Source organism: Medicago truncatula, chromosome 7, assembly GCF_003473485.1.
Source record: "Medicago truncatula cultivar Jemalong A17 chromosome 7, MtrunA17r5.0-ANR, whole genome shotgun sequence".
Classification (NCBI taxonomy): domain Eukaryota; kingdom Viridiplantae; phylum Streptophyta; class Magnoliopsida; order Fabales; family Fabaceae; genus Medicago; species Medicago truncatula.
Window position 1 is genome coordinate 9,212,274 of NC_053048.1, and position 72,089 is coordinate 9,284,362.

Below are 72,089 nucleotides of genomic sequence, written 5' to 3' on the forward strand. Positions count from 1 at the left end.
GCTACTAGTGTTCTTTCCAAGAGGTGGATTTCGCTCTATCATTCGCTCACTTTTATAAAATTCGATGACAAATCCATTGAAGATCATGACCAATTCCTTCACTTTTGTCGCTCCGTGGAAGCAGTCACACTCTCACCGCACGTTCAACAAAAACCCATCAAAAAGTTTTACCTTAGATGTGGTCGTTATGGAAATTGGCACATTCCACCTATTGATGTATGGATCGAAGCAATAAATCAGCGTGGAGTCGACTATATTCATCTCTCTATGAACCTCCATCGCTTGATGCCCGTGGGAGATGAATTGATCAGATTGTCCAATGTCCTTTTCAACTCTCAAAACCTTGTGGTTCTGAAATTGAACAATTTGGTATTGTCGACTAAGATTTTGTCGGTTAATCTTCCCTCGCTCAAAGCCCTACATTTAAAATCGGTTTATTTGGAGATCAAGGATTTCAAAAAGCTTTTTTCTGGTTGTCCTATTCTTAAGGAATTGCACACAGATCATTTTTATGGAAAATGGTTAAAACTAGGGTATGAACCCAACTTATCCAAGTTGGTTAGAGCTTCAATCTGCCCGTTCGATGTTCCGTTCAAAGCAGTTTATAATGTTAAATCTCTATGCATATTACAGGTACAAATTCGACATCATCGACTTCTTTAATCCTTAATACTTCATTCAAATTATTTTAATATCTTGTTTTTGTCTCGAAAACTCTTGCAGCTAGATAGTGATCATTCCGTTGATATAATCAATTCCTATTACAAAGACTTTCCGGTTTTTAAGAAATTAATTCATCTTGAAATATGTTTTCGGCACTGTGACCATGACTGGGATAATTTAGCAAAACTGCTCAAGCATTCTCCCAAACTTCAGACTCTTTTAATCAGAAAGGTTTGGAACTTAATTAAGATGATTTTGCTTTGTTATTTTATTCATTTATTTTAATAAATCTTATTTTGGCTTCCCTTGACAGAGGAGCAGTAGTTATCTCACATTCAGAAAGGATTGGGAAAACCCAAATTCGATTCCCAAATGTGTGTCTTCTCGTCTGAAAAGATGTGAAATTAGACACTACGAAGGCCGGAATGGTGATCTTCAATTTGCAAGATATATTTTGCAGAATGCAAGATTTCTACAGGTCATGAAACTCGGAGTTAGCAGTCCCTCTTATCGAAAGAGCAAGATTATAGAAGATTTATCCTCGTGTCCAAGAAGTTCTGAAGGATGTAAACTTTTATTTGCATCTTATGGTCAGGCTTAAAGAGAATTGAAAAATGAGGTTTATTTGAAGTTAGCAGAACTATTATGCTTTTTTTAAACATTCATTTTGAGTTTTTATTTGAAGTTAGCAAAACTATTATACTTTTTTCATTTAATTGAAAATTGTCTTCATGAGGCAAAAAGAGTTCCTGTGTTGTATGTTTTTTAGTTGATGCATAAGAAACTTTGCAATTATAAATCAGCATTTTTTTTTTTTTTCAATTCAAATAAAGTAAGGTAACAACAAGCACAACAAATGAACAAAACCCTAAAACACACAATGGGAGCTTGAATGAGAAAAATAACAATGATTACATACTTGAACAATATTCTTCATCCTCTTTCCACCATAAAGATGTATATGGGTCTCTGGTTTCGCAATCCTTTCTCGATCACTTCCCCCGTTGATGAGTCACAAATCAAAGATCGGAAGCTTTGTGGTTAGGGTTCAAAGATGCTTCGAAGATGATTTGTAGAACCGGCGTGCTGAGAGATGGTTCGAAGAGGGTTAGAGTTCATGAGTTTCCTTTTGGTGAAATCTCAATCGATTTCATTAGGTTGTATCAATTTTTTTAATTAAGATTTTAGCAAAAGTTTATATGTTAGTTAAAGTTTTAAAAATTCAAATGTAAAATATATTTTAAAATTTAACCTGACCTGCTATGCACCAAGCTAAGCTAACTGCACATTATTTTAAATGTTTTGTTCAATTTCAGAAATTGAAAATTAGAGGACCAGAATCACATTTAGAAATGCGAGGATCAAAATCCAAAAATTGATTAAAACTAATGGAGATCAAAACTGTAATTAAACCGGTTAATATTTAACACCCAAAAGTTCATTTTTCCACTTATATACACTTTTAGCTTAGTCAAATTGATTTAAAAAATAAATAAATAAATAAAACTGACTAGGAAAACGTGAATGGGAAAAGAATGAAGCAAAAAATTATTATTGTTATCTAAAAAATAAATTACAATGAAATTTAACTTCCAAACACTACAAATTATATGTGACAGTTTTGACAACAGTTTTCCTAGAATTACAATAATTTTGAAGTGAATCAGTATCTACATTACCAAAACCAGATAGTTGAACGCCATAGAACGAAAGACGTTTAATATCCCTCGGAATTGGTGATTGCCAAAGACCATCCCACCAACCTGGTGGGAGAAGTGGAGTGAAGGCACATTGACTGTTTTGGTTACGACAACTCAATGGTCCTGCATATCTGTTCCAAACATGTCCCCAACCTATTTGATTCTTTAATCCATCCGATAATAGATTGCCTTGGAAACTGCTTAAAAATGAAAAGCTTGGACCTGAAGTGGTGTTGGTGTCGTCTCCTGGAGAAAAATTTCAGATATGCAGAAAAAAAACCTCAGGGACAACAATTTTTATTCTTAGCACCTGATAATTCATAATGTTGAAAATTCTTACTAGTTTCGTGAAAATTCATAATGTTTTATTTCATAATAAACAACAATTTCCATGTAACTGATAAATAACAGAAAAAAAAACCTCAGGGACAAAGGTAATGCAAGTACCTAGATTGTTTGCTGCAGCCAGTGCAGCAATTAACTGAGCATAGGTAGTTCCGACACGCCTATGGGCTCCAGAAACAACAGCATATCTAGCGCGAGATGCAAGAAAAAAATCAACAAAAGCAACCCATCTGGGTGCAGGACCCCAGTCCCTCACTCTGAAATCGAACTTGGGCAAACCATCATACATTTTTCCTTTGAACTTTTCATAATCAAAATGAACAACCTGCTCAAAGCATGTACAAACAAGAATCAAACGCAAGTGATTGTTACTGCATTATTCGCGGTCAGCGTCACCTCACACATCATGGTCAAAAAGCAAGCAATAAAAAACTAGATAATCAAGAATATTACTCTATATGTAGGGGAGGAGGAGGTAGTATATATTACAGCAGATTGTTAATTCTAATGTCAAATTAGTTCAAATTGTTGCTAGTAACTTTTTTATTTCTTTTTTCTTTTTTTGCATTAAGACTGGCATATATATTACTCGAGAAAGATTCATACACCAACATTTGCATGTGATTTATCGCCTAAGATGGATTGAAAAAATACCTCTGCAAATTCACTTATGTTGGGTGAAATATTTTTGGCAAGGGAAGGTGTATCGGACACTACAACAACCTTCGGTCTAGACATTAGATGTTGACTCTCTATGGCTTTTCTGATGCAACGCAATGCAGCCTGCAAAGCTCTTATGGACCTAAAAAAAGATAAGCAGCAGCATCAATGAGTTAAACACATATGAAAAGGTACAAATACCCCAAGACTATCTAGAAAAAGTTGGGATATTACATGTGTGTTGATTATGTTGTAAATATATTCTAGCTCACTCTAGAATCTACTTAGCATAGCATATTATGTAAAATATTCTTGTTGTAAATACCCCTTCATTGATCATCACTACTTTGACACATCTTTAATCCCCATAGAAGTGTTCGAGAAGTGTCTAAGGAGTGTAAAAGTGTGTCGAAGAAAAGAAAAAAACAAGTTTTTTTTGCGACACTTGTCGGACATGTGTGGTATGAGTGTCGTACAGGTGACATGTGTCATATGAGTGTCGTATCGTATGGGTGTCGGATGTGTTGAACACCGGGACACACTTAATGCCAGAGGTGTCCGTGCCTTAGAGGCCTATTATAAAAGAATAACTAACTCCAAGGAAAAACAGACAATAAAAATTGACTAATCTTAACAGAATTAGTTACAAGAAACTAATCTAAGAGAAATAGAAAAGGAGGAAAAACTAAAATAATAGAAGTAATGAGATATTTCATCAGGCCCCATCTAGCTTATAATCCATTGATATAAAAACAGCAGGTTGAAGTACCATTATATGAAGATTGGATAGTTGGGCTGAAAAGAGAACAGACAGAACATGAATGATCCCAGTTTGAAGTTTATAACTCACAAGATGGCAATCTAATTCAATATGCTTTGTACGTTAATGAAAAATGGGATTTTGAGCAATCTGAATAGTAGATTGGTTATCACAGGATATTTGAACCAGTTTTGTCATAGGATGATGAACGTCTTTTAGTAAGTACAATGAGCCATTAAATCTCAAAAATGGTGTCAGCAAGGACACGATACTCAGCTTTACAAAAGGAATGATAAATTAGAATTTGATGAAATTAAAAACAAACAAGGAATCTCCATAGCTGAGGGTTAAAATCTACTCCATTAAAATAAATGACAAGGGAACAGAACCACAATAGGACAGGATGAGTTACAATTCCCATAGAAACTGGAGGCATAGGGGGAAAAATAGGAATCAAGATACTCATACAACATCAATACATGCTTGTTGCAACTCCTAGAAAATAATATGGTCCATGTCATGATACATACCGTTGACGTTAATTTCTAATATGTCGAAGGAATAATGACATGTATTTTTTTTTTCACAACTAGTCTGAACTGTTCACTGCATGAGTCTCCGATCTCCTTGTTGGCAATTTAAATGAGCATAAATTTTAGCAAAATTAACCCTTGTTTTTAATGCTACCACCTATTATTGAAACTATAAATAAGAAGCATGTGAATTCATCAATCAAGCATGTGAATTCCCATTAAATGAAAGTAATTACTTTTGAATACTAATTTACCTGTTCGTTTGCATCCGCATATGCAACGAGATATCAGGGTTCTTGTCACCACCAATAACCCAATTGACTGCTGCCTCAACATCTTTTGAAGGCGATATGAGAACTCTCATTAGCTCACCAAATACATTCGGTTGAGATCCAAGAACTTGTGGGTCGCCAAATAAATCAAAAGCAGCAACCTTCATTTGAGGGTGTATATTCTTCAAGAAAAATTGAGACGCCACAGCATCATTAGTTCCTTGAAACCTAAAACATAAGATTCATAGGCATCAATATATGATGCTTGATAGACTGATTTATACTCCCTCTGTGACGGGGATAATTGATACATAGAAAAACCGTGTCACATTACCAAATGATAGGTTGTTCCCACTCCTTCCAATTGCTGCAGAGAACATTTGATTGAGCTGGTTTTTCAAAGTCATCAGTCCTCATAACCAGTTTCCTCCCATATATGCTTTCACAACCATTTAGTCTCCACAAGTGCTTTATTTCTTTCAGGGTAAAGGTAAAGTTGGCATACGAAATATAATCCTGAAAAGGATATTTGCTTCTGAAATGTAGAACCAAGACCATAATGAGAGAATGAAAAGATAAACAGATCTATGTCCTAATAGTAAAATTTGCAGATAATTCTAAGACATTTAGTTCAAACAGGTTGGTAATCTATCAACGGCATACTTCTGTAGGTTTCCAATGACACGAACACCTGACACGACACTTACACACATAGACATTGGTAACAATTTAAGAAAATGGGAAATATTGAATGTATCTACATGTATCAGTGTCATGTCGGTGTCCAGACATGCCATCAATTTGAAGTGTCAATGCTACATAGTTTCCTTAACTTCAATCTCATGAAAATCATTATCTATTTGAATGTTGCAAAATGATTTTGGAATATCTAATGGTCAAATAATTATAAGTTTTGTATTAGTGATCCAATCAATTATAAGCCAAGGAATACAACAACAAAAAAAAGTTTAAACAAATATATGTGAGATCCATATGAAGCAGAAACTCATGCTCTAAAGGCAAGTTATTTATAAAGGGATACCACCAAACTAAATATACAAAGAACTATAAGTTATAATTTCAACCAACATAAAAGAAAGGTGAAAAATTAGTTCATAAAAATGAAAAAAGAAAGGCTTGGGAAAGAACCAATATGCCTGGTTTGGCCAATGATCAAGGACCGGTTTAACATTATACTCAGCGCCGCAGCTGATAAAAGCTTGTACATTTCATTCCCAAAACCTGCCTCGGCAGTCTTTCCAAGAACAAATCCATGCCTACAAAACTTATCAGGGGGCAAATCCCTGACTCTTGAAGCACCTGAAGCAAAAAAATTCAATGTCATGCTCTTATTCAGTATCGGTTTTTTGCATAAGCACACTATATTATGAGAAGTGCCCAATAATGACTTGAATTTTTCAGAAAAACAAAAATCAGAGTTAAATATCGTTTTAGTCCATGTAGTAATCTCGATTTTTTTTAGTCCTTCTACTCAATGTTTAGTTCTACAATTTATAAAACTACATGCTTTTAGACCCTGAGAATACAGTTTTGTAATTTGTAGACACTAAAAATAAGCACAAAAACTAAAAGCATGGCGAACAACTGTAAATTTTAGTCTCTTCAATACTATGACGCATGGACTCCGACACGGACACCTGACACGACACTTACACGGACACCGGTCTTAGGAGTGTCGGAGTAAAGAGAAAAAAAAAAAACAATTTTATTTAGGACACCGGTCTTATTTGTCCGACACGTGATGTACAAGTGTCATAGGCGTGTCAGATACCGACACATGTCAGACACCGCGACACGGCTAGACCGAAATGTGTCCGTGCTTCATAGCTTCAATATTATATTTACATTTTCATAAGTTATCCTGCAGAGTTTATGAATATAAGCTGAAAACCACTTATGGAAATGTCATAACTCATAAGCTGTTTTCATAATCTCTCTAATTAGTTATGCTAGTAAATATGCTAAACTTAGAGAAGAAAAAACAAAACCAAAATATTTGGAACACAACACGAAACATTAACAAGCTCATGTTTTGTTCATTTAGATCCTCAAAATCTAAAAAAACCAAAAACAGAAACCACATAAAAATACAAAACATCTAAAACAAGAAACAAGTGTTTTACCATTCAAAACAAAATGCTGCTCAATAACTCTCCTAACTCTAAGCATCTCCTTAACAACAAACCCATTTTCAAAATCCTTTCCCATCTCTTCCACCGTGGCACACGATCTGGACGTCCTTGGCGGACGCGGTTCCTCGCCACCGACATTCAAACCGGTGCTATTAAAATCAAGAAACTCGTCAGAATCTCTAGCGTAATCAACTTCAATTACTGCTCCTGGTCGTGGATCTAACGGTCTTAATGCCATTATCAATAATCCTACACCTGTTATCGTTGCACACATAACGAGAAATGGTTGTAGTAAATTTCTTCTCCTTCTTCCACCTCCATATCTCATTCTCTCTCTCTCTCTCTTACAAAGAAACAGAACACTCTTTTTTCGTTAAGGTGGATCTAAATGTTCTGTATTTTCTCTCTTTGTGTGTTTGTGTTTAACACACGTGTTGAACTGAGATTACTCGGGTTGTGTTTGTTTGTATGATTGGTGCGTATTACGCGCTTCTCCGACAAATTGTATAACCCAAAATGGTCATTAACAAAAAAATATTAGCTATATTTGTTTTAGCGGTACAATTGCTTTAAGTTAATAAAAATAAATGGACAATGACATTTGGTAAAAGATAGATAAAATAAAAAATTAAAAAAGTATGTAGTGGATTCTACTGATGTTAATTATTTTTGTGTCTTTATCTTTTCAAATGGAGCGACTAATAAATGGAGAGGTATGTTTAGACAAACTCTACAATGCTTCTCAAAAACCATGACAAATGTATATAGGGACGCTGTATTTCCCTTGTTGCCTCTAAACAAACACTCTCTTAAACACATTCTAATTGGTCTCGGTGGTAGTTGGTATGGGACTTTGGAGTGTGTTTAGATGTGGTAGTTTGGCTTCTTAAAAAAATTAACATGCAAATCTTAATAGATTTGTAAACAATAAGAGAGTTTTAAAATGAGAACGTCAAATAAACACAACAACAATCGTTAGAAACGATGCAATTCATAAACTCATAAGGAAGATAGATCTCGAAGACCCAATCTTGAATCCGAGCTAACAAACCATGAACTCAACGTCGCAAATACAACCTCAAATCCATTCCGGTTTGAAAGACTTGTTTCATCTATACTATATATAAAGAAAATAACTTCTTTCAACTTTTTTGGGCTGACTTTTTTTTTTGTACGATTTTGGGCTGTCCTTTTCTCTTTCTAAAAATGTCATTAATTTTCAATACAAATAACATATGTAATAAATAGATGAAAATAAATTTAAATATTAAAAAAATGTAACATCCATGATAAGAATATGTGTGTGTGTGTATATATATATTCTCTTTTCCTTTATCATTTAAAAAGGGTATAGATGAGTGTATTTATACTTACTTTTTTATTATCCCAATTACACCTTTAAACGACTTTTACTATATAAAAGTTGTTGTTGGTGTCATTAAAAAAAATAGATTATATTTTTTTGTTATATTGTTGGTGTCATTGAAATAGATAATCATGGTTAGTTTGGTTTGTTATAACTTAAAAACAGCAAACGTTTATATTTTTAGTTTTAATCTAAATCAAAATTTCATAAAAAAAAAAACACCGTTCATGATTTTCAAACATTGGCGCAATAAAAAAGAGCAGAAAGACGGACACGTGAGTGCTCCTCTTTTCGCTAGTTCTTTATAAAAATAAATAAGAGCATTTTAGTCTTTTAAGAAAACTATCATCTAAAATATTATGTTTTTTCTTCTAATTATTTTATCTACATTTTTTGTCCCTGAAGCCCTCTGTGGTTTACATACAATGCACAAGGGAGTGAAATATAATTTTGAGAGTATATATTATTAGGGATTAAAAATGTGTTTTGTTATCAACAAGTTTTGTTTTTAAAAAAATAAAATAAGATAGAGAAACTAAAATGTCTCTTTAAAATATTGTCGGGGACTAAATTAACCATTAATTCCTTCGCATGACATCTAGACAACCTCATCATCACTTTTAAAATAGGTTTTTTTTTAAGAACACTTTTAAAATAGGTTGTTATGTCATCTGTTATTTGTTCTGGTTTGGTAATCAAGTGTGAGTGATTATATTCCACATTAACGAGGAATGGAGGAAACAAAGGATATATAAGAGAGGGAACCCATAAACTCATTGTCTTTATGTTTTGAGTAAGAGCGTGGTGTTTAAGTCTCTTATGGTCTTGGACGTTTGGCCCATTGCCGCTCTTGGGACTCTCCGGACTCCCCAACAGTGGTATCAGAGCCATGGTTAGGCTCAGTGGGGAGCGGGAGCGGGATCCTAGTATGGATCAGGCTAGTGATGTGGCTGATTCACACTTGAGGGAAAGATTGTTGGGTAATCTAGTGTGAGTGATTATGTCCCACATCGATTAGGATATATAAGAGAGGGAAACAAAGGATATATAAGAGGGGGAACCCATAAACTCACTGTTTTAAGATTTTGGGTAAGAGTGTGGTGTTTAAGTCTCTTATGGTCATGGACATTTGACCCATTGCCGCTCGCGGGGCACCGCGGACTCCCCAACAGTTCTTTGTTTCTAAAAGCCTCATCACCACTTTTAATATAGTTGATAGCTTGGTAGTGCCTTTGATCTTTGCCATTATGTAGCTAGTATTTTTGTCCCCCATCCAAGTGCTATGTAGAGGTGTGCAAAACTATGGTTGGTTAACTGAAACATATTTCTAAACTGAACCAAATTGAATTAAAAAAATCTGAACCATATTAATTGGTTCATAAACTAAACCACAATTTTAAATCAATTAAGTTAACCAAACTTAATTTAAAAACTGGTTTTAATTTATTTTGAACTCTTTATTATTTTCTTTTACAAATGTTTAACCAAAATTTAATTTTGAGAAAAATTTCAAATTTATAAACAAAACATATATATATATATACAAAATGCTCACATAAATGATACCATTGTAGTGGTAAGTTGATAGTGTGTAAAACTAAAGGTGACGTGTTCAATACTTGTAAGAAATTTTTTTATTTAAATGATGATGTTCAACACTTATTAGATTATTTTTTATTTAAATTAATTGATAAGTACCGGCCACCACCTCACTCTACCACCACCAGCCACTGCGACCTCACAGGAGCTCCGCTGCCAATTCACCGGGGCGCCGCCCGAGGTCATCGGAGCTCCGCTGTGGACCACCTCCGGCAGCCACTATCAACCACCACCTACCACCCTCTCTTTTATTAATATTACATTATTTATTTAATTCATTTATAATATTAAATTATATAATTAAAATATAATTTAAAAGTCTGAAGAAGAAAAAAGTCTTCAAAAGTGCACCGAAAAAATAATATGTAAAAATTTCTCAATAAAAAACTCACAAAAGCTTGCTTTAATAAAAATACAGTTCACAAATATTAAACCGGTTTCGAACTGGTTTTTAAACTGAACTGAGTTGTTTTTAAAAATAAACCAGTTTTTGTTTAAAGTTGATTTTAAAAGCTGAACTGCAGTTTCAGTTTCAGTTATGCACCATGAACACCCTTATGCACTATGTTGAAGACAAATTTGTCAAGTGCACCAAAGTAGTTAAGTAGTTATCGTCTCAACATAATAAAAATAGTAAAATGAGGGTGGGGGTGTCGAAATAGTATTTGTCAAGATCACATAACAACCTACAAATAGAAATTGAGGAGATGTGAGACTCCTCCTTGATGCTCTAGATGCTACCATTTCTCTTGAACCGTCAGTTCTGAATGTCCATTATTGTGTGGAAGAAGCTCTATTTATAGGTATATTTTCTGTTGGTTTTTGGTTGAAATTCTTGGCTTTTTTCCCAACCCGCGGAGAAAATACAACAAAAACTTGTATTTTTTTTTTTCAAAACAACACCCGCTGGGCGCATGACAGCTAACAGAGAGCAAAAGCTTTCTGCCCATGAACGAGGCCTGAGTTTTAGGTGCGGAAACTTCCTTTTTTATGTTCTTTGAATAACTTCTGTATCCGACTTACTCATGGGATTTGTGACAGAATTTTCCAAACTTATAATTTCTTCATAGCCTTATTGAACCTTGATAACCTTCATTCCATATCTTCCAAAACCTCCATGAGGTGTCTTGGTTGTCATCTGATTTTACAATAAAAGGACTCAAAAGACCCTATGAAAATTTACATGACTGAATTAAAAACATTACAAAATGTCCACTAAACATGAGAAATTTCTCTAAAACTCCTATATAATGACTCAATTGTCTACTAAACTGATTAAAAAAAAAACTATAAATAATATTAGATGACATGTCATCACATGCAACTTTTGTTTTTTCTAAAAATATTCGTGTATCACCAAAGCCACATCTAAGTTCAATTGAGCTATCTTCTCTTGATTCATCCGACATTCAAAATGACCACCAATTTCTATTTGATTTGGAATACTCTTTAGCTCCTCCTCAACTTTAGTAATTTGCACATGCACATTACCAATGACATTCTTTTTCCAAGGCTTCAACTTTTCTTTTAACAACTTTAACTTTATGGTAGGGATATACTCATTGGAAAACAAACAAAACTGATACTCCAGCAATGAAGAATTCTAGACTTGCAATCACTATGTTTAGTTTAGACCACATCTTCGTGAATCTAAATTGAGAAACAAATCTTAGCATAACTATTTCAAAGTTCTAATAAGATTGGATAGTGGTATGATATGTGTTTGACTAAAGTAGAACAACAAATAACATTACGTTGATCAATCTAGGGTTTAGGTTGGGTTTGACCAAACTCAATACCTAAATCATATAGGGTATTTTTGTTTGAGTGAGATAAAATAACCATTTATTACACTATAGAACTGGGTTGGAAAATCTACTAATTTCGGGTTTAGGTAGTGGTTTACTCAAATTATTTTTCTTTTCTTTTTGTTAATATTAAATGACTATAAATGATGAGTCCTCATATTTTTTTCATAAAAATTATTCAACTTTTTTATTTTCTTAAAAAAATTGTGACTTATTTTCATTATATTTTAACATCACAAAATAATAAATGATAATATCAAATGATAATTTTTATTATGAAATACTTACAATAAACTAAAGTTGCATGACATGAAATTGCATTAACATCAAAATAATCATATAACATCCTAACTTGTAACTTTAGAATGTTTTTATTTTCAATATAAAATATGTCTTATGTCAATTTTGAAAATTGGTCTTGATTTATTACCAAAATCTTCAGTCTTGTCCTTCTTCTATATGAAAATAAAAATAAAAATGTTGCCATTATTGAGCAACTTAGCTAATTGGGTCTAGTTTCACCTGAAATTCTTTTCTTTTTTCGTTTTTTTTAAAATCATACCAATCCAATTATCCAACCCATCCAAATTTTAGGTTGGTTTGATCATGTTGACCGAACCCATTTTGGTGACTAGTTTCAATTTTTCACTTTCTAATTTCCATTTGTTAATTATCTCATGTTTTCTATTGTATCTTGCAAGTTCTATTGATTTCAGACATGGGTGTCCACCTATCAGTTTATCTACACCCTCTTGATTCTAGAGTTCTATGCAAATCTTGTTTCTTACTTTCATTTGAGATTGTATACTTTTTTCATACGTTTTTTTAGGTAAAATTACATTTTTAGTCCCTTAACTTAATTTCAGGTAACAGTTTGGTCCTTTATCTTTTTTTCATTTCAATTTGGTCTTTTTTGTCCATTTTTATATACATTTTCAAGCTTCAAATCTAATATTCTTATGCAAACATAGACGAGGATCATAGATTTGAAGATTGAAAGACCATAAGAAAATAAAATCATGAATTTTAAACTTAAAAATTCATATGAAAATGGACAAAAAGGACCAAATTGAAATGAAAAAAAGATAAAGGACCAAACTGTTACCTGAAATTAAGTTAAGGGACTAAAAGTGTAATTTTACCTTTTTTTAATGCAGAACTTCTCGGAAGTTCAATTTAATACAATTGACAACATATATCCTTTAGTGGAAACACTCATTATTTCCATTTTAAATATTGTTTTGACAGAACTAGAGTGCATTTATTTCAGCTTTAAAAATAAAAATTGATTTTGGGTTAAAGAATCTAGAGATTTTTTTTAAAGATTTTTAGAAAAAATCCAAAGCTATTTCTATTTGTTTACTAACATAAAAATTATTTTTTTAAAATTTTAAACTCTTACACTTGAGTTCCTTATATTTAGAAAAAAAAAAAAATAGATTTTTTAAAAGCTACTTGAAATAGCTTTTCATTTTGAGGCTAAAAATGATTGTTTTAACAAAATGGATTTTTTAAAAATCTGAAACAAACACTACAAAAATAAAAAAAATAGAATTTTTTTATGGAAAATCCCAAACAAACGGGGCCTTAATCACATTAGAAAGTGTTATCTTAGGTTTTCTTCATTCCTTGAGAATTATTGTATTTTAAGACTTCTTCCCTTCGAAAAAGGTTTGATAACAACAAAAAGGATCCACACATGTAGTAGAAAGATTATCTTCCTCAAAATGGCCTCATAACTTTCCTAGTTCCTCTTTCAGAGAGAAGGAAAAATTATTAATTATAAGTTATATATCATGCATCATGTAGGTTTTGTTTTTGCTCATAATGTCAAGTTTTTACCATATGAATCAATAACATTAGTATAAAATTATATGATAATATAAGTTTCATTTATGTATTCTGCTCAGTTTAAAATTTTGAAGGATTCATTTCCTTCACCATTAGTCTACAGTCATTCAAACAAGTTCAAAAGAAGAGAGAACAGTGTCCAAAAATAAGAATGACTTGACTATGTATTTCTGTACCAGTTCAAACGTAAAAAGATTATGAATCTAATATATGTGTTAAACCAATTCTATAAAAAAAATAAATCAAATGAACAAAAATATTAGGACACAGTCAAGAATTCCATTCAAGAATTCCACGTACCAAACAATACATTACCAGCAGATATTGTAACATAAACAGCAAATCAAGCATAGCTACAATCATAACTTATCTATTAAAATAACTTACTGATTGCGGCTCCCTTCTTGGTTTTGCGGCTAGTGCCTAACAGATTGTGGATTTTGCATAACCAAATATGATCCTTCTAGAAGGCCTTGCTGTCCAACTCCCTCTACAAAGTCTTGTTGTCCTTCTGTATGACACGACATATTCCTTACAAAATCCTTTTCATTCTTCATAATTGAAATTCTCGTTCACGTAGGACAGATGTTCAACACAATGTCTGGGACAACGTGTACGACATATTGAAATTCTCGTTCAAGTGCATGCAATGTCCTAGACACTTCTACATACATGTGGTACCAATTTTGGATTCGGATACATTTTTGGAAAGTTCTTTGAATTTCCTTTGCTAAAATAAGAATGATGTGTCTCTCTCTTTGTTCTCTATCAGATATTATGATAGAGACAGCTCACAGAATAAGACAAAAGACATGGATTCTGGGTCCCTCTGATCCAAGTAGCCAGTCAGATTTTGTGTCTGATTTCCATCACATAATCTGTTGAGATCACTCTATAGCTTCTCTGAGGCATCCTTCTTCTAAGGACATTCACTTCTGGTTGACCTTCCTGTAGATCTTCCACCATAGTCTTCTTAGCTTCCCAATCATTTTCTGATGCTCTTCATATGTCCTTTCTTCATGATAGATAAATCATGCACACTTGAACATATGTAGTATTCTAATCGTTCTTCAATACTTTTTTTACATCAAAACCCTAGAGGACTTGTATGAACCATTCTTGTTCTAACAAGAAGTATCTTTGAACCACTGCGAGAATCTTCAAACTTATCAATCACTTTTCCTCTTTCAAACAAATCTAGATTACCAGTTAGTAGAAGAACCTCTTTTCCATTTTTTCATTGAAAGTACTTCTCAAATAACTCTATTAAAAATTTCTAAGGTGCAAGGTAGTTATAAAAGATAAGAACCTCTTCATTTTTCACTACAGGTGAGATTAGGCTCAGACCAAATTTAATTTTGGAAATTTTTCTCAAATTAAATTTGATTCGTTCTAGCCTCTTCAATTCTTCTTTGGCAAAAAACTTATATGCACATGTTGTTGCTGTTTTGATCAGCCATGGATGTATGGATCCAAGTGTTATCAAAATCTCGACTGAAGAGGGTAATCAATACACTCAATCATTTTCTTTTGCAGTTTCTGTAAAATCTCATGCTATTAATCAGACATATTCCTAAGCAATGTATAGATTCGTAAACCAGGAGGTGTATCAGAAGAATTTCCACTTTCATAAACGTCGAGGAAACTTCTCGTGATCTTTCACAGGACAGGTAGACCCTGCATTTTTTCCTCATTGTGTGAGTTAATTTTCCTAGCAATGTTTTCCATGAAGAATTTCCTTGGCCGCGCCTCTAGCAAATGATGTGCTTTCTTCTCTCCATTACCTCTCCTCAAGTATTTAGAATCTAACTCTCGTCGCACTTTGTGAACAAATTTTGGTCATACTAAACAAAGTGTATTGAAATATTCACATAATTTGTTCTGAAAAAGAGTGCCAGAAATTAATATTCTTAATTATGTTAGAAGTTCTATTAAACATTACTTCAACCTTGATTAGTGCTTCTAGGATTATGAGCTTCGTCAAGTATAAAGATTCCAGGGCTTTCTCTCAATGTTTTAGCCATGTAATTTTTGTGTGCAAATTTTGTCTCTTGTGATCTCTTTAATGCTAAAGAGGAATTATAGCCCATGACAAGAACACCTGGGTGTGAATGCCACTTTATTTTTTGCCAAGACAATCCAAAACATGTTTTACATCACCAGAAGGTCTTGGAACTCCAGGAAGAACTGTAAGTTTTGGAGCCGTTGAACCTCTTCGGAATTGACTGTTGTGGATAAGATACACGGGCACAATAACCTTCCATTTTTTGAACTATTTGCGCCATGTGTAGAGTGTAAATTTCGGCGCAAGTATTAATGGTCTTTTCCATAGAAATAACTTCAAGTAATTTACAAGAAAAGAAATGTTGAGAAAGGTTTTCCAGCTCTAAGAGCATGTGATATGACACATCCAACACTTGTTTCAGATCTTTCTTACGTGGGGGATGGTTCCACGGAACCAACAATTTTTTGCTATAGAAATTCAAAAGCTTTTTTCTGGTGCGCATGCATCTTTTCTTTGAATTCAAGAATCAATTCCCAAACATTGTCTTATACTTTTGATAATGGTTCATCATGAGGATCATTGGAATGAGTTAAGAACATATCATTATTATCATCTTTATAAACTTTTTGCTTTGATTTTTGTTCATTAGTATCTTTTCCACTGCATTGTTTCTCCTCTTTGTGCCATTTTATTCTTTCCACCTATTATATATATATATAAATAATTTATCAGGTAGGTTTTTATTGAGTAACATCTTGTCCGAAATAACATATCACTAAACAATAGCGATTTGTTAAATCGCATGGTGTTGTATCCATTATGTACAAATTGCAGTAGACAATAGATATAACCAAATAACGAGCTAACTTTAAATGTATATTCTTGTTAAGTTTTTTCACTTGACTTACAATGTGTTCATAAATGTATCATATCTCGTTATTCACAGAGCCGCAGCTACGACAAAATATTAAAATTTCTTCATTGTACTTATAGTCATGTTTACAAATTGCATCGGTATATGTTAAAACCTCTGCATTTGAACCCTGTAACGGTGTATAATACTTGAACTGGATCATCCTTTACCCATAGAAAAGAAGAAAAAACCAAAATCACATAAATTAATTCATATATATTGTCAGATCATCAATAATACGATAGGTTGTAATATGTTGGTAGTATAAACTTTTTACACCAATAGCATATCAAAATTAAACTCCAAAAAAAAATAATATTTAAATATAGGTAAAAGTGATTGCCAAACACCTCAGGTCCATCAAGAAGACCTTTTGCTATTGTCATACCCCAAATTTTGACCCAAGATCCCACTGACATGTGTCACTTGACCCTGATCGGACTTAAACATTTCAGTGAAAAATTCGGCAGGAAGGTATTTTAAAATACCTCATAAAGTTCCGAATCGGGCCCTCTTCTCTCAGTCTTTAATTATTTATTTCCATCTTTTAAATTTTTAGTTTAGAATTCTAAATTTTAATTTTAGTCCAAAATTAGATTAAATTCCTTTTATTTTTATTTAAAACCAAAAATGTAGACATTATCCTTTTATTATTAATTTTTCTTTTTTCTTTAAGTCCCAAAAAGTCCAAAAAATCCAAAAGTGTCCAGGTTCAAGATAACAGCATCACGCATTCACGCCTCATCTGAAACAAATCCAGTAAAAACAGACGCGTTTCCCTTTTTCTCCTCCACAAGCCACTGTTTTTTTGCTCATCAGTAACAAACCCTAGCCTCAAACTCACTCTATAAATAGAGACCTGCACAACAAAGAAAAACACGAAAAAAAACAGAGGACGGCATCGCAACACAACACACAACAGAAGCCAGAGAGACGCGCATAAGAAGCAAAATCGCACAACAGAACCGCAACACCAACAACACGGCAACACAACAAACACACACGCACAGAACCGCAACACCAACAATACGGCATCGCACAACGACACACACGCACAACATCACAGAACCAGCCAAAAAGAAACCAAATCGAATCAAAACCAAAAGGTATAAACTTCTTTCTTTTTTTTAGATCTAGGCGTTTGGGTAAAGGTTTTGGGAACTTGAAGGCTAGAAGTGAACAGAGGGAGGGAAGTAGAAGAGAAAGAGCGAAAAAAAAATCAAAAAAAATAAGCTGTTAGGGTTCCGGCGCGGTGGCGCCGCCGCACTGGCCGGCCAACCACCGCCGGAACCCCCATCCCCTCCGCCGGAGAAGAAGAGAGAAGGGAGAGGACAAGAGAGAGAAGGAGACGGAAGAGAGAGAAGGAGGGAGAAGAAATGAGGGAATTAGGGTTTACAACCCTTATATACTCCTCAAACCGGGTCAACCCATAACCCATGACCCGCGACCCGGTTCGTTTTCCTTAAGCCCAGTTCCTTTTTCTGCTTTCTGCACACCCCTGCTTACTACTGCACCCCACCTTGTGTTTGGACCATTTTTTTTTTTATTTTTCTTTATTCCTTTTCGTATTTATTTATTTATTTTTTTTAGCATTTTAATTTTTATTGCAGACCTTAGAATGTAAATAGGCTTTTTATGTAATAGTCATAGATTTTATATTTCTAACTTAGGGTAGCCGCGCTTTTTATTCTTTATGCTCCGTTAGTTTATATATTTATTCAAAAATCACAAAAACATGCAAATAACCAAAAATCACAAAAAACATTTTTTATAATAAACCTTGATCCTAAATCAAGTGATCATCTTTTTCATTTTATTTTCTTAATCAAATATCAATCAATTTAATCATACTTCGAGTTATCTTTTTTTTTTAATAAAAAACACAAACAAATTCTTATTTGCCACTTGGCTTTTATTTTTAAAACCCTTTTTCAAAAAATTAATAAAAAACACAAAAACCAATCAAACGTCGTTTTCTACCCCGAACTACGAGGTTTTGATCCCTCACGGGTACGTAGGCAGAGGACCATGTCCTTTCAAACAATAAAAAATGTAGATAAATTAGGTCTCACTTTCTTTTAATCATCACATTAACTTCTTTTTCAAAAGCAAGCAAGTTATAGCACATTAAATTAAATAAAACCAAGAGGTTCCCGTAGAGTACTACGGACATAGAGGGTGCTAATACCTTCCCTTTATGTAACTAACCCCCGAACCCTAAATCTTTTCAAATAGGGGTAGTTTGAACTTTTTTCCCCTTTTCTTAATAAAATTAAATGTTCAGTCGTGAAATAATTAGTGAGTCAAAAGCTAATCAAATAGCCTTGATCTCCAAAAAAATGACGCGACAGAAATGGCGACTTCACTGGGGACACCCCCTAAAAGAGGGTTGAGCCTAACTTGGCCTTATTTAATTCTCTATGCTATAACTTGCTTAAAACAAAAAAAAAAAAACAAAAAGATGGAAATAGTTGTACATATCTTCTCTTTTCTTTCTCCTCTTTTCTCTTAACATGAGTGGTGAGATAAGTCCTACACCCGGGCTTGAGAGAAACATAAGATAGGACGGTGGTATAACCAAAGTGCCTTTCCGAGAGTCAAGTCTCGTGTTTGGGTTCATGTGGTACAACCCCACTCAATGGAGGGATCTTGGAAGTAATTTTATGTTGACATGAGTAGTCGTGTTGGCATTGTATTTTCAAGTGACTGTCGAAGTTGAGGACCTTTAGTTACCTTAAATCCATCTTGGCCTTTTAGGACGTAGTGCGGTGGCTAATCAAGAGTAGTCTTGAATTAGTTGATACGCGATACTACACTCAAACGAAACTTTCCTACGAATCTTATTGGATCAAGAGTAGTCTTGTAACCTGATAATATTCGGAAGTGGTTAATGACTTTGGGAACTTGGTAGAACCCGTGATACAGGTACAAATGAAACCATAGTCCTTACCAAATGGCATTGTTACCCTCGACTCCAACATTGTGGACTTAACCTCACCATGCATTCCATGTTCTTCAGCATAAACATGCATACATGCATTCATTCATAAAAACTTTTTTTTCTCTCACTAATATCGAAGGACTTAGATAAGTTCTTGTAAACATCAAAGATATGGACCTTGTAAGAAGGAACACCAAGAAATACAACTTCAAAAATCTTAACTAAGCTTTAGCTTTTGTTAAGAACTTTTTTTTTGGTTTCGTTCTTACTTTTGAAAAGGGAACCAATTGGAACATCTTCACAATTTTCAAATAAAACAATGTTCCTTATCAAGTTTACAATTACTTTGACAAGTCCTTCAAAAAAATGTGTCTATTTTTTTTGCATAAGCATGGCATGCATCATTAGTCAGAGTCTTACACTGTGTCTTTTCTACTAAAGGTCAGTCCATCTCAAAGAGTCATGGCATCCTCGTCTGAAACTCACTCGCATTTACAACACTCGAACAATCATGAAGAAAGGATGAAGTTTCTCAAACAAGAAAATCAATTGCTCCGTGAGGAGGTGGCAGTCATGCGAACTAAGATGGATGAAATGACTGAATTGATAAAAGCATTGACGGCTGCACATAATCAACCACCACCTCCTCCTCCTCCTATCAGCACTCAAGCCGAAGCAACTGTCTCTATTTTTCCTGAATGGACGATACCTGTCAGTACTTCCCCAAATTCTAGGCCAGAAGATCGTCCTTGGAGTGTCCCTATTTGTCTCAGTGAAGTATTCCGCCCTATTGCTTCTGAAACTCAGATGCCTACTCATCAATATGCAGCTCATGTTCCTCCGCTTCCTGTAAGAGCTCCTCCAGTTGTCATGACTTATTCAACACCTATGATGCATACCATTCCACAAAATGAAGAACCCATCTTCCATTCAGGGAACATGGAGCCCGATGATAGAATGAATGACTTACGGGAAAAATATGATGAAATGCATCGAGAAATGAGGGCTCTCCGTGGGAAAGAAAAATTTGGAAAGACCGCTTATGATCTCTGTTTGGTGCCGAATGTCCAGATGCCTCACAAGTTCAAGATCCCAGATTTTGAGAAGTATAAAGGGAACTCCTGCCCCGAGGAACATTTGAAAATGTATGTAAGAAGGATGTATGCATATGCTCGAGACGATCAGGTCCTCATTTGCTACTTTCAAGAAAGTCTGGCTGGTCCCGCCTCAAAATGGTACACGAATCTAGAGAAAACGAGAATCCAAACTTTTCGTGATCTATGTGAAGCTTTTGTGGAGCAATATAGTTATAACATGGATATGGCGCCGGACCGAAGTGATCTTCAGGCTATGACTCAAGAGAGCAAGGAAACGTTCAAGGAGTATGCCCAGCGACGGAGGGATACCGCTGCCCAAGTCAGCCCGCGTGTAGAAGAGAAAGAAATGACCAAGCTCTTCTTAAAAACTCTCAATCAGTTCTGCTACAAGAAGATGGTCGGAAGCACGCCCAAGAACTTTGCTGAGATGGTTGGTATGGGTGTACAATTGGAAGAAGGAGTCCGAGAAGGACGATTGGTCAACAATACCCAAGAAATTGCCGACTAGGTGGAGACAAGATCTCTCTTGCACCTTCCATCAAGGGGCACAAGGTCATGACGTTGAGCACTGTTTCTCCTAGGAAATTGAAGTCCAGAAGCTGATCGACGACAATGTGTTGCATTTCGAGAAATTGAATCCGAGTGTGTAACTGCAATTGGGTTGATGTTTATGTCTTCTCCTGCTACTCGATTTGTTTCTAGTGATATGTTTGTTTGTTTACTACCTTTTCAAAAAACATCGTTTCGTCCCGCCCGAGATGAAAGTGAACTGGTGTAGGGCTTTTTACTTTAAGAAATTGTCATCATTAATAAAAATGTCGTTTTTGATCCCGACTTTGCTTTTATTTTGTGCTTTTTCTTGGAAAATGGTAATACAAAAAACCAAAAAATCTTTCTTTAATCATTCTCAAATATCTGCATAATCATAACTTATACTTACTTGTCAAAATCAACAATAAATCATGCATTAATAAACCCGTTGAACACATTTACCATGTACTCTCTTCCAACTTTGAGTTCCTTGTATCCGAAGCTGAAAGAGACATGGATGAAGAGACTCATGACAAGATCTCTCGCCTACTGGGGCATCTAGCCATCAAAGCTACCAAACAAAAATCATGAAGATAATCCAGAAGATGGCACTCACTTACAAAGACTAGTTCGAGGTGCTACCATTCGCTTTGCTCGGATATCGTGCTTCAGTACACATTTCAACAGGGGCATCCCCCCTCTTTCCCTCAAGTATACAACAGGGAGGTGATGCTTCCCGCACGATCAAAGTCCCAACAATAGGAGTTATGTCAAAGTCCAAGCTTGAACAAACTTAAAATGCATGACGACCTTGTACAATCATGTCAAAAAAGTTTGAAAACAAACTTCCAACAAGAAGGTTCGTCCCCGTGAAATTCAAGAATGAGACTTTGTGCTCAAAAGGATACTATATTCCCAATCAAACTCCAGGGGCAAGTGGACGCCTAACTATTAAGGATCGCGTGCAATAACTTCTCCAACTATGGATGACAAACTCGCACTTCCTATGAATGCCGGTGCGGTCAAGAAATACTGTGTCAAAAAAATAATAAAGCTCAAAGTACGGCTTAGGCAAAAATGAGCGTCTCGGTGGACTGAAAACCCAAAAGGGCGGTCCGGGCAAAAGTTAGAGACATGAACAAAAATGATTATCCTGATAGATTGAAAACCCGAAAGGGCGATCTATGCAAAAGTTAAGGATCAAAAAGACAAAGTAACTGCATCCGGTCAAGCACAATCCACTTGGGGCATCCAGCTATAAAAAGACCTCCGACTCGAAGCATCTGCAGATCAAAGACTCGGAACAGGGGCATTCAAAGTTGTTAGGGAGAATAATGGTTACTGTGTTCGATGTACCCTCCCCATTACATTTACCATTTTTCAAAAATGTTCAAAGATCCTTGGAACCATGCCATTGGCAGATCACCACTCAATTCATCACATTCGAGCCTGTGCCCATTCATTTGGAACTCTCATTTATTCTATTTGCATAATTTCTTCTTAAAGCAAAAAATTTCAAAATACAAAACTTTTTTTACATCTCTTGAAAAGTGTGAACAACAAACACATTCTCTTTGAACTCGTGAGTAGGTAAAGTATACATCAGCATCCGCCTCGAGAACGGTTACACTCCGGAAGAGAAACATGGCTAAGCACTATGGAGAGGTCCTATACTTTGAACAAAATGCTGTCACAGTCAAAAAATACAAAAAAATAATACAAAGAAGCTCGCTAAGTTGAAAACCTGAAAAGGCGACTTAGGCAACAGAGAGCGTCCCGGTGGACTGAAAACCCGAAAGGGCGGTCCAGGCAAAAATTAGGGGCAAAACAAAAATATTCCCGGTGGACTGAAAACCCGAAAGGGCGGTCCAGGCAAAAATTAGGGATTTTTCAATAAAACAAAAGGCATGACTGCTGAAGCATACCAATGGAAGGACACTCTGTGCCGGTTTACGAATGGCGACTTCTTCCAGACTTCTTTCATCAACAATGGGCTCACCCCCCAGGAGGCATCGGTGGCTACCTAGTGCCAGGTTCTTACACCATCAACGACTCGATTTGCTCGCAATAATATCATCTCCAAGGAAGGTTGCCGAGTGTTTGTAATGCAATGTCGATCCGACTCCCATCTTACCTGTCTTGTCTCGGTTCATCGATTCACGTGTCATGTACATTCATATATCCATAAATTCATACAATCATGCATTCACCAATATTTTCACATAATCATACGTTTATGCGTACACGACATATGCATAACATCAATTCACACATAATTGCATCAGTCAAAGCTTACCATTGTGTCAAGCCGCAAGTTTCTACAAATGAGCGTCTTCCATTTCAACTTCAAACTCAAAAGTGTCATCCCCGGCGAAAAAGCCGTGCTAGTTATGTCACTAATCAATGTCAATTTCCATTTCAAATTCAAAAGTGTCATCCCCGGCGAAAAAGCCGTGCTAGTTATGTCACTAATCAATGTCAATTTCAATTTCAAACTCAAAAGTGTCATCCCCGGCGAAAAAGTCGTGCTAGTTATGTCACTAATCAATGTCAATTTCAATTTCAAATTCAAAAGTGTCATCCCCGGCGAAAAAGCCGTGCTAGTTATGTCACTAATCAATGTCTATTTCAAATTCAATTTCAAAGTGTCATACCCGGAAATAGCCGTGCTAGTTATGCCACTAATCAATTTCAAATTCCGAAACGTCATCCCCAGCATAGCTGTTCCAGAGATGTCACCAATCAAATATTTCAAGCGACCAAGTTCCAACCAACGAACAGCTTGTGTCTTTATTTTAAGTAACCAGTTCCAACCAACGAACAACTTATATTTCAAGCGACCAAGTCCAACCAACGAACAGCTTGTATCTATCTCTTTACCTTATAACGAGTAATCAGATTCCAACAAACGAATAGCTTATGCCAATGTTTTTTTTTTCTTTTCGAGCGACTAGTTCCAACAAACGAACAACTCATGTCAATCTTTTATCTTTATGCCCGGCGACCGATTCCAACAAACGAATAGCTTATGCCAATGTTTTTTTTCCTTTCGAGCGACTAGTTCCAACAAACGAACAACTCATGTCAATCTTTTATCTTTATGCCCAGCGACCGATTCCAACAAACGAATAGCCTATGCCAATGTTTTTTACCTTCCGAGCAACTAGTTCCAACAAACGAACAACTCATGTCAATCTTTTATCTTTATGCCCAGCGACCAGTTCCAACCAACGAACAGCCTGTAACAAGTGGCCAATTTCAACCAACAAATAGCTTGTATCCTTCTATTATTTCATTTTCAAAACCAAGTCCACAAATGGACATTGGAGTCTGAACCATTGCACTTTGTGTCGAGATATCGAGACAATGAGGAACAACCATTTTCCCCAGTGAAACCAGATTCCCCAGTAAAGCTGGATCCCTTTCTTCGAAGAATTTGGGTATCCCAGTGTCTTTTCATTCCAGTCGAGCCGTTATTGTCATCATGCATTCATAATTAAATCATGAGCATTCATAAGCATCTTAGGTCAAAATTGGTGCACTTTTGTATTTAAGTCTCTTCGGCTCGTCGAGTCAAAGATTTTACCTTCGAATCTCTGAGCGAAGAAACTTAAATAGGGGCATCTGTCATACCCCAAATTTTGACCCAAGATCCCACTGACATGTGTCACTTGACCCTGATCGGACTTAAACATTTCAGTGAAAAATTCGGCAGGAAGGTATTTTAAAATACCTCATAAAGTTCCGAATCGGGCCCTCTTCTCTCAGTCTTTAATTATTTATTTCCATCTTTTAAATTTTTAGTTTAGAATTCTAAATTTTAATTTTAGTCCAAAATTAGATTAAATTCCTTTTATTTTTATTTAAAACCAAAAATGTAGACATTATCCTTTTATTATTAATTTTTCTTTTTTCTTTAAGTCCCAAAAAGTCCAAAAAATCCAAAAGTGTCCAGGTTCAAGATAACAGCATCACGCATTCACGCCTCATCTGAAACAAATCCAGTAAAAACAGACGCGTTTCCCTTTTTCTCCTCCACAAGCCACTGTTTTTTTGCTCATCAGTAACAAACCCTAGCCTCAAACTCACTCTATAAATAGAGACCTGCACAACAAAGAAAAACACGAAAAAAAACAGAGGACGGCATCGCAACACAACACACAACAGAAGCCAGAGAGACGCGCATAAGAAGCAAAATCGCACAACAGAACCGCAACACCAACAACACGGCAACACAACAAACACACACGCACAGAACCGCAACACCAACAATACGGCATCGCACAACGACACACACGCACAACATCACAGAACCAGCCAAAAAGAAACCAAATCGAATCAAAACCAAAAGGTATAAACTTCTTTCTTTTTTTTAGATCTAGGCGTTTGGGTAAAGGTTTTGGGAACTTGAAGGCTAGAAGTGAACAGAGGGAGGGAAGTAGAAGAGAAAGAGCGAAAAAAAAATCAAAAAAAATAAGCTGTTAGGGTTCCGGCGCGGTGGCGCCGCCGCACTGGCCGGCCAACCACCGCCGGAACCCCCATCCCCTCCGCCGGAGAAGAAGAGAGAAGGGAGAGGACAAGAGAGAGAAGGAGACGGAAGAGAGAGAAGGAGGGAGAAGAAATGAGGGAATTAGGGTTTACAACCCTTATATACTCCTCAAACCGGGTCAACCCATAACCCATGACCCGCGACCCGGTTCGTTTTCCTTAAGCCCAGTTCCTTTTTCTGCTTTCTGCACACCCCTGCTTACTACTGCACCCCACCTTGTGTTTGGACCATTTTTTTTTTTATTTTTCTTTATTCCTTTTCGTATTTATTTATTTATTTTTTTTAGCATTTTAATTTTTATTGCAGACCTTAGAATGTAAATAGGCTTTTTATGTAATAGTCATAGATTTTATATTTCTAACTTAGGGTAGCCGCGCTTTTTATTCTTTATGCTCCGTTAGTTTATATATTTATTCAAAAATCACAAAAACATGCAAATAACCAAAAATCACAAAAAACATTTTTTATAATAAACCTTGATCCTAAATCAAGTGATCATCTTTTTCATTTTATTTTCTTAATCAAATATCAATCAATTTAATCATACTTCGAGTTATCTTTTTTTTTTTAATAAAAAACACAAACAAATTCTTATTTGCCACTTGGCTTTTATTTTTAAAACCCTTTTTCAAAAAATTAATAAAAAACACAAAAACCAATCAAACGTCGTTTTCTACCCCGAACTACGAGGTTTTGATCCCTCACGGGTACGTAGGCAGAGGACCATGTCCTTCCAAACAATAAAAAATGTAGATAAATTAGGTCTCACTTTCTTTTAATCATCACATTAACTTCTTTTTCAAAAGCAAGCAAGTTATAGCACATTAAATTAAATAAAACCAAGAGGTTCCCGTAGAGTACTACGGACATAGAGGGTGCTAATACCTTCCCTTTATGTAACTAACCCCCGAACCCTAAATCTTTTCAAATAGGGGTAGTTTGAACTTTTTTCCCCTTTTCTTAATAAAATTAAATGTTCAGTCGTGAAATAATTAGTGAGTCAAAAGCTAATCAAATAGCCTTGATCTCCAAAAAAATGACGCGACAGCTATTAAAGCAGTATCTATTCCTTCCCGAGTGGCAGACAAGTCATCAAGATTTTTTTCCTCATCATCTTTTTTCGACATTTTTTCTTCCTCCAACTTGTTTGTTTCTTCCTTAATAGTTGGCTCTTCTTCAGCTGGAAGACTATCCAAATTCTTCATGTAAGTGTCAATTATTTCCTTATGTGCATCAACATTTAACGTTCTGTCACCTTTATTATCTTGTTCTTCTTGAACATGACCTTTGTTTGACAAACAAATTGAATGATATCTTTTTTTTTGAAATGAATCCCTTCCCATTTGGTTTTAAAATCCATGTCCTCTGAACCATGACATCGCTTCTTTGTAGGATTCTATATGCATAAACTATAAGAATGTTCCAAAATAACATTATCATCAACTTCTACATCACTTGATATTGTATTCATATTGCATTGGTCCAAATTCAACACACCAACAACAACAACACCATTCTTACCAGCAACATTAACTACCTTTTTGCCACTCTTACCATCATACTCTTCTATTTCGAAGAATTTTCATCCTCAATCACATAAGCTCCTCACTTGTTTGGCCTCGTTCGAAAAGTACCAAATTCCAACTTCTCAACATCACAATCCATGTAACTTTTGGGTTTATCATTCCTATGTTTTGAACGTCTCAGGCCTTCAATTTGATTTGATGGCAATGGTGGTGCTTTATCTTTTTCTCCATTATAATCACAAAACATGTCAAATACAGAAACAACATGTGCCATTGATCACTTTTCTGATTTGAACATATCGATTATAAAAGAATGATTAATTATACCAGTATCGTTTTCCAAAAGAATACACAATCTTATTTTGAACAAATCTGATACTGAATGATACTTTCTTCAAAAGAGATGTTGAAACAAACAATGAAAAATCAGATAAAAATTTACCCATGATTAATCTAGACTGCAATAATGAAGAGAAATCTTGTGATGAATCCCAGCTACAAAGCATAACAACTTTAGAATTATTATTCTGTTTTATTAAGACTTCAAAAGTATTATGTTGAAGCCTTTGGAGGATGAAAACTCGATCTATTCCAGTTACATAAACCTCTTATAGGTTGGATTCATCATCATATTGCTCTTCATTATCGCAATCTAGATTAATCTAGGGAAATTTTTTATCTGATCTTTCATGTTTTGTTTCAACATCTCTTTTGAAGAAGGTTTCATTCAGTATTAGATCTGTTCAAAATAAGATTGTGTATCATGTTATGGAAAACGATACTGATATTATTAATCCTTCTCTTATAAATATTGTGAACTTCAAATCAGAAAAGGGATCAATAGTACAAGTCATCTATGTATTTGATATGTTTTGTGATTAAATTGAAGGCCAATGGAGAAGATGAAGATGAAGCACGACCACCAATACCATCAAATCAAATTGAAGGCCTGCGACGTTAAAAACGTAGGAATGTCAAACCCAAACATTACATGGATTTTACTGTTGAGAAGTTGGAAGTTGGTACTCTTCAAACGAGGCCATACAAGAGAGGAGCTTATGTGATCAAGGATTAAAATAATTCAAATTTAGAAGAGTATGATGGTAAGAGTGGCGAAAAGGTAGCCGATGTTGTTGGTGTGTTGAATTTGGAGCCATGCAATATTGCTACAATATCAAGTGATGTAGAAGTTGATGATAATGTTACAATGAGACATTCTTATAGATTTTGCCAAGAGAGAAGCCTACGAAGAGGCGATTTCATGGTTAAGATGATATGAATTTTGAAACCAAATAAGAAGGGATTCATTTCAAAAAAGGAGATCAAATAAAAAGATATCATTCAATTTGGTTGTCAAACAAAAGTCATGTTCAAGAAGAACAAGATAATAAAGGTGACATAACGTTAAAAATTCATGCACATAAGGAAATAATTGACACTTACATGAAGAATTTGGATAGTTTTTCGACTGAAGAAGAGCCAACTATTAATGAAGAAACAAACAAGTTGGAGGAAGAAAAAGCGTCTAAAAGCGATGATGAGGAAGAAAATATTGATGACTTGTTTGCCACTTAGGAAGAAATTTATACGCTTTAATAGCCAAAAGTCTTCTTGATGGAACTGAGGTGTGTGGAAGTCGGTTTTGCATATATTTATTATATTTGTTTTGGAGTTTAATTTTTATACCCTATCGGTGTAAAAAGGTTATACTACCAACAAATTATAACCTATCGTATTTTTTATGATCTGACAATATATATGAATTAAATTATGTGATTTTGGTTTTTTCTTCTTTTCTAAGGGCAAAGGCTGATTCAATTCAACTATTATATACCGTTGCAGGGTTCAAATGCAGAGGTTTTAGCAGATACCAAGGAAATTTGTAAACATGACTATAATTTCAATGAAGAAATTGGAATATTCTGTCGTAGTTGCGGCTCTGTAAAAAACATGATAGATACATTTCTAAACATGTTGTTAGTCAAGTGAAAAACCTTAACAAGACTACACATTGAAATTTAGTTCATTATTTGGTTATATATGTTGTCTACTACAATTTGTAATTAACGGCTACAACATCGTGAGATTTAACAAATCTCTATTGTTTGGTGATACGTTATTTCAAACAAAATGTTACTCAATAAGAACCTACTTGATAAATTATTTTATACATATGATAGGTGGAAAGACAAAAATGGCTGAAAGAGGAGAAACAATAAAGTGGAGAAGATAACGTGATAAAAAATCAGAGCCAAAAGTTGATGAAGATTATAATAAGCACATGTTCACAACTCATGTTATTGATCCTGATGAACCATTATCTAAAGAAGAAGACAATGTTTGGAAATTGATTCCTGAATTCAAAGAAAAGATGCATGCGCATCAGAAAAGTGCCTTTGAATTTCTTTGGCAAAACATCATTGGTTCCATGGAACCATCCCTCATGCAAGAAAGATCCAAAACAAGTGGTGGATGTGTCATATCACATGTTCCTGGAAAAACCTTTCTCATCATTTCTTTTCGTGTAAGGTACTTGAAGTTATTTCTAGGGAAAAGACCATTAATCCTTACACCAAAATCTACACTATACACATGGCACAAAGAGTTAAAAAAAATGGAAGGTTCATGTGCCTGTGGATCTTATCCATAGCAATCAAATCTAAGGAGGTTGAACGGCTCCAAAACTTACAGTTCTTCCTAAAGTTCCAAGACCTACAGGTGATGTAAAACATGTTTTGGATTGTCTTGGCAAAAGAACAAAGTGGCATTGACACCCAGGTGTTCTTGTCATGGGCTATAAATACCTTTTTAGCATTAAAGGGATCACAACAGACAAAATTTGCACACGGAAATTACATGGCTAAAACATTGAGAGAAATCCCTGGAATCTTGATACTTGACGAAGCTTATAATCCTAGAAGCACTAAATCAAGGTTAAAGAAATGCTTAATGGAACTTCCAATAGAATTAAGAAAATTACTTTCTGGCACTCTTTTTCAGAACAATTTTTGTGAATATTTCAACACACCTTGTTTAGCAAGACCAAAATTTGTTCACGAAGTGCTACGAGAGTTAGATTTTAAATACTTGAGGAGAGGTTATGGAGAGAATAAAGCGCAACATTTTCTTGAGGCGCGACCAAGGAGATTCTTCATGGAAAACATTGCTAGGAAAATTAACTCACACAATGATGAGGAAAAAATGCAGGGTCTACCTGTGCTGCAAAAGATCACGAGCAGTTTCATCGACGTTTATGAAAGTGGAAATTCTTCTGATACACCTCCTGGTTTACAAATTTATACACTGGTCAGGAATACGTATGATGAACAACATGAGGTTATATATAAACTGCAAAAGAAAATGGCTGAGTGTACCAGTTACTCTCTTGAGGTAGAGATTTTGATAACACTTAGATCCATACATCCATGGTTGATCAAAATAGCAACAACATGTGCATATTAATTTTTTTTCCAAAGAAGAATTGAAAAGGCTAGAAGGAATCGAATTTGATTTAAGTAAAGGTTCCAAAATAAGATTTTTTATGAGCCTAATCTCACATGTAGTGAAAAATGAAAAGGTTCTTATCTTTTGTCACTACGTTGCACCTGTGAGATTTTTTATAGAGTTATTTGAGAAGTACTTTCAATGGGAAAAATGGAAAAGAGGTTTTGCTACTAACTAGTGATCTAGATTTGTTTGAAAGAGGGAAAATAATTGATAAGTTTGAAGATCCTCATAGTGGTTCAGAGATACTTCTGGCTTCCATCAATGCTTGTGCTAAAGGTATTAGTTTAACATCAGCTTCTAGAGTGATTTTTTTGGATTCCGAATGAAATCCTTGAGATATATACAAAGTCAAGTCAAATTGATAACAATGGAGATCACATTATGCCATCATTCTTATTTCTGGACACTGTTCTCGCTTCTTTTGATTTCTTGTATCTTGCAATATTATTTCAGCTCCTGGATGTGTTTTAATGATGTGTTACCTTCAAACTTATCTTCGAACTTATTTGAATAACCGTAGACTAATGGTGAAGGAAATAGATCCTTCAATGTTGTAACATGTTATTATTTAATTATATTTTAATGTCATTATGTAGGCAAATATCTTTATAATAATTATATTAGCTATTTATCAATTGTGAGGCTTAATTGATTAATGATCGAATTAGGTAATAAGGATATTAGATTTCTTTTAGATAATTAATTAATTAATATGGACTCAATATGAGTGGATGTCTGGATGACTCATAACGGAATAATGAGAAACCTTAATGACCATCACATTATAAGAGACCATGGTCCCCAACATACTCTACACGAAAAAACCTCTCTTCTCCCCTTGAAGAGAACATGAGGCAAAAAAGTACTGAAATTTGTGAATCTAAAGATTTATCTTTTATGTTTTTGGAAACATTGTTTGGAAAATTGCAGAAACATGAACTTGAATTGAATCGACTCGTTGAAAGTGAAGAAGGTGAAAAGAAAAAAAAAAGGAAAGGTCTTGTCTTGAAAGCAAATATCAAAGAAAGCAAATCAGAATACAATGATAATCTTGATGAAAATGAGGAAGGTATGAGAAAAATGGTCTGATGTTCGAAAAATATGATGCATAAATGCAAAGAAAAGGAAATATCAAGTTCTTAATTATACAAAAAGAAAGGTTTATATCGCTTGGGATGAGAAAAACACAAACTCATCCGATAAATCGGAAGATGAGGTAAACTATGTCGAATCTGAATATGACTTAACTTATTACGAGTTGTTTACTATTTGTAAAGAATTAAATAATGAGTCAACAAAGCTTAGAAAAATTGTTTCTTCCTCTAAGAAAACTATTTGCACTCTTGAATAAAAAATTGATAGTTGAAATAAGTAAATAGTAATTCTTAAAGAGAAGGAAGTTTTTCTAAGTGAAGTATGTTCTTGTACCTCTTGTAAAAATAAGAAGGAAAATATTTTCAAGTGTGATGATTGCAATATTTTGACAATTAAAATTAAGGATATTCAAAACACATTTACAAAATTCACAAAGGGAAGAGAAAACTTGTACATCATATTGGGAAATCAAAAGGAAACTTATAATAAAGCCGGTTTGGGCTATCATCCGAAAAATCATGAAAATATTTTACAAAATTCTTTCGCCCAAATAAGACTTCAAGTTCCCCTTTTGTTAAAAGTTTTTATTGTGTAAGAGAAGGTCATACATCTTCTATTTGTAATTTAAGAAAGAACAATGATATGAATGATTTCAAATGACAGTTTTCCTAAAACTAACTCTCAAGAACCCAAAATAATTTGGATACTGAAGGTCAAAACTTGATTTTGTTTTGTAGATGTGCTTGAAGGCCAAGAGCTAAAATTGGTATAATCGTATAGACTATTCAAAGAACATGAAAAGGGGGAGAAAAAGAAGTTCTCCTTGTTATCACAAAAAAAATATATAAATAAATTGGTCATGTATCGTATGGTGACTTTACCAAAAGTTCTTCTAAAAAAAATTGCAATTAACTCTTTTCACTTAATTCTTTTTATTTTTGCTTTAAATTTTCCTGAATATATGCCTTCCCATGATTGTTTCTTGCCCGCTTTTTTATAATGTCAAAAGGGGGAGAGTTATGTGATTAGCATGTTTCCAGGGGAGTGAATTTTAATTGGTTGCATATAGTGGGGGGAGTTAAATCTGCACATATTTTTGTCATATATTTTATTATGAATATTATTGTACTAACCCATTCATTAAGCAAATCCCTCTATGAGATGTTTGTCATCATCAAAGGGGGCGGGGGGAATGTGAATATATGCCTTGACAGGAATACATTGGTTTTGATGATTGACAAAAGAAGTGCTAGAAGAAAAATAATGCAAAAAGTAGAAAAGAAGATTAATTCAAACTTTCAAGTCTTAGGTTTTAGTTTTATTTGTATTAAGACTTTTTTGTACGTGATTAAAAAAACCTTTCTTGAAAATAAATCACACCGTCACAATGATTTTCATATAAAGTAATTTTTCTTGAAACTTTTTTTGCATGAAAAACTATAATTTATTATAAAAAATTTACAATAAATTTTAGCATAAAAGTAATGTTTAGCATGCATTGACCATTGCTTGTTTTAAAAAAAAAAAAAAACATGCATTGACCATTGCTATTACTATTATTGTTATTATTATTATTGTTATCGTTGTTGTTATTATTATTATTATTATTATTATTATTATTATTTTATGAAAGTATTATTATTCTTCTCTTGGCCATATCTATTATTTTAGTATATATGGTTTCATTACTAAGAATAATAGTTCAACATGTTTTTATTATGTATATAACTTTACGTGTTTTTCGTGTTCAACCTTTATGCCTAATAGCTTCAAATTGCTTTATTTCTAGGCTGAATTTTCATATACTAAAGATTTTAAATGGCATACTTGTGTTGATACACAACTAAAAGGAAGATTTCGTTGACACGCATAGCCTTTGTTTTTCAAATGAGATTTGAAATGGCATTGAAGTGCAACGGTAATTTGCTTTTAATTGAGCACATTGGCTGTTTTGTTTTCAACTCCAATCACTTATACATTTCACTTTAAATAGGAGCCTTTGGTGAACACTTGAGCACACACCTTGACATAGAAAATATCTGTCATATCCTTTTTCACTCATTATTTTACACTTACTAATATATTTTCTTGAGAGAGCCTTTTATACTACATAATTACATAATTGAGTTGTAGTATTATTCTTCAATTTGTTATATCTACACATTTGGTGTATTATTTTATTATTGTTTTTTCTTTGCATTGTGTGCGATTCCAAGATTTCAAGAGAGGTGATATCTCTTGGGTTTATAGGCTCTTCTACAAAAGATATTTTTGTTTGGAGAATGCTCGTATTTTGTAAAGTTTACTAGCTTCTCCTATTTAAAAGCTTGGCTAGTGAAAATCTCAAGGGTTTTTCTTTGGGGACTAGACATAGGCCTTGGTGTTTTGGGCCGAACTAGGATAAAATTCTTGTGTCTTTTTCTCTCATCCATTTATCTCTTTTACTTTATTTGTTATTTATTTTGGTAAAAATTTCTAGTTTTTCATATTTATTAAAATCCTTTTTAAGCACTTTATTTAATTTGGTTAAAAAAAAAATTAAGTGCTTATTTAAATTGTTTTTTAAAGAACACAATTCACACACCCCGTGTGTTTGATGTCACTTGTTCAACATAGACTACACTCGACATCATCAATCTATGTTTTCTATGTGCATTTAATTAAATATTTTGTTGGAAGCCAAGTTTTTTGTTTTAACATAAATTTTGTTCTTAGCAAAAACATAAATCCAATATCAAAAGTCCATTTGCTCAAAATATAATTCAACAAGGCAAGAACAGAATGGATGTAAGAAACACCGTAAGGGGATTGATTGTTGGAAATTAGTTCAAAATTATAAGAATTTCATCTTATGTTTGATATTCAAATGTTTTCAAAATATTGAATTCTATCAAGTATTCCTTAAAACATTCCTTTCCCCTCAATATGATGCTGAAATATTTGATACTTTTGCAATTTTTATGTTTGTGTAAGAAATCAAAAGAACTTGTAAAATATTGTGGAAAAATTTGGGATACCAAATGGAAATTATACACAAAAAATTGACACGCGATATACAAGAAAAAAATAAAGCGATTCAACAATGAAGATAAGGAACTATAAACTCACAATATTTAATGGAGATCGATTAGTAGAGGCATCAACAAAGCAAAGCATATCCTCACTATAACAAAATATATCTCTATTGTCCAAATTTCTTAAACATTGCATCATAATTTCAAATTCATTGTTAAAAAAAATATGTAAGAATCAAACATTTTTAATAGCCAAACCAGATATACCATCAAACACATAATCATGACAACTATATAGTATACTACAAAATGTTTTTTCATTCATAAAAGTCTTGTATTCAATAAATCAAATAAACATCAATTATTCTCATAATCAAAAAGTAATGTTACGAATTGTGTTACATCCAAAGTAAGTATAAAAATCCACAAAATGCTAATTATTGACAAATACCAAACATATCAAAAATCAACATACTCCTGCAATTTTTATGTTCATGTAATTGGAAAATGTGTTGTAAATCATTATACTTATGCAATTGCAAAACCTGATGTAAATCTTGATACTTCTACAATTTTTATGTTTTTGTAAAATATCGTCAGAACATTTAAGATAAAGTATAAAAATTTGAGATAACAAATGAAAATTAGAGACATAACAATTTAATTTGGTCACCGAATTTAACGACATTTGATTTAAGGCTCTACTCATGGTTTATGTAAGCATTTATAATAAACGAGATATACAAGATAAAAAACACATCATCAAAATCATTCTTTTTGCACTACACTTTAAATTACTCCATCTATAAAGAAAGTTACTTTTTATTGGTTTTTAGTGTGATTCATACAATAAAATAGCAATAGTGCTAGTGATGATAACGAAATGTTTCATAAAGATATAAACTAGTTTGGTTAAGTCTTATGTTGGTTGTGCAAAAAATAAAGCGATTCAACAATAAAGAGAAAGAACTTGGAACTCACATAATTTAATGAAGATTGATTTGGAGGGGCATCCTCAAAGCAAAGAATGTCCTCACTATAGCATGATATTTCTCCAATGTCTAGATTTGGGTAACACTACAATCATAATTTCAAATTCGTCATTACAAAAATTATATAAGAATCAAACATAAAAAAGAATTAACATGCTTGAGGGATTGATATGATCAACAATTCACTTAACAATTGGATTTTAGAATTGAATTTAAACAATGAAAAATTCATTAAATATATACAACAAAAAGGAATTGATATGTTGAGTATGACTTATATAGACTGATAAGTGTACAACCATTTAAGGATAGTTAGGGATGTTAAAAACATAGTCTAGATCATACTCACTCCACGACCCATATTTCTTTTCTCGTGTTAATTTATTTAACTGTTTTGTTAGGAGCCAAGTTTTTTGTTTTCACACAAATTTTGTTCTTAGTTAAAACATAAATTCAATATCAAAAATCTATTTTCTCAAAATATAATTCCGCAGAAGCAAGAACAAACAAAATATAAGAACCATTTGAAAAAGGAAGGAAAAAAAAACTAAAACCCCATAAGGGGATTGATTGACTTGGTGTGTTGGAAATTATTTAAAAATGTTAAGAATTACTTCTCCCGTTTGATATTCAAATATTGAATATTCGGCTTACGAAGTTTGTTTGTTTTTCTTACACAATTTTTTGATGACTGAAATTGGAAAAAATGATGCAAGTCTTGATCTTAGAGTTCTATGAGATATTCCTTCGAACATTTCTTTCTCCTTAGTATTGCACTGAAATATGTGATACTTTTGTAATTTTTATGTTCATGTAAGAAATCAATAGAACTTGTAGGATATAGTAGAAAATGTTGCGATAACAAATGGAAATTATAGACAAAAAAAATGAAATTGATCACCAAATTTAATAATATTTTATTTTTTGCTATACTCGTCGCTTATGTATTTTTTTTAATAAACATTAATTATATATGAGAGAAAAAAACACACCACCACAATCCTTCTTTTGTATTAAATTTTACATTACTACATCTAGCAAAAAAGATACTTGCAACAGTTTTTAGCGTGATTCACACATTAAAATAGCAGTTGTACTAATGATCATAGAAGACATTTAATATTTCACGGTTACAAAGACCAATTATGTTTTTTTTTGAAGGAACAAAGACCAATTAGGTTAATTATTATGTTGATTGTACAAAATATAAAGTGATTCAACAATAAAAAGAAAGAACTAGAAACTCACAAAAATCAATGGAGATTGATTAGGAGGGGCATCAAGAAAACAAAGTATGTTCACTATAATAGAATATTTTTATGGTGTTCAAATTTGTGCAACACTCCAATCATAATTTCAAACCGTCAATAAAAATATTATTTAAGAATCAAACATTTTTAATAACCAAACCAGATATACCATCAAACAAAGTAAGAATCAAAACCCCACAATAATTGATTCGCTTAAAAATTGGATAGATCTGATCATTGATTCACTTAAAAATTGGATTTCAGCATTGAATTCGATCAATGAAAATAATCAATGATATACTCGTCGCTTATGTATTTTTTTTAATAAACATGATATGGATTTCAGCATTGAATTCAATCAATGAAAATTTTGTTGAACTTGATTCATGAACCAAACAAGTTGAACTTTTATGTGAATCAATGATCAGATCTATACAATTTTTAAGCGAATCAATTATTGTGGGGTTTTGATTCTTACTTTGTTTGTAACCCAATACACCACATTACTTTTTGCTTAAGAGAAGAATTGATGTTTATTTACTTTATTCAATATGTTGTTTATGGAGTGAGAGAATTTTCGAGACGAGTTTCAAACTTTATTAGAGTTGGCTCGGTTCATTGCTAGCCCTATTTTTATCTTCTGTTTGGTATTGAAGTGTTTTCAAATATTGAATTTTTGGCTCACATAGTTTATTTGTTCCTCTTATATGAATTTCATTGATGATTGAAATTTGAAGACCTGATGCAAATCTTGATCTAAGAGTTGTATGATATATTCCTCCAACCATTTCTTTATACTCAATATCGCACCGAAATATGTTATACTTTTATAATTTTTATGTTCATTTTAGAAATCATTAGAACTTGTAAGATATAGCATAAAAAGTTGAGATAACAAATGGAAATTAGAGAAATAAAAAAAATGAAATTTCTCACAAACTTTAACATCTTTAACATTGATAAATGTCTGTTCTTAAGATATTTGTCATAAGAATGCAATACAACTTCAATTTTTTTGTTTGAATTATCTCATAAACTTATATGAGCGATTTTAAATAGAAGCAATTATTTTCTTTTGTTTTTGGAAAATTAATTGTATTGAGAGAAATTAGAATGGAATATAATCAAAAATAGTGATTCAATTTTATACAACAAATAAATAAATATTAAAACTAAGACAATGTATTTTGTTTTTTAATTTTTTTATTATTGCACTTATATCGGTTTAAGATCTTACATAAAGAATTTAAGTCATGTTTCACTCGGATCAACATAATATTGGTCACAATCAATATTTTAAATAGGTTTTGATTGATCAATACATCAATGCAGTTGGATCCAATACAATTATTCATAAATTGTTTCAAAACAACAACATTTTATTTTCATAAAATCAGTGTTAACCTTATAATTGAATAGAGGATGTGAAGCAAAGTAAGCATTGATGAGAATATATTCCTTCAAATTTCCCTTTAGGGACATCTAATAAAATTACAACTATGGATGGATATATCCATACCGTATGAATAAATTGAACATATAATATGTTGATATTACCTTTGATACTTTGCTGATTTGATGTTGGGATTTACAACTATCATTATTTGATTATCTTCATTTGGATCTACACATTCAGCTTCATCCATTGTTACAACAATTAAACTGGATCGATCGATCTGTAGAGTTTGAGAAAAATAAAAAATAAAAACATATTAGATCGGAAAAAATCTTTTGATCGGTGTTGTTGTATGCAAACTAGTTGTAAATCAAATTGAATGAGCACAAATTAACAACAAAATGAATTTGTTAACATGTGAGAGTAATGAAAGAATTAATCACCGATTGACTTAAAAGAGATTACAAGGTCTTGAAAAGTTATTGATAAAAAGAGAGTATCAAAGAACATAACAAAGGGAAAACAAATAGTTTGAAGAATCACGAAATAAACTGGAGATCAAAGAAGAAGTAGAAATAAAGAAGAATTGTAGAAAATAAGAAGAAGAAATGAATGAGAAAAATATTGTCATTGCGGTTTGTTCTATATGGAATGAAGAAAACAAGATGGATGGGCCATCGGGTTTGGGGACAATGGGCTTGGGCCGATTTAAGTTAGATAGTACACCAATAAGACATAAAGTGTTGCAACAACTATCTCAAGACGTGTTCAAACTTTCTTATTATAATAGGCTAACATAAGGGTTAATTATGTTTAAGGTCCCTACAAATAAGAGAGCTTCTAAAATTGGTCCCTATTAAAATTTTATTAAATTTTTCATCCCGAACGTTTTTTTCCGTTTGTAAGTTTGGTCCTTGCCGTCAAACTGTGCTGACTAGGCTAACGGAATGCTGACCCAGACATGCCACATGGACATTTCAAGTGACATGGCTGCCATGTGTAAATGGCATCATATGTTTTTGGTCCCTATAAAATTGGGACCTTTTAAGTTTAGTCCTTACTTAATTTTAATAGTTCTTTTGGTCCATATAAAAAAATTATGCACTCAATTTTAGTCCCTACTAAATCTAAATTTGTTTAATTATGCTTAAACTTTTAAGATTTTTAACAATTTTTTGCACAAGTGTCAAGAACTATTACGAAAAGTTCATCTCCGAATAATTATCTCAAAATTTTATTTCTGCGTCCAGATTTTTGTTACTTTTATTTTAAACTTTTGTCTTTTAAAAAAATTCATATTTAATTTATTTCATGCTAAATAGGTCTAAATTTTAGTAAATGAACCTTTTGTAATGTTCTAAACTTGTATAAAAAAAAATCATTGAAAAATTTAAGAGTTTTTAGAAAAGCGTCGCCGGCGTGAACGAGGTGGTGAAAAATCCAAACTCTCTCCTCCTACTCTTTTCAACACGATGTTCACGCCGGCGACACTCTTCTAACCTTTGCTTGCAAATTCATCCAAGACATCAATTTCAACAACTTAATCACACGTCAACTTCAACACACAAAAACTCAATAATCTTCACCATTGAAATATCCAACAACAACCTTTTCGAGAGAGAAGCGGAACCAGTCGATTTTCAAGGTTCAGATCGGGAAACAAAGAGTGGGAGCGAAGAAGATTGAAGAGAGCAAAGTAGGAACAAAGAGAAATAGCAACACAAATCTGGTTTTTTTTCGGCAAATTCAGGGAATTACCAGAAATATTTGTAGGGTGAAATATTTTATTGATGTGGAAGAATAAAAAGGAATGAATGAGAGTGATAGGCTTTGACAAAAATTATGGGAAAGTTTTGTGCAAAAAATTGTTCAAAATCTTAAAAGTTTAAACATAATTAAACAAATTTAGATTTAGTAGGGACTAAAATTGAGTGCATAATTTTTTTATATGGACTAAAAGCACTGTTAAAATTAAGTAAAGACTAAATTTAAAAGATCCAATTTTATAGGGACCAAAAACATATGATGTCATTTACCACATGGCAGCCATGTCACTTGAAATGTCCATGTGGCATGCCTGGGTCAGCATTCCGTTAGCCTAGTTAGCACAGTTTGATGGCAAGGACCAAACTTACAAACGGAAAAAAAACGTTGGGGATGAAAAATTTAATAAAATTTTAATAGGGATCAATGTTGGAAGCTCACATATTTGTAGGTAAGTGTAATGTATCTTGCCACTTGCACTTGTTAAGTGGATACATATAAATAAATTTATTCAAAGATTTATTTACCTCTTTGGTACCTTAACTTGATTTTTGAGTTCATTTTGGTCGCTTAACATAAAAAAGTGTCATATTGGTCCTTGAAAAACAGAAATGTTTTTATCAAGAAAAACTTGTATAGTCCCAATCATAAATTATATCAATTAAGGAACACACAAACGATAAAAAATAGAAGACAAAACATTGTTATTTTCAATAGTAATATAAAATTAATTATTTCCTTTTCTAATTTTTATCATTTGTGAGTGTTTCTAAATATAAATTATTTATGGTTGTGGCTATACAAGTTGTTCTCCTTTTTAACACACATATTAGTTATTTATCGATTCATTTAACTTCGCTAAATACTTTTAAACAAGGGTGAAGTGAAACCATAACATACATCTCTATTAAATGAGCATATTGTAAATCCTCCAATCAAAACACCTATGTTTGATTTACCTATAACCCCTATTCCAAGGGATTTGGGTAAATGTGATGCTTTTTCTAGGTTACATGAAGAGATTGTCTATATAAAAAGTAAAATAGAACAAGCTTCAAATGTTCTGATGGCTTTTGATCAAACAATTGAAAAATGAAGGTTCAAATTTCAAACGATCCTACAAAAAAAAAATTAAAAAGAAAAGGAAAAATAGCAAAGCTCATGGACACAAAGTTAGGTGTCATTATTGTAGAGAAGTTGGGCACACACCACCACATTATGCCATGTTATGAAAGTTATGGTTCCAAATGGTTTAAGGATGTGTGTGCCTAACCAATCTACTTTATCCACTAATCCCAAGGACCCAACTTATGTTGGGGACCTAAAATTTACCTAACATATTGTAGGAGTGCCTTTCAACCATGAGAAGAAAATGGTATCTAGATATTGGTTGCTCAAGGCACGTGATGAGATTGACTTCAAAAGAAAGGAACGCAGGTATGTCTCTTATGGTGACAACAATTATGGTAAAATATTGGGTAAAGGAGTTGTGGGAAATCCCTCCACAATAACTATTAAAGATGTTATGTCTCTTGAAGGGCTTAAGGACAATCATTGGGCTTAGCATCACTTTTTAAACCAAAAGTTGCATCATTGAGATAAATACAAACAATGAAATTGTGTTTAAGGATTTACAAGTTGAAGATGCCTATGTGCTTGATCTAGATGTTGTGTCAATAAGTGGTGCTAAGTGTCTCATATAAACTCTCTCTCTCTCTCTACATCTTGTTCAGATTAATTTTTTTTTTCTAAGATCTTTGTTAGGATGTTATAAGACTTATAAGATTTATTTCTCTCTAGGGTCTTGGTGGTAGATCAAGGGCCTAAAGAAAATAAGGCACTTTTCACCTCCAAAGGGTTTTGGGGGTAGTTTCTCAACTACTCAAGGTTCAAGAGGATCAACGTTTCAAACACAGCAGAGACGAATTCTCGAAGTAGAAGTTTAAAAATTGCATGGAAGCTTGAGATTTAAAGACCTTATAGCTTTCAAATTTCAAGAACTCTTGAAGATTGGATCTTGTGTGATTGCTTATCATGAAATATTAAGGAATCAAATGAATCTTTGTAACCATACACTTGTAAACATTCATCATAATGAAAGACCGTGATAGAGACATTTTTTATCACGAATACAAGACGTACCTCTAGCGAGAACGAAAAGTGAAAATCTCTACAAATCTCGGTGTCTTTATTTCCCTTACCTTTTTAATTTTTGCATTTTACTTTTAGGTATATGAATTTCTTGTATGAAGTGATTGCCATTTATGTGTGAGTTTTGGTTTTTAATAACATAACCTCAATTTCCTTAATTGAGGTTTTCACACCTTCAATTTTCTCACAATCAAAGTTAGAAATCAACTTCAAACAATTCTTTCATATATACTGTGTTCATTTGTAGTTAGTGTGATTTATTATTAATAGGTTGGATTTGTGATTGTTTAGTTTGTGTATTGGTTGTTGAATAAGATTCATTGGTGAATTGCTTATTCATATTTGAATTCTTATTTCTACATTGTTTTAAGTTTATCATCGTAATTCACGCAAAATCCAATAGTAATCTTCATATTTCAAACTCACGCATTCAAAAACTTTTAAAAATCCATAAATGCTATTCAAACCCCCCCCCCCCCCCCCCCCCCCCCCACACACACACACACACACACACACTAGCATTTACATGCTCTATACTAGTTGGTTTTAGAAAGTTAGTGAAGTGTTTGGAAACAAGTTTGGTGTCCTTTAAGGTTTAAAAATCCCTCGAGCAAATCTCCTCTGGTTCACAGTGCTAGCTAAAGGATAAGAGGTTCAAAGAGAACAAGGATTTTTAATTTTCAATTTAGTGTTTGTGTTAAGTGGTGCACGAATTCTATGCAAGTGAGTTCTATTTATAGACTCCGTTGTGCACACAATAGCCTATGGTGTACTTCTTTCCAATTAAAACACAATATACATTACGGTGTACTGTAATTAATAATTTAATTAATAAATCCTATTTTTTAAATGACTTACGAATAAGTTTCTTACTTTTTAATTTGTAAATAAATCTTATTTATTTATTTATTTTCTCTCATCTATCTGTCCTATGTGTAACCTTATAAGTTCTCGTCACTTTGGTAATAATATTAAATCATATTATAAACAACAACAAATATTTAGCAATACATCATTCGATCATGTATATAATTACCCCTTTTCCTTTATATCTATATTGAATACAAGACATATATATTTTCACCCTTGAATAGCTCGATATTTATATTTCCTTATCTTGAAATATATTAACCAACGAATAAGTCCAATATCTCATATCAACTTAATTCGGCATGACCATACAATTTCACAGTCATATTTCATCAAGAGGCCTAATGATACTTATCATGTTGTGTATCAGAGGCAAATTCCATCTAGGCAGGCAAATCCTAATGATACTTATATAAATCTACTTTCTAATCTAATTTCACCGTTTTTATAATGAATTAACACATACCAAACTCATAAAGCGAACGCGGAGGGTTAGTATTGTTAATTCATCATAAAAAATATCAATTCATAAAGCGAGAGCAGAGCTTTGATATTGGAACAAGTGAAATTAGACAAGGATTGTGAAACATGAGAATAGTCTAGCAAATATTGAGACACATAAAGTTTCGTTCTTCAAGGATTCTAATAGCAATCAACCATGAAAATATGCGTGGTTGCTAGAGGAACACACTCAATGATTTCAAGAGAAACTTTTATACGCTTAGGAGAAACTTGTCTTTGGAAAGTAGGTCCAATATAAAGTTTAGGTTTAGGGTTTGTTTGTGAAGGGTTTGTCATCAAGATGAACCAATAATCCCAAGACGGTTTTATTTTTATTATTTTCTTTTAATTAAAAATCCAAACTTTATAACTCAAAACTCTTTTCTAATCATTGTTGAAAGTTAATTGAATTCATAACTCCCTGTCGAAACAATACTCTTATTACTATTTTGGTAAACCGTGCACTTGCGGATTTACTCATCAAAAACCTTGGTAAAACAATCTCAAACCAAGACTACACTACTAAGGTCTTAAGATATATGACTAGAAAATGACAACCAAAGGTGAGTGCCATCAAGGAGTCTCAAATCTCAACAATCTAGAGATCACCACCTTATATGGAAATCTCAAGGAACATGAGCAGAAAATCACAAGGTTTAAAGTAAGCGAAGAAAGTGTTTAGAAGAAGGAGAAGAAGTCAATCGTGTTAAAGGACACTTCGTCCAAGGTGACCTCTTGGGTTCAAGAGGATATTGACTCTAATGAAGATTCACCTAGTGAAGACGAACTGAGGTTGTTTGTAACACGATACAAACGCTATGTTAAAAAGAATGGTTTGAAATACAGTGACAAAATCTTGATTAACTTTATGAATGCTTCACTCAAGCAAGGATAATTTGGGAAGGAGAACAAAGTTTTAAATTGTTGTGATTGTGGAAAGGTTGGTCACTTAAGGAATTAATGTCCGGAACTAGCCAAAGCTAAAGGCAAGTCCAACTCCTATAAAAAGTAAAAGGAAGAAGAGTCTACATTGCATGGGAGGACGATGATAAGTCATCCGTACTAAGTGTCTCCGAAAATGATGATGTTGCACACTTGTGTCACATGGGCCACAAGAAAAAACGAAATGAGGTAACTTACTCCGACTCTTATTTCGACATTAATCCTATTTACAATGAATTATAAAATGTTCTTATAGAAACGCATGGTGATGCTATGAACGCCTTTAAGAAAATAGGTGTCTAAAAGATACTAATTCTCAAATTGGAACAAATTAATTTGTTCCTCTAATTTTTTTATAAATAAATAAAAAATGCAAGGAATTGTCAAGTGTTAAGATGGTGGAAGATAAGACTCGTAAATATTGGTAAATAAATGAAGGAAAATGCTAAGTGATACTCGTGGGGTACTACTAGTTAAGCAAACCAATATTGAAATATTGTACTCCCTCCGTCCCTTTTTAATGGAATAGTTTAAAAAGAAGTATTTTCCCTAAACATAAGATCATATATAAATTCTTAAATGCATTGATTATTCTTTTTTTAAATATACCTCTTATTAATACTACCAATTTGTCTTGATATATGAAAAGTTAACATGAAATATAAAAAGTGTAATAAAAAAAAATAATAATAATTAATTACGAGTAATCTAGTAATAGTCATACACATTTGAAACAATTTTATTACTCCAACAATTTTTCTTAATATATGTAATTTTCGTAAATTACTCTTATAAAAAGGACGAAAGAAGTACTGAAAAGTGTGAAAAAATTGTATATTTAACTTTTTAAAAGTTAAGAGTTTGTTATTTTCAATTAAATTTGTTTACTTTTAACTTTATGTACTAATAATACATAAGGACACTAGTTAACATAATTCAAGTTTTCACAACATCAAAGAGACATGCACCATGTCGACACACAACATGTGCTGTAACAAAAATACGCACGTCGCTCAAAAGCTACCCTACATGAATAAGCAACGTCAAAGACTGAATTATGCATAGGATACCTAGCAAACATGCATGTCACTAACACTTACGATGTTTTTTTTTATACAATTTCAAAGATTGAAAAACTTGAAACTCAAAAGTTGCTCTCTCCCTTTCTTTATTTAAATCATTTAATGAATCTTAGTGGGAAGCACAAATAAAACGACCTAAAATAAAAGAAATTATCATTAATGGTCAACTGTTCTATGGTAGTAGATATAGTTGACTACTTTTTTAATTCCTATTCCTTATTAAATTACATGATGTTTTGGACATTTTATACGTATTAAAAAATGTAATTAATTTTATGTGGGAAAAACATATTATGAGTTATTTTACAATTTTTTTATTAATAATTGATATGAAAAAATAAAAGAAGAGAAAGTTTTTTGGTATAAATCGGGTATCTCCGCGTGCGCAATTGCGGAGACTAATCCCTCGAGTATTGTGGGATCTAAATAGGCGGCAGATTCTCCCTAAGAGTTTTAACGCTGCTGCATGCCCAAGGCTGGATTCGAACCCAGGACCTTGGTTAAGCTAGAAGAGACCCGTTTCATCTCATCTAAGCGCTCTTGGGTTAAAAGAAGAGAAAATAATAAATAGTTAAGAATAAACAAAAATAAAAAAATTAATGTTTTGTTAATATTGTAATGTGACATATAATTTGAGACTTTTATTTTTAAAACGACTTATAATTTAGGACGGAACGAGTATTAATTAACTTGAATGGTTTTCAACAATAAAAGTAAGAAAGATAACAAACCAATGATTCTCCTAAACCTTCGCGTTTCTCATTCTCAGACGTTTCTTTGCTTTTCCCTTTCTCCAAAGACAAAAACATAACCGTCATAACAACCATCATTGAAAAAAATCTCACAGAAAAAACATCAATGCCGGATCCTAAAACTCACACCGACACCGGAGGAGAGCAACCACCATCACCGCCTCCGCTGTCAAATGAGGTTGATCATCAAATGGAGGAAGAGAACAAGGAAGGAAATGCAGAAACCATTGAGGCTGTGAAGTCTCCCCCTATCTGTGAGAAGGTTTCAGAAGACATTGATCATTTTCTTCTGCATGAGAAAGAAGGAGTGTCGTTTGAGATTCCTGGTTACATAGAGAAGTTTTTGGATCAGGTGGAGGAGAATATGGTGAAGAATGAAACTGGAGAACGGAAAGGAAAATGGGAAGAGATTATGGAGAAAGATAAATGGTTGCTTGAATCTGTGCATCGAATTTCGAAGCTTAAGAAAATGTTGATGATTCATGATGAAAAAGAAACCATAGATGAAAGAAGAAAGTCAATAGCCAATCGTGTTGGTACAATTCAACAGAAAGCGATGGCGTTTTTGGAAGAAGATTTTCGCGTGTTGATAGAATATTCTAGAATCCAGACCGAAGTGAATCCTGATATCAATATCAATGAAAAGGTTGATGCAAAACGAAAACAAGTGGTGTCGGATCAACAGGACGGGCAATCAGATCATCAGGATCAACCAGAAGAATTCGAAACGAATTTTCCTGGTTATCCTGATGAGGCGATTGTTTGTATGAGCAAGATTGTGGGGGAGATGTTGATCGGAGGATATGAAAGTGAGTGTTGTCAGGTGTACATTGTGGCGAGAAGGACCGCGTTCGAGGAGATTCAACAGCAGCTGGGGCTGGAAAGAATCAGTATTGATGATATTGTTCAGAAGGTGCAATGGGAGATTCTTGCAAGAGACATGATTCCGGCATGGACTAACACGTTCCGTCAGTGTACCATGCTGTATTTCCCCGGGGAGAGGAAACTAGCAGAGGCGGTGTTCTCGAGTAACCCGTCTGTTGCAGCAGGTCTGTTCAGCAGCGTCTCTCGCGGAGTTGTGATTCCGCTTCTCAACTTCGCGGAAGGCGCTGCCATGACGAAGCGTGCTGGAGAGAAACTGTTTAAATTGCTTGACATGTACGAAACTCTTAGAGATGTGATACCGAAGTTGGACGGACTCTTCCCAGAAGAGTCCTCAGAAGAGTTGAAGACAGAGATAAACCTCGCCAAGTCACGTCTTGGCGAGGCAGTTATCTCTATTTTCTGTGATTTAGAAGATCAAATTAAGTCAGAAACTGCAAAAAGTCCGGTCCCCGGTGGCGCGGTTCACCCTCTCACACGCTACATAATGAACTACCTTAACACAGCCGGTGATTATAAAGAAACACTTGAACAAGTTTTTAGGGATCATTCAAAGATCGAAAAAATCGATTCACCTGATTATGGTCAAAACGAAAACGATGGTACTAAAGAACCGCAATCTCCATTCGCGTCCCAAGTAATGAGAGTCATGGATTTACTCGACACCAGCCTCGACGGGAAAGCAAAATTGTACCGTGACATTACATTAAGAAACTTCTTCATGATGAATAATGGTAGGTACATTTTACAAAAGATCAAAGCTTCATCTGAACTGAGACAAGTGATGGGTGAAATATGGTGTAGAAAGAAATCATCTGAATTAAGACACTACCACAAGACATACCTCAGAGAAACATGGAATCCAGTCCTAACAGTTCTGAGTCAGGAAGGGTTGAGTGTGAATGGGAAGGTTCAAAAGCCAGTGCTGAAAGAGAGGTTCAAGAGCTTCAATACAATGTTTGATGATATTCATAGGACACAAAGCTCTTGGGTTGTGAAGGATGAGCAGCTTCAATCAGAGCTTCGTGTTTCGGTATGCGGGGTGGTGATTCCTGCGTATAGGGCATTTGTTGGGAGGTTTACACAGAATTTAGATTCTGGAAGGCAGGTAGAGAAGTATATAAAGTATCAACCTGAGGATATAGAGACTTACATTGATGAGTTATTTGATGGAAAGCCTCATCATTCTATTGGAAGAAGGCGATAATAACTTCAACTAATCAACATTCAGTTACACCTCACCAATGGTTGTATATGATCCATACACCAGTACATATCATATAATCAGAGTCTTATGTTTTTGTTTTTGTTTTTTATATATATGTTACAGTATGAATGTGTACACATTTACATGTTGAAATGATGCTTCATGGTTCTGTTACTGTTAGAAGAAGTTGGTCTCATGAAAATTTCTTATCGTTAAGCGTTCGGTTTTGTTTGTAAGCAGGATATAATTCACTTTAGTGTTTCTGCCAAGGGCCTCTCTTGAGCCTGTGTAATTTTTTCATACTTTTGATCAATGTAATGTAATTTTTCCCTTGACTCAAGTACTGTTTTTGTTCATATCACAAAAAAAATGTATCTACTCATCATTGTCATTTTTTTTCTTGCCTCATTTTGGCTTCCCCCTTTGTGAAGACAGTTTGGAAAATAGTATGTTGTTTTGGTATAGTGTCTCATACTTTCTTCATTCATGTAAAGGGAGCACTCCAGTCCAGGCATATATCAAAAGTTTTGAAATATATCAATGTGAAGCACGGACACTCCTTGGATTAGGCGTGTCCCGGTGTCGTGTCCAACACCGACAAGACACTGACACATATACACAGAATCATGTGATTTTCTCAAATTCTTAGCAGTGTCGGTGTATTAGTGTCCGTGTCGTGTCCCTCAAAAGCTAATTAAGAATCACATAAAGTTTAATATCATAGTTTTTTTTTCTTAATCTCAAATATTTTGACAGACTTAATCACATTAGAAAGTGTTATCTTAGGTTTTCTTCATTCCTTGAGAATTATTGTATTTTAAGACTTCTCCCCTTCAAAAAATGGCTTGATCACAACAAAAAGGATCCACACATGTGGTAGATAGATTATCTGCCTCAGAATGGCCTCATAATGTCAATTTATTATCATGAGTCAATAATACCATTTGATTATATAGCTACGATTATATGATAATATAAGTTTCATTTGAGTATTCATCTCAGTTTAAAATTTTAAAGGACCATTTCCTTCACCATTAGTCTATAATCATTCAAATAGGTTTGAAGAAAAATTTGAAGGTAAGACATTTCATTAAACGATCCAATACGAATTGTTGACACCACAATCCTTCTATGTAGTTACAAAGAACCATTGTGTCCGCTACACAGATGGAATCAATGTCATGAATATCAAGATAATTGGCTGCAAGGACTTCCATGATATGGTTCTTGTTTATGTGCTGGTGCATAAGAAGATTTCATCAAAAGACTAGTTGATTATGTGCTTCCAAGGAGCTGAAAGAATATTCAAGTATACAAGAAATCAGAAGAAGAGATTATGAATCTAACGTATGTGCTAAATCAATTCTATAAACAATCAAAATTTGACGCAACATTATTAGAAATCATGTATGTGTAAATGAACTAAAATATTAAGACACAGTCAAGAATTCCATTCAAGAAAACATGATGAAAACGTACCAAACAATACATTACCAGCAGATATTGTAACATAACAAGCAAATCAAGCAAAACTATAATTATAATTGATCTATAAAAGTAACTTACTGATTTCGGCTCACTTCTTGGTTTTGCGGCTAGTGTCCATCAGATTGTGGCTCTTGCATAATCAAATATGATCCTTCTAGAAGGCCTTGCTGTCCTTCTGTATGACGTGGCATATTCCTTACAGAATCCTTTTCATTCTTCATAATCATATGAATAGCTTTAGACTTATCCTCTTCAACCATCTCCCTAAGTATTTCATCTTCAATCTTTTCTGCTTGCCATTTAGATGGATCTTCCACAAACTCCTCACTAAAAATCATGCTAGAAACCCACTCTTTCCAGGTAGTTTTTCTAAACTTATCTTCCTCCATTGACCCAGTCGTTAATAACTGATACACGTAAACCATTTTCTGCTGACCAGGACGAAAAGCGCGTGCAATAGCTTGCTTTGTTTTTGAAGGATTCCATTCAGAATCCAAAAAAATCACTCTAGAAGCTGCTGTTAAGCTAATACCTTCAGCACAAGCATTGATTGAAGCTAGAAGTATCTTCGAACCGCTGCGAGGATCTTCAAACTTATCAATCACTTTTCCTCTTTCAAACAAATCTAGATCACCAGTAAGTATCAGAACCTCTTTTCCATTTTGCCATTGAAAGTATTTCTCAAACAACTCTATGAAAAATCTCACAGGTGCAAGGTAGTGACAAAAGATAAGAACCTTTTCATTTTTCACTACACGTGAGATTAGGCTCAGAACAAATCTTATTTTGGAACCTTTTCTTAAATCAAATTTGATTCTGTCTAGCCTCTTCAATTCATCTTCAGCAAAAAACTTCTCTGCACATGCTGTTGCTGTTTTGATCAACCATGGATGTATCGATCCAAGTGTTATCAAAAGCTCTACCTCAAGAGGGTAACCAGTACACTCAGCCATTTTCTTCTGCAGTTTCTGTAAAATCTCAAGCTGTTCATCGTATGTATTCATGAGCAGTGTATATATTTGTAAACCAGGAAGTGTATCAGAGGAATTTCCACTTTCATAAACGTCGATGAAACTGCTTGTGATCTTTCGCAGCACATGTAGACCCTGCATTTTTTCTTCATCGTTATCTGAGTTAATTTTCCTAGCAATGTTGTCCAAGAAGAATTTCCTCGCCCGCGCCTCAAGCAAATGCTGCGCTTTCTTCTCTCTGTTACCTCTCCTTAAGTATTTAGAATCTAACTCTCGTAGCACTTCGTGAACAAATTTTGGTCTTGCTAAACACAGTGTATTGAAATATTCACCGAAATTGTTCTGAAACAAAGTGCCAGAAAGTAATATCCTCAATTCTGTTGGAAGTTCCATTAAGCATTTCCTCAACCTTGATTTTGTGCTTCTAGGATTGTGACCTTCATCAAGTATCAAGATTCCAGGGCTTTCTCGCAAAGTTTTCGCCATGTACTTTCTGTGTGCAAATTTTGTATCTTGTCTCATTAAGGCTAAAAATGAAGTGTAGCCCATGACAAGAACACTTGGGTGTGAATGCCACTTTTTTATTTTTCCAAGACAATCCAAAACATGTTTTACATCACCAGAAGGTCTTGGAACTCCGGGAAGAACCGTAGGTTTTGGAGCCGTTGAATCTCTCTGGGTTTGACGGCCTTGGATAAGATACACGGGCACAGGAACCTTCCATTTTTTGAACTCTTTGCACCATGTGTAGAGTGTGGATTTTGGTGCAAGGACTAATGGTCTTTTCCCTGGAAAGAGCTTCAAGTAACTTACAAGAAAAGAAATGACGAGAAAGGTTTTTCCAGCTCCAGGAGCATGTGATATGACACATCCACCATTTGTTTCGGATCTTTCTTGCATGAGGGATGGTTCCATGGAGCCAGCAATGTTTTGCCAAAGAAATTTAAAAGCCTTTTTCTGGTGCGCATGCATCTTTTCTTTGAGTTCTGGAATCGATTCCCAAACAGTGTCTTTTTCTGCAGATATTGGTTCATCAGGATCAGTAGCATTAGTTGAGAACATATCTTTATTATCATCTTCATCAACTTTTGCCTCTGATTTTTGTTCATCATTATCTTCTTCACTGTATTGTTTCTCCTCTTTGCGCCATTTTTGTCTTTCCACCTATCATTATATTTAAAATAATTTATCAGGTAGGTTCCTATTGAGTAACATTTTGTACGGAATAACTTATCACTGAACAATAGTGATTTGTTAAAATCTGACGATGTTGTAACCTCTATTTAAAAATTGTAGTACACAACAGACATAACCAAATAAAGAACTAAATTTAAATGTATATTCTTGTTAAGTTTTTTTACTTGACTTACAACTGGTTCAGAAATGTCTCGTATCTCGGTTTTCACAGAGCCGCAGCTAAGACAGAATATTCCGATTTCTTCATTGAACGTATAGTCATGTTCACAAATTTCCTCGGTGTCTGCTAAAACCTCTGCATTTGAACCCTGCAACGGTATATAATAGTTGAAATGAATCAGCCTTTAACCTTAGAAAAGAAGATAAAACCAAAATCACATAATTTAATTCATATATATTGTCAAATCATTAAAAATATGATATGTTGTAATTTGTTGGTAGTATAAAACTTTTTACACCGATAGCTATTAAAATTAAACTCCAAAACAAATATTATAAATATAGGTAAAAGCAATTGTCACAAACCTCAGTTCCATCAAGAAGACAACTTGCTGCCATAGCAGTATCCATTTCTTCCCAAATGGCAGACAAGTCATCAGGATTTTCTTCCCCATCATCGCTTTTCGACACTTTTTCTTCCTCCAACTTGTTTGTTTCTTCGTCAATAGTTGGCTCTTCTTCAGCCCGAAGACTATCCAAATTCTTCATGTAAGTGTCAATTATTTCCTTCTTTGCATCAACATTTAACGTTCTGCCACCTTCTTGAACATGACTTCTGTTTGTCAAACAAATTGAATGGTTTCTTTTTGTTTGAGCTCCTTTTTTGAAACGAATTCCTTCCCATTTGGTTTCAAAATCCATATCGTCTGAACCATGAAGTCGCCTCTTCGTAGGCTTCTCTTTGCAGAAACTATAATAATGTCCCAAAGTAACATTATCATCAACTTCTAAATCTGAAGAATTTTCATCCTCTATCAAATAACATCCTATCTTGTATGGCCTCATTCGAAAAGTACCAACTTCCAACTTCTCAACAGAAGAACCTATGTAACGTTTGGGTTGGACATTCCTACGTTTTGAACGTCGTAGGCCTTCAATTTGATTTGATAGCATTGGCAGCGCTTCATCTTCTTCTCCGTCATAATCACAAAACATATCGAATAGAGAAACCACAGGTACTATTGATCCCTTTTCCGATTTGAAGTTCACAACATTTAGAAGAGATGGATTAATAATATCAGCATCGTTTCCCATAACATGATAAAAAATCTTGTTTTGAACAGATCTGATACTGAATGAAACCTTCTTTAAAAAGGATGTTGTAACGAACCACGAAAGATCAGATAAAAATCTCCCCAAGATTAGTCTAGACTCTGATAATGAGGAGCAATCTTCAGATGAATCCCACCTATAAGGCTTAACCACTTCAGAACTATCACTATTTTTTATTAAGCCTTCACAACTATTATGTTGAAGCCTTTGGAGGATGAAAATTCGATCTATTCCAGTTGCATAAACCTCCTTATTGAGTGTTTTTATATTTCTACCAAGTGAACCTTGATCCTCGTAGAAATTTACATAAAACTGACACGAGCATTGATCAGACTCATGAGGTTGTCTCTGGATTGAATTTATTCTTGCATCGATTGACGTCTACACAATGTACATAAAGATAAATAAATATGACGAAATTAAAGATCAAGACATAAATGTATACAGAAGAATAAGACTAAGAAATCAAGTTTAATAAAAATTATATATGATTTAAAAGATTAAACTTACTGGAATAGGTCTAAATTGATCTGAAATTTGGAGCATAGATATGTCCATTCCACGTCGTAAAAAACTAGAGCAATCAAATGAAGTAGCTTTTCTTGATCTTATGCGAATATCAGATGACAAAGGGGTTTGCATTTGTTGAGTATCCATGAAATGTAAGGTTGTTTTTCCAAAATCAATTTTTATAAGCTCCACAGGTTGCCATGAGTCATTCCTTATTGCTTCAAATGCTGTTTAGAAAGAAGTATTAGAGGCAGAAAATCGAAGAAGTTGTGTGTACAAATACAAATAGATCCTCTATAGCTATTAGAGAATGAAAGTCATAATAAAGTGAAGTCTCCTAGTTTACTTGAGATAGTTAACTAGTTTAGCTTACTTAAGCATGTTCATTATAGCTTGTAATTAGGTTAATTGTAATCTTCATATTGCCTATAAATATTGCTTGTATACACATTCACATCTATGAGAAATGAGATTTTTTTCATTATTTGCTTCCCATAACATGGTATCAGAGCTTTTTTCTCTCATTTCCATTGTGGAAGTTTGTTACAAAAGTTAGTTACAATCCGTTTCTTCATCTTATAATTTTTTGCTGAAAACTTCGCGTTTCTCCATTGATTCTTCGCGGTTTTCTTCTTCCTTCGTGAATTTCTCGTTGTTCTTGCGTATTGCTGCAAGTTTTCTTCTCTTCTTCTTCTTCGTCGTTTTGCTTCGTTGTTCATCATGCCTCATCAGAATCAACCTGATACTGAATCAGTTTTTTACGTGCATCCAAGTGAAGGACCGAATTCCGTTCTTGTTACTCCACTCTTGGATGGTTTTAACTACCTCGCATGGAGTCGTTCCATGATTCGCGCTTTTGGCGCGAAGAACAAATTGAAGTTTGTTGATGGATCCATGGAAATTCCAGATGAGGAAGATTTGAATCTAACGCCTGGGAACATTGCAATCATCTAATTCAGTCATGGATTATCAATTCAGTTACTCCTCATATTGCACAAACACTGGTTTTTCATGAAAACGTCATTGATGCTTGGTTAGATCTCAAAGAACACTTCTGTAAGGTAGATCGCATTCGCATTGCTACACTTCGTTCTAAGATCAACAATTTGAAATCAGGTTCTAGGTCAGTTTTGGATTATTTTACTGAAAGGAAAACTCTTTGGGAAAAGTTGAATTCACACCGTCCAATGCCACGTTGCACTTGTCCTCATCCCTGTCGTTGTGCAGCTATGAGAGATGAACGTAATTTCAGGCTTTTATCTAGTTTTTGACTGGTTTGAATGATCAATTCAATGTTATTAAGACTCAAGTGCTTATGCTTGATCCACTTCCTTCTATCAACAAAGTGTACTCTTTGGTTATTCAAGATGAGAGTAATACTCATTCCCTCTCTTCCTCCATTGATGAACCTTTATCCATTATTAATGTTGCTGATTCATGCAAGCCTCAAGGAAGAGGAAGATGTTACTTTAGTCGATCCAAGCCTACTAGACATTGTTCATTTTGTGGAAAGAACAATCACACTATTGAATATTGCTATCAGAAGCATGGACATCCAAATCCAAACTTTCAGAGGCATAGTTCTTCTGTGAATGCCTCAAGTAGCTTTGAAGAAATCGAGGCTTAATCAGGAAGTTGCAATGATGCTTCTTCATCTTCTAGTTCCAATATTTCTCAGAAGAAGTATGATCAGTTGCTTAGCATGTTACAACAAGTGAATTTGCTTCCTGCATCATCTGTAGTTTCACCTCCAGCTAGTGCCAATCATGTTCATACTTCCCCTGTTTCAAATTCTATCTCCACTGTTCAATCAGGTATATCTTCTTCCATTTTTACTTGCTCTATATCTTCCAAATCCGATATATGGTTGTTAGATTCTGGTGCTAATGAGCACATTGTTTCTTCTTCACATTGGTTCACCTCTTTTCACAAAATTTCACCTAAATCTGTCAATTTACCTAATAGCTCATCTGTTTTAGTTGAATATGCTGGAACAATACACTTTACACCTCACTTTTACCTTGACAATGTTCTATATTCACCTTCATTCAACTTCAACTTAATTTCCATTTCTAAAGTTTATGATTCTTTACGATGCTTTGTCACCTTTCATGACAACAAGTGTTTGTTACAGGATCTTCACTCCCAGAAGATGATTGGTTTGGGTGAACAGTTTGAAGGTCTCTATAGACTTGTTTTAGATTTTTCTGCTTTTTCTTTGCACAATAATTCTTCTCTTAATCATATTTCCACCAATAAAAATTTGACCATTCCTTCTTCTGCTTTATGGCATTTTAGGTTAGGGCATGTTTCTCATAAGAGACTGTCTCATATGTCCAAAATTTATCCTTCATTATCTTTTGATCATAAAGCCACCTGTGATATATGCCATTTTGCTAGACAAAGCAATTACCTTTTACAAATAGTTTGTCTTTTGCTTCTAACAAGTTTGAACTATTGCATTTTGATATTTGGGGCCCTTTGTCGATTACTTCTGCTCACAATCACAAATATTTTCTCACTATACTTGATTATTACTAGGTTTGTCTGGATTGTTTTACTCAAAAATAAGTCGGAAGTTTCACAACATGTTAAAAACTTCATCACTCTTAGAAAACCAATATCATATCACCCCTAAAACTGTTAGAAGTGATAATGGTCCTAAGTTTTTGCTCAATTCATTTTATACTTCTAAGAGCATTTTTCATCATAAGTCTTGTGTTGAGACCCATCAACAAAATGGTAGGGTTGAAAGAAAACACCAACATATCCTTAATGTAGGTAGAGTCCTTCTATATCAATCCAAACTTCATGCTTCTTATTGGTCTTATGCTCTCCTACATGCCACTTTTATCATCAACATAGTTACTTCCCCTACACTCCATAACAAATCACCTTATCTACTTCTTCATAATAAAGTTGCTGACATTGATTCTTTTAAAGTGTTTGGTTCTTTGTGTTACTCCACTTCTCTTGATTCCCACATAACCAAACTAGCTGCTACAGCCAGAAAGTCTGTGTTTCTGGGGGTTACTCCATTACTTTTAAAGGTTTTGTTTTGTTAGATATTCACACTAGAGAAATCCATATCTCTAGACATGTCAGTTTTCATGAGCACATATTGCCTTATCCTCCATCTTCATCATCTATTACTACTGATTGGGATTATTTTTCTTCTGATGCTTGTTCCACAAGCAACCCCACTAACATTCATTCACCTCCACTTCCACCTCCTTTTATTGATATTGAACCACCTCCTATTGATCCTAATCACTCCCCTTCACCCATTACATCACCTATTGACCCACCTCCGTTGAGAAGGTCATCCAGAAATACCAACCAACCTACACATTTACAAGACTATGTTTGTAATTTCACTAATGCTTCTGCATCTCTTTCTTCTGATGTCTCATATCCTATTCATCATTGTAACGCCCTATTTTATTATTTATTTACTTTAATTGAGTTTAGATGTCTTTTTATAATTTAGTCGATTTATTTTGATGAGTGATATTTTATTATGTTATATGCTAGTATATATTAGTATAAAATATTATGTTATTTGGTGTGGAAATATATATGTTATGTGGTGTAAAAGTATATTTGTTATTTGGTGTAGAAATATATATATGTTATCTGGTGTAAAAATATATTTGTTATTTGGTGTAGAAATATATATGTTATAGAGATATATTTGTTATTTGTTATAGAAATATTTTATATTATATTATATTATATTATATTATATATATATATATATATATTATGATAGAATATTGAGACTTTGAGGGCAGATTTGGAAATAAGAGAAAATAAGTAGGTTAAAGATTTATATAAAAGGGGATAGTTAGAATTAGAAAATAAGGATTACGTGAAACCTATTTTTGGAGAAAAATGGAGAAAACCAAGAGAAGAGAGAAGTCAGAGAAGAGAAGAATCTTGTGAGAAGATGAGCAATCTTGTAGAGTCCGATCATCTAATTTAAGGTAAGGGTGGGACTAACTTTCTCTAATTCTAAGTTGTATAATTCTGAAATTGAGTTTAGCATGTTGTAGGTTGTAGTTATGAGAATTTGGAAATTAGGTTTTGAAGTTGTAATTGGTTGTTAATAGAGTATAAAATCTGTTGAATTTGTGTAGAATTGATGTTCAGATTATGAGTTATTTTTAGTGCAATGTTTTATATGGTTTTGAGTGCCTTAACATGTATATAAATGGTTACACAAGTTTTTGGCTTAAATTTGGGCATAGTGAAGTTAAAATTGAGATTTTGGGGTGAAAAGTGGATTTTTCCCGAGTTGCTCTCTGGCAACACGTCCTGTTTCATGTTCTTGCGTCTTTTTCACACGTTTCTGTTTTGAATTGGCCTTTGGTGTAAACATGAAAGTTGTAGATAATTGAGTTAGGTTTCCAGTGGCTTTGGTTTGACGTGAAAATGAGTTTTGGTTCTGGAGATATGATGAAAATACTCCAAGGAGGTCTTAGTGAAATCTTATGAAAATTCAGCATAACCGTTTCTAAGTTAATCCAAAACTTATGGAATAATTTCAAACCTCAAAACTAGAAGTACTAGGAGTTTAATTAAGGGGTTTAAGATTATTTAACCTATGTGGTGATGGATCTAATTTGGTTTGATGTGAATATCGTTGTTGGATGATTTAATATCTATATGAATGTATATGTTGATGAATATGATGTTATATGATGTTGTTCATGATTGATGAATTATTATATGAATGTATATGTTGATGAATATGATTTGATGTTGTTAGTAATGTGAAAGATTTATATATTGTGAAAGATTTTGATATAAAGTTGTAATGGTTATATGGGATGATTATTGTTGATGTTGACTTACTGCATATTATTTAATGGTGTTGCCTTGCTGTCGTGATTAGGATGCTAATGTTGGTCTAAGTTGTTTAAGTTGTAAGATGTTGATCCAAATTATTGGAGTCATATGAGATGTCTAAGTTGTTTAAGTTGTAAGACATTGAGTCCATGCATACTCATTTAAGTTGAGGGCTTGATGCCCTGTAATGTATATTTATACATATTATTTTGAGGGCTTGATGCCCTGTAAGTTGAGGGCTTGATGCCCTGTGAGCCTATTTACGCTCAATACGTTGGGGGCTTGATGCCCTGGTTGGTACCACATGCATGATTAAGAGGTCGTAGTTGCATTTTGTCTAGATGGTTCAAGATGTGTAAGATGTCTAAGTTGCATTGTCGATTTGAAATTGTGTCGTTGTTGTTAAGTTGTTATTTACCCATGTGTCGTTAATTAAGTGCTTATGATGTTGATTATGATGTTGTTATGTTGTTTATGATGTTGTTTATGATGTGATTATGTTGTTATATGATGATGTTTATGATGTGAAGTATATGATGTTATAAAATGATGTTTATGTTGCTATATGACATTGTGTATAATGTGATGAATATGAAGTTAATGACGATTAGAAGTTGATTGAGTTATTAATGAAGTATTATAAGAAGAGTAATGTTATTAATTGATGAAGTATAAGATGTTAAATGCTTTTGATGAATTATATGCTTATTATTATTGAATGTGAAATCTCACCCCTTCTGCTTGGAAATGTTGCTCTACGTATGAGTACTTGTAGGTGATCGAGTTTAAGTTGATGTTAGATTGTTGTCGTGAGTGGACTATCTCTCACGTGTGTCTTTAGGTGCTCTGATATGTAACGGGATGGGAACTTTGTTGCATGCTTTTCTATTCCTTACGTATTACTTTACGAAGTTTATGACTATGTTTTTAGACTGGATTTCTATGAGATATTTATGATGAGGCCTTTGTGCCAAAGACTATTTAGATGTTGAAATAAATTCCGCTGCCAAGCATTGAATATTTTGTTATTAAATTTTTGATGGATAATTAGTTAATTAGTTAAATTTTTGAAGGATATTTTGTAGCATTCCGTTTATGTGGAAAACTCTGATTATTTTTATGAATTTATTTATGTTGGAAAAACGGGGTGTTAGAATCATTATATGTCTTTTACCAATTTGTCACCTTCTCATTGTGCTTATCCTTTGTCTCTTGACTCCCACACTGAGCCCACTACATATGTTGAGGCAAGCAAATTCAGTTGTTGAAATCAAGCTATGCAAGCTGAGATCACTGCTCTTGAAAATATTGGGACATGGAAACTGGTTGATTTACTACCAAACGTAAAGCCTATTGGTTGTAAATGGATTTAAGCAAGATTGATTGCCAAGGGTGATAATCAAATTGAAGGTTTGGATTACTTTGATACTTACTCTCTAGTTGCCAAACTTACAACTGTAATAACTGTTATTGGTTTGGCATCCATCAATCATTGGCACATTCATCAGCTGGATGTTAATAATGCCTTTTTACATTGAGATTTACAAGAAGATGTTTACATGCTTGTTCCTCAAGGTATCACTACTTCCAAACCAAATCAGGTTTGTAAGCTAGTGAAATCACTATATCGATTGAAACAAGCAAGTAGAAAAGTGATAAGAGAATCTCACTTCCCTCCTCCTACATCACAACTATACACAGTCTACTTCATTCCTTATTCATCAAGAAGACTGCTACTACTTTCACAGCATTGCTTGCTTATGTAGATGATGTGATAATTTCTCGTGATTCATTATTTGAATTTCAATCCATCAAAGCCATTCTGCACTCCTCCTTTAAAATCAAGGATCTTGGTCAATTGAAGTATTTCCTTGGATTAGAGATTGCTCATTCTTCTCAAGGAATATCTCTTTGTCAGAGAAAATACTGCATTGATTTACTCACAGATACTGGTTATCTTGCTTGCAAACCAGTCTTCACTCCATCTGATCCATCATGCAAACTCCACACTGGTTCTAGTGTTCCTTATAATGATGTGCCATCATATAGAAGATTGATTGGAAGACTAATATATCTCACTAATACAAGGCCAGACATCACTTTTGCTACTCAACAATTAAGTCAGTTTCTCACTTCTCCCACCGAACAACATTTCACTGCTGCCACTAGAATCTTAAGATACATGAAGAAATGTCCTGGTCAAGGTTTGATGTTCCCTAGAGATTCCTCTTTGCACTTATCGGGGTACTCAGATGCAAATTGGGATGGATGTTTGGATTCGAGAAGATCCATCTCATGCCAGTGCTTCTTTCTTGGCAAATCACTGATATCTTGGAGGAGTAAGAAATTGTTGACTGTCTCCAGATCTTCTTCAGAAGCTGAATATCGTGCTTTAGGTGCAGCTACTTGTGAATTGCAGTGACTTCTTTATCTTCTTAAGGATCTGCATGTTTTAACTGAGAAACTTCATGTGCTTTACTGTGATAACCAAAGTGCTTTACACATTGCAGCCAACCTAGTTTTCCATGAAAGAACCAAGCACCTTGAGATTGATTGTTACTTGGTTAGAGAAAAGCTACAAGCAGACATCATGAAGCTTCTTCCTGTCTCTTCCTCTGACCAGCTTGCAGACTTCTTTACTAAACCTCTTCTTCCTCAACCCTTCAACATTCTTTTATTCAAGCTCGAAATGTTAGATATTTACCATTTTCCAGCTTGTGGGGGAATATTAGAGAATGAAAGTCATAATAAAGTGAAGTCTCCTAGTTTATTTGAGATACAAGTTAACTAGTTTAGCTTACTTAAGCATGTTCATTATAGCTTGTAATTAGGTTAATTGTAATCTTCATATTGTCTATAAATACTGCTTGTATACACAATCACATCTATGAGAAATGAGATTCTTTTTATTATTTACTTCCCATAACAATAGCCAAATTTATGGTGCAATCAAATGCTCTTTTATAACTCAACTATTTGCAGCTAGCTAGAGAAGATCCAAACTCTCTATATCATATTTATTAATACATTGATCATGGTAATGAGAGACAATCTATTCGATATATATCACATAATCAATGCTTGTAGTAATATCCATTTGTAGTTTTTCATATGTTATTATTTTGATTTCTTCCTCATGCATAATAAACTAGGGCAAAGAAGATAGAAGACTTACGATAAGCATCATCAAATGGATTCAATTGTTGCAAATGCCTTTTCCTAGGTGCCATTGGAATTCAATTTTTATCAAGTAATAGAGTAGCCGATTATGCAATGTGAGAGTCTTCAGCAGTTGGTTCGTCTGCAAAAAATATAAACACAATCAACTTATAAGAACTTATAAGATGGGGTAGTGTGTGTGTGTATGGTGGCATTTGTAAATATCTTTCAATTGTGAAAAAAAGAGGTTATAATATTCGATTTTGAGAACAAGTCTTGATATGCTTGAATCAAAAGTAAAAAAATTTGATGGTCGACTCACAATGAATTTGTTAAAAGATTTGAACTTTAAGACTAAACGAGATGGATCCCCTCACAAAAAAAAAATAAAAATGAGATGGATCAATTAAAAGACTTGATCAACTTAACTAGTTAACATAAACTCAAACATCAAATAAGGATAAAGAAAGAAGCAAATGAGATAAAAAAAAAAAACGGTGGAAGACAGAGAATGATGGCAACATATTTGTACCTCTGAAAAATAAAGAGATGATGCTTGAACATCAAAATATTATTGATGCCCAATACAATTTCTTTTATTTATTTTTGTATATTAGCGTTGAATATTAAAAGTAGGAGAGATATGAAAATAAACAAATACAAAACCATATATTAAATTTTTTCATCTTTTAAGGTATAAAATATTTTTTTACATAGATATATAATAAAAATCTAATAACCTTTTTTGACTAAAAGTATTTTATACCTTTTTTTAAAAAAAAGTATAAAATATTTTTTGTCAAAAAATTTATTAAATACTGATTATATAACTATGTAAAGGATTTTTACAGCTTAAACTTTAATATTTAATATATTTTATCTTTAAGGTATAAAATATTTTGGCATTAAAAAAAAGGTGTAAAATTTTTATTGTCAAAATAGGTATACAATGTATTTTGATACTCATTTAATACATTCAAACAAATTGTATTTGCGTTTATTAACTATTATTTTTTTGAAGGAAAAAAAAAAAGATTATTAACTATTAATGTTGTGTTCGCAACAAAATATTATATTTATTAGGGGAATAAAAGATTATTCAGAAGTCCTAACTCAACTGTCGAAATTGTTAGGCCGGATACCATGACCGGAGTTCGAACCCTGGTACCTCTACTTGTGTGTGAGTTTATAATGGCTTTGCCATTTCGTCTATCTACAAAAAAAATATATATTATTATAAAAAAGTAAGTATATTATTTATTATTGTTTTTCTAGCATGTATAAGAATTATTCATTTTCCAATTGTAACAATTAATTAATATATTTTTGTTTTGTGGAAAAAAGAGAGATTTATTTGTCTTAACCCTCTTAAAGAACTTTTTCTTAACCGAAATTGTCTTAATCCTCCTTTGCTTTGCAGAGAATACTGGAGTTGGAAATGCTTACCATGCTGAACTTTCAGGAGCTATGAGAGCAATAGAGATTGCTGCAAGTCACCAATGGAAATCCCTCTGGCTTGAATCAGATTCAGCTCTAGTGGTGAATGCTTTCAAGAACCATTCCCTCATTCCTTGGAAGCTGAGAAACCGTTGGAACAACTGCTTGCATATTGTCAGAGGCATGAACTTTCTGGTTACACATGTGTTTAGAGAGGGTAATTGTTGCGCTGATGCTTTGGCCAATATTGGCCTCACTCTAGATCATCTCACTATATGGTTAGATTTACCTGATTGTGTTAGAGGGTTCTATACTCAAAACAGACTAGGGCTGCCTTGTTTTAGGTTTGTATAGTCTTGAAGAGGTTTGGTTTGGCCCCCCTCTCTCTTTTGCTTTGTTTTTGTTTCTATTAATATATTTTGGATAGTCTCAGCTAGTTACTGAGCTATCTTTGCTTAAAAAAAAAAAAAAAGTCCAAAATGAAGGTTTAATTCTCAAATTTTCTTTACTTGACTATTTTGATTAAACTTTGACCAACACTTATGAAAATAAATTGTTTCCAAAAAATTTATAGAAATATTTAATACTATAAAATTCTCTAGTTTTCTCAGTATATTTCAACATACAGATAAAAATTTCATAATAACAGATGCATTTTTTTTTTCAAAATAACAAAGAGTTGAAACTTTATTCCATCATGCACATAAAATCATTAAGTATAAAACTTATGTTGACAGAGTCGCCATTGTGTGTGCAACATTTACAAAAAAAATTATGTCCAAACAACCGTCACAAATTCACATACAATTTTATTGTGTCAATCTAGTATTCAATTTCTCATTTTCAAATATTAGACAACAGATCAAAATCATGAATAAAATGAAATATTTTCAAAATATAAATTTGACTCTAACATTTTGAATCTTTGTTCGATAATAGCAAATCATGTGTCTATTTACATTGTTTTAAACATATGGATCAATTGGTCTGTGATTTAAAGAAAACTTTCAAAGTTTTGAGACCCAAAATCCCTCTACATGATTCGGCTTACACATATATGTTACCAATCCATTTTTCAAAAAAAAACTTTGACAACTTGATAGATCGACTAGTTCTAATATCATTTGTGCAATAAAAATAAATTATCAACACTTTTACAAAACTCAAAACTTTAAAAAAACCCAAACACATAATTTTTTTTGTTTGGATCCATTTGTAACGGAATGAGAAAAATTTCAAAGTTTTGATGCCCAAAATTTCCCTACGTGGATCAGACTACACATATATATTACCAAACCAAGTTTTTTTTAAAAATTCTTTGAGAACTCCATAGATAGACTAATTCTAATATCATTCCTGCAATAAAAATAATTCAACACTTTTAGAAAACTCAAACATGGAACTTTCTTTTAAATCTATAAACATAACGGCCCGATCTATCACTTTCATAAATGAATGATAAAACTTTCAAAGTTTGGAGGCCCAATATTCCCCTACATGATCGGTCTACACATATACGCTACCAAACCATTTTTTCGAAAATTTTCTTTGTCAACTTGATAGATCGCCTAATTCTAAGATCATTTATGAAATAAAAGTAAATTTTCAACATTTTTTCAAAACTTCAAATTTTTACAAATCTCAAAAACAAAACTTTCGTTTAGATCTATAAACAAAGCGACATGATCTATCACTTTTGAAAAGAAGTAATTAAGATTTTTTTTTGAAAATCACACCTAATACTCCCTTACATGTTTTGTTCAACACTAACAATAGAGAGTGAGGGGTTTTTCGATATACCTTCAATGGAGATGATGATTTATATACTAGATCTGTAGATCTAATCCCTATAAAGTTTGAGGAAAAATGATGGTGGTGGCGCGTTGTTGGCCGTTGGTAGGAGATAATAAGTGAGATGAGTGAAATGTTTGTGATTTATGAGAAAAAGTGGTAAGGATTGGTTTAGACAGAGAGAGTAAATGATTAAAATATTATAAAGTAATTGGTTCTTACGATGTGTCTTTTTTGTTTTTTGGACAAGTAGTCTAGTGGCTAGAAATTCACCCTTTTAAGGGGAATAACTGAGGTGTTCGAGGTACGAACCTCGACCTCTTCATATATTATGTAATGTCCCTGCCAATTGAGCTAAGCTCAAGTTGAACAAAATTGAATTCCTATTAGGTCAATGATAACCCGCAATTTGTAGGTTAGTACATTGCACTTATCCCCCGTAATCTATGAGAAATTGAGTTATTGCATGACATATAGCATCTAATCAGAGACTATTTATGAATTTATTGTTTTAAGTAGTTTTTAGTGTTATTTAATCATTTTGAATCAATAATGTTTGTTATGGATGTTTTGCAAAAAAGGAAGAGGAATTGCACTTGAGATATAAGAAGCTACAACATGGAAAAGAAGTACGGGGAAGTATGAAGATATAGCGCTAGGTGGATGAATGATGATATAGTGTTGTAGATCGTGCATGAAGGTCATAGAATAGTACAAACCCAATTGACCCTTGCTCATTACTGATTCAGGTTAAGTTCTATGAGTTGGCGACAATGATTGGTAGTACGAGGAATAAAGAATATGATTGGTAATACAAGTATGATATAAGGACACCACATGTAGGAAATGAACAAAGGGTGCAACATGTAGTGATTGATCTTGTATTATAAAAGGACAACCATATGTTAGTGCCAAGAGTCCATAATTTTGCATAGAGAAATTTGCGACAAAGTTTCAGATAGGGTTAGCAGCCACTAGAATTCTCACTATCATCATTCATCCACCTAGTGCCTATATCTTCATACTTCCCCATACTTCTTTTCCATGTTGTATCTTCTTATATCTCAAGTGCAATTCCTCATCCTGTTCCGCAAAACATCCATAACAAACATTACTAGTTGAAAACGATTAAATAACACTAAAAACTACTTAAAACAATAAATTCCTAAGTAGTCTCTGATTAGATGCTATATGTCATGCAATAACTCAATTTCTCATATATTATGGGGAATAAGTGCAATATAATAACCTACAAAATTACGGGTTATCATTGACCTAATAGGAATTCCATTTCGTTCCATGTGAGCTTAACTCAATTGGTAGGGAAATTACATAATATATGCAGGGGTCGATGTTCGTACCTCAAACACCTCACTTATTCACCTTAAAATGGTGAATTTCTAGCCACTAGGCTACTTGTCCAAAAAACAAAAAAGACACATCGTAAGAGCCAATTACTTTATAATATTGTAATCATTTCCTCTCTTTGTATAAACTAATCCTTACCACTTTTTATCATAAATCATAAACATTTCACTCATCTCACTTATTATATCCTACCGACGGCCAACAACACACTACCACCATCATTTTTCTTCAAACTTTATAGGGATTAGATCTACAGATCTAGTCTGCATTGAAAGTATACCGAAAAAACCCCTCACTCTCTATTGTTAGTGTTGACCAAAACTCGTGAGGGAGTATTAGGTGTGATTTTCAAAAAATCTTAATTATTTCTTTACAAAAGTGATAGATCAGGTCGCTGTGTTTATAGATCTAAACGAAAATTTTGTTTTTGAGATTTGTAAAAATTTGAAGTTCTGGAAAATTAATTTTTCTTGCATAAATGATCTTAGAATTAGTTGATCTATCAAGTTAACAAAGAAAATTTTCGAAAAAATGGTTTGGTAACATATATGTGTAGGCCAAATCATGTAGGGGAATTTTGGGCCTCAAAACTTTAAATGTTTTATCATTCATTTATGAAAGTGAAAGATCGGGTCGTTGTATAGGCCGATCCATGTAGGGAAATTTTGGGCATTAAAACTTTGAAATTTTTATCATTCCGTTACAAATGGATCTAAAAAAAAATTATGTGATGATCCCAATACATTTAAATCAAATGCGGTTTTTTACAGTCTCAGTTTGAATTTGTTCAGTTTGCGATTTTTCTATCGTGTTGGTTTGATTTTGAGCAACCCTACATCTAAATACAGTACAAGATACTATTAAACTATTTTTGTTTTGTTTTAAGACTAAATTGCCCTTTCGTAGGGTCAGGTTATACGTTTTAGGGTAATTTTCGTTTCATCTTTTGTCATCATTGTGTTTTCTAAAGCTTGAACTTAAGATTTTTGGTTCTTTTTTAGTTATTTTCAACACAAAGTCTATGAATTCATGCAACAAATATTTTCTTGCAAGATCATTTTGAAAGATTTGCTTGTTCTATGAATAAGATTTTCAACAATTTTTAGATAAATTTTTCGAATTTTATTTGTTATTAATAATATCAATCTTTTTAGAATATGAAAAGTCAATATTTAATATATCAATATACAAATAATATGTTTTTTTACAATATATAAATAGTAATTTAGTTATACAAAACTACAAAAGTCATACACTTTAGTTATATTGTAATTTTTTAATATGCATAAAAAATATTAGAGTCTTATAAATTGTGATCAGATCTCATCAGAACTCTGCAGTTAAGCGTGTTTGGATAAGAGTAGTATTAAGATTGTTAACCTCCTGGAGTGTCTTTGTGTTGGACATCTCTCAACCCATTTTGTCTATGTAAACATTGTTTAGTTGGTAGTTGGTAGGGACAATAGATTATTATAATGGAAAATTCTATGGTGAAGTCATGAGAATGACTTTTCTCGCGAAGTTAACACTATAGCATCAAAAGTGTTATGAATAACACCCCACTGTTTGTACAGTGGCATCAAAAGTTAAGTCCCCATAGTATCATCAATTAATCAGATTAACAACAATACATTTAATCTAATTTTATCCTACCTTATTTTAAGTGTAACACCCCGCAAAGTGTAACACTCAAGACCATCACATGATATCAGCAACTCTCTTTGCATGTTAAAGATACCAACGATAAAATAGTACATGTAAGTCTAAGATGTTGCATGCATTACTAGATGAAATACTATTGATCATTAATCAGTAATCAACAATTTAAAAATGAATCAAACACTAAGATTAAAATTAACTTTTTCAAAAAAGTCAGTTTCATCACTGCACCGTTGAAGCTCCCTATTATAATTTGCAGGGGGTCAAAGTTTGAACATTGGATACCCTACTTATTCACCATAAATGTGAATTCTAACCATTAGGCTATTTGACAAAAAATTGTGATAGATGAAATTTTTTACTTTTACAAAATAAAAAAAGAAGAGATAAATAATATATTTATAATAGGGTTAAATATGTTTTGGATCCTTATAAATATGTCAATTTTTCGTTTCAGTCCCTCTGGAATTTTTCTTCAACTTTTAGTCCCTAAAAAAAATTTCATCTCTACTTTTGGTCCCTCCTTTAAAGTAAACTCATGTAAAATTAATATTTTTTAATAAAAATTATCAGAAATATTCATAATATTATAAGAATCACTCCCAAAAAAAAATTAGAAATTTTTAACAAAAAAATGAATTTAATATGAATTTTTATATTTTTTTGGGTTAAAAATTCATATTTAATTTGTGTTTTGTAAAAGAATTATAATTTTTTGGGATTTTTTTTTTTGCAGTATTCTACACATTTATGCACAATTTCATTAAAAAATATAAAAATTAACGTCAAAATAGGGACAAAAAAAAAAACGATTCAAAACTTTATAGGGACTAAAATTTGAAGAAATCTTTCAGAGAGACTAAAGCGAAAAATTGATATACATTGTGGGATTGCATAATAAATAGTGGGACTAGCTAAGGAAATGGCTTCTCTTGCTAAGGCACGAACTGCCATATTCGCTTGTCGCCTAATAAACTCGACCCTAGAGTTTGTCAAGGAAGGGAAAAATTGCTCTCGACACTCATCAATAATATTGCCAAATTTTGTGATATCTGTCATACGGGAGTGGAAAGCATCTCTCGTTATTTTAGAATCAAGCTTGAAATCTAGGTTGTCGAATTGCATGTCTTGCATCCATTGAATGGCATGATAAAGACCTAAAGCTTCGCCAACAGCTACCGGATAAACTTGATCAAAAGGTTTCACTTTAGCTAAAACAAAAGTTCCAAAATCATCCCGAAGACACATTCTGATACCTGTCCGTTGGAATTGTTCAGAGAAAGTCGTGTCAATATTGCATTTGAACCTCCCCCTACTAGGTGGAAACCATTTCGGGACAGCACGTCCAGTTGGGGAATTTTTGGGTCCTCAATTAGATGTCGCGCCCTCTCAACCACTTGTGCACTACTATCTGTTACGTTCTCCCAAATCTTGAGGTTTCGATGCTTCCACAAGCTCCAACAAATTGCTGCAATGCGTTGTTGAATGTTCGGAGGCAGGTTCTGAAGCATATGGAAGATGGAATTGACAGCAGAATCTGTGGATATGGCAGCTTGTTGAAAATCAGACCACACACCAGTAGAATTCCAAATTTGAATAGAAAATCGGCACTCAAACAACAAATGATTTAAATCATCATGATCATAACCACAACTTCCACAATTCGTCGGGCATGAAACTCCTTTGTCTTGCAAGCGAACTCTAGTCGGTAAACATCCCCGACACATACGCCATAAAATTTTTTTAACTTTTGGTGGAACCTTCAAGCGCCAAATGTTATTCCAACTACCCGGACGATGAAGATATGAAACATCCACCAATTCTTCCACACATAAACGATAAGCACTTCGCACTGTATAACAACCATTCCTTTCTGCTTTCCAAATAAGATGATCCTGATGTAGTTGATCATACAAAGGTGTGTTCAAAATGGCATCAGCTATGTCATTACTAAAAACTTGTCGAACTAGAGGCATATTCCACCGCTTACCATGCTCAGATATCAAACTTTGGACTTTGAAATCACGAACATAGAAGCCTCCCGTGATGCTTCCATCGATAGACTCACCATTTGACAACCAGGGTGCGTCAAGAATAGGGATTGACACACCATAACCGATACTCCATCTTGCTCCGCTGCGAACAATGAAACAAGCTCATAAGATACTACGCCAAACATAACTCGGGTTGTGACCAATTGTGGCAGTGAGAAATAATTTAGATGGAAAATTTCTAGCCATGTATATATGCGTGACTAGAGAATTAGGCTCCGAAAGAAATTTCCACCCTTGCTTTCCCAACATCGCAAGATTGAAAGCCGAAAGATCCTTGAACCCCATTCCACCATGGGACTTATGCATGGATAACTTTTCCCAACTTAACTAGTTAATACCCCGATGTGTAGATCTGTCATGCCCCCACCAAAATGAATTCATCATCCTTTCGATAGTGGTGATAAGCGTGGTAGGTAATTGAAAAAGGCTCATAACATAAGATGGAATGGCTTGTAGAACAGACTTAATCATAAACTCCCGTCGTGCCTTTGAGAGGCACTTGCTACTCCAAGAATTTATCCTTTGCCACACACGGTCCTTAATATAAGAAAAGGTGGTCGTCCTATTCCGTCCTATCATGGAAGGCATACCTAGATACTTACCAGTGCCCAAAACAACTCGCACCCCCAAAATATTGGTGATACTATCCTTGAGAGCATCTGTCACATTTCTACTATAGAAGACTTCAGACTTTGGCAAGCTAATTTCTTGACCGGACGTCGCCTCATAAATGTTAAGAATATTGTTTATGTTGTGTGCTTGATTTTCCTCTGCTTTGAAGAAAAGAAAACAGTCGTCGGCAAACAAGAGGTGAGAAACTGGTGGAGCCCCACGGCAAATGCTAGTTCCAGAAATAACATCACGCTCCTCAGCATCCCTAATTAGTGAAGAAAGGCCCTCCACACAAATGATAAAAAGATACGGGGAAAGTGGATCCCCTTGTCTAAGGCCACGCCCTGGAATAATAGGTCCCACCTTTTCATTGTTCACAAGAACAGAATAATTCACTGACTCTACACACATACACATCCAGTGAATCCACCTAGAATTGAATCCCATCTTAACCATCATAGCTCACATATAATCCCAGTCCATACGGTCATATGCCTTACTAATATCAAGTTTCAAAGCAACATAACTGTCATTGCCCCTCGTCTTAGTCTTCATAAAGTGAACAACCTCGATCGCTACCATAGCCTTATCCAGAATGGACCTACCCAGAACAAAAGCAGAATGGTTGTCAGAAATGCATTGAGAGAGGACCACTTTCAACCTGTTAGCTAAGACTTTAGAAATGAGCTTGTAAAGAACATTGCAGAGAGCTATCAGACGCCAATCCTTCATGCTATGTTGCGAATTCCCTTTAGGAATAAGAGCAATATTCGTCATATTCAAATCGGAAGGAAATTGTCCCGTATCAAGCCAAGCACAACACTCTTTACAAATTTCATCACTACAGAAATTCCAAAATTGTTGATAGAAGCCGGGATTGAAACCATCAATACCTGGACATTTATCCGGATGCATTGAAAACATAGCTTCACGAAATTCAGCTTTTGTGAAAGGAGCCATAAGCCTCTCATTATCAGGAGCAAAAATAGATTGGTTAATAACATCAATAACTGGAGAGGAAGCGCTGCCATGATTTTGAAAAA

The 72,089-nt window shown here is 33.6% G+C and overlaps 5 protein-coding genes and 1 pseudogene across 5 annotated transcripts in view; 3 read left to right on the plus strand and 3 right to left on the minus strand.

The window, feature by feature from the left end:
* Positions 1-1,264, plus strand: part of LOC11441934 (F-box/FBD/LRR-repeat protein At4g26340) — a 1,375-nt gene extending 111 nt beyond the window's left edge. The window contains exons 1-3 of the mRNA XM_003621990.1: positions 1-633; positions 724-894; positions 977-1,264. The exon at positions 1-633 is cut by the window's left edge and continues 111 nt beyond it. Of these exons, the coding sequence (XP_003622038.1) occupies positions 1-633; positions 724-894; positions 977-1,264 (1,092 nt within the window). The remainder of the gene's footprint in view (positions 634-723; positions 895-976) is intronic.
* Positions 1,265-2,190: 926 nt separating this feature from the next.
* Positions 2,191-7,543, minus strand: LOC11446870 (uncharacterized). The gene is made up of 7 exons (XM_003621992.4): positions 7,078-7,543; positions 6,091-6,253; positions 5,268-5,468; positions 4,916-5,161; positions 3,363-3,510; positions 2,811-3,033; positions 2,191-2,609 (listed from the first exon to the last, which is right to left on the minus strand). The coding sequence occupies exons 1-7, from the start codon at positions 7,412-7,414 to the stop codon at positions 2,263-2,265; spliced, it is 1,665 nt and encodes a 554-aa protein (XP_003622040.2). The 5' UTR covers positions 7,415-7,543; the 3' UTR covers positions 2,191-2,262.
* Positions 7,544-29,553: 22,010 nt separating this feature from the next.
* Positions 29,554-31,114, plus strand: LOC11440844 (SNF2 domain-containing protein CLASSY 1-like; annotated as a pseudogene).
* Positions 31,115-46,541: 15,427 nt separating this feature from the next.
* LOC11437825 (exocyst complex component EXO70B1) lies at positions 46,542-49,059 on the plus strand. The gene has a single exon (XM_003622002.4). It carries the CDS (start codon positions 46,695-46,697, stop codon positions 48,675-48,677), a length of 1,983 nt encoding a protein of 660 aa, XP_003622050.1. The 5' UTR covers positions 46,542-46,694; the 3' UTR covers positions 48,678-49,059.
* Positions 49,060-50,272: 1,213 nt separating this feature from the next.
* Positions 50,273-54,646, minus strand: LOC11441869 (SNF2 domain-containing protein CLASSY 1). The gene is made up of 5 exons (XM_024770790.1): positions 54,571-54,646; positions 54,116-54,342; positions 52,859-53,986; positions 52,507-52,641; positions 50,273-52,300 (listed from the first exon to the last, which is right to left on the minus strand). Exons 1-5 carry the CDS (start codon positions 54,644-54,646, stop codon positions 50,273-50,275), a joined length of 3,594 nt encoding a protein of 1,197 aa, XP_024626558.1.
* Positions 54,647-71,508: 16,862 nt separating this feature from the next.
* The window catches only part of LOC112416560 (uncharacterized), a 1,769-nt gene continuing 1,188 nt past the window's right edge, over positions 71,509-72,089 (minus strand). Inside the window, exon 2 of the mRNA XM_024770791.1 lies at positions 71,509-72,089. This exon is cut by the window's right edge and continues 235 nt beyond it. Within this exon, the coding sequence (XP_024626559.1) occupies positions 71,509-72,089 (581 nt within the window).

What these genes read in the sequence shown, in the direction of transcription:
- LOC11446870 (XM_003621992.4), bottom strand. Translation starts at nt 7,414, where the DNA reads ATGAGATATGGAGGTGGAAGAAGGAGAAGAAATTTACTACAACCATTT. An exon ending in GCAGCATTTTGTTTTGAATG is followed by an intron (nt 6,254 to 7,077) that starts GTAAAACACTTG and finishes TTTTTGCTTCAG; the next exon opens with GTGCTTCAAGAGTCAGGGAT. An exon ending in ATGCGGATGCAAACGAACAG is followed by an intron (nt 3,511 to 4,915) that starts GTAAATTAGTAT and finishes ATCTTTTTTTAG; the next exon opens with GTCCATAAGAGCTTTGCAGG.
- LOC11437825 (XM_003622002.4), top strand. Translation starts at nt 46,695, where the DNA reads ATGCCGGATCCTAAAACTCACACCGACACCGGAGGAGAGCAACCACCA.
- LOC11441869 (XM_024770790.1), bottom strand. Translation starts at nt 54,646, where the DNA reads ATGGAAATGAGAGAAAAAAGCTCTGATACCATGTTATGGGAAGCAAAT. An exon ending in ATCAATTTAGACCTATTCCA is followed by an intron (nt 53,987 to 54,115) that starts GTAAGTTTAATC and finishes TACATTGTGTAG; the next exon opens with ACGTCAATCGATGCAAGAAT. An exon ending in GAGACATTTCTGAACCAGTT is followed by an intron (nt 52,301 to 52,506) that starts GTAAGTCAAGTA and finishes ATATAATGATAG; the next exon opens with GTGGAAAGACAAAAATGGCG.